This window comes from Tinamus guttatus, unplaced genomic scaffold, assembly GCF_059628265.1.
Source record: "Tinamus guttatus ecotype Peru unplaced genomic scaffold, ASM5962826v1 Tinamus_guttatus_pri_ptg000674l, whole genome shotgun sequence".
Classification (NCBI taxonomy): Eukaryota; Metazoa; Chordata; class Aves; order Tinamiformes; family Tinamidae; genus Tinamus; species Tinamus guttatus.
The window spans coordinates 2,615,194-2,687,282 of NW_028289208.1; the positions used below are offsets into that span (position 1 = coordinate 2,615,194).

The 72,089-nt window shown below is 40.3% G+C and overlaps 2 protein-coding genes and 1 long non-coding RNA gene across 3 annotated transcripts; 2 read left to right on the forward strand and 1 right to left on the reverse strand.

Moving 5' to 3' along the window:
• Positions 1-18,640: 18,640 nt before the first annotated feature.
• On the reverse strand, positions 18,641-29,868 carry CCNE1 (cyclin E1). Its single transcript, XM_088536443.1, has 11 exons — positions 29,840-29,868; positions 29,657-29,741; positions 29,437-29,505; positions 23,542-23,684; positions 23,329-23,464; positions 22,430-22,576; positions 21,153-21,248; positions 20,658-20,792; positions 20,456-20,567; positions 20,221-20,378; positions 18,641-19,390 (listed from the first exon to the last, which is right to left on the reverse strand). Exons 1-11 carry the CDS (start codon positions 29,851-29,853, stop codon positions 19,268-19,270), a joined length of 1,218 nt encoding a protein of 405 aa, XP_088392569.1. The 5' UTR covers positions 29,854-29,868; the 3' UTR covers positions 18,641-19,267.
• A 465-nt stretch (positions 29,869-30,333) lies between these two features.
• LOC104569872 (uncharacterized protein F13E9.13, mitochondrial-like) lies at positions 30,334-52,236 on the forward strand. The gene is made up of 6 exons (XM_088536518.1): positions 30,334-30,456; positions 31,125-31,207; positions 37,480-37,660; positions 44,411-44,561; positions 46,371-46,498; positions 51,912-52,236. The coding sequence occupies exons 1-6, from the start codon at positions 30,384-30,386 to the stop codon at positions 52,100-52,102; spliced, it is 807 nt and encodes a 268-aa protein (XP_088392644.1). The 5' UTR covers positions 30,334-30,383; the 3' UTR covers positions 52,103-52,236.
• Positions 52,237-60,135: 7,899 nt separating this feature from the next.
• Positions 60,136-62,358, forward strand: LOC148591906 (uncharacterized). The gene is made up of 2 exons (XR_015913988.1): positions 60,136-60,178; positions 61,839-62,358. It is a non-coding gene; the product is annotated as an uncharacterized LOC148591906 (long non-coding RNA).
• The last annotated feature ends 9,731 nt before the right edge of the window (positions 62,359-72,089 follow it).

The window sequence follows — 72,089 nt, forward strand, 5'->3', positions numbered from 1 at the left end:
CTTTTTTAAGGGGATTAATTAGCCTCGAGAGAGTGGAAAAGAAACACTGCACGTAGCTCTCTTGTGCTTTAAAACATCACTTCATCAGGATATTTTAAGCTCGCAGGCCAGAACATATGGTATTTCAGGAACAGAAGCTGAAAGTACAGCACATAGTACACACGTATTCCTTCACACACTCAGCATTAAAGGAGACTAAGTATTTTGTTAAGCCTCTCTGTGTATGCGTACGTAAGTATGCGTGGGAGAAATAAGCAGAAATAAACTTCACACACAGAAAAGCAACACGTCTATTTTCATCCATCCACCAACCTGCCCCACAGCAACAGTGAAAACCTGGGATATGTAAACTTGGGAGAACAAGAAAGATTTTATCATATCATCTGAAATCTGCAGCAAGCAGCACAGTTCACTTGTCTGTTTTAATCCAAAGAAGCTGCCTCAGAGACATCAGTTCTTATGCTAGGGAACAGCTTTGATGTTGCTTTGTGCTGGCTGAGTGCATCTTGCCGGGGAGCTCCCTCCTAGCCAGCCCGGAGAGGCGGCTGCAGGGACGGGCTCCTCCGCGGGAGGCAGTGGCAGCCGCTCCGTGTCTGAAGGCCGCGGGCTCCTCGCTGCTGCCGCCCGATGCCCACAGCACTTCTCCGGCCAACACAGAAAAAAGCGTGGATGATCCTGAGGAACAGCATTAGGTCCGGGACCTCTCTTTGGGGTCCTGCAAGGTATTGATCAAAAAATTGCTTGCAGCAACAAAGCCCAGTGATGGCCTGTTCACAGCCTCTGTTCAATATTACGAAACGAGAAGGCACAGTATGGCGCGAGCCAAAAACCTTTATGGTTTCTGCTCTACAAATCTGCTCCTGTTCAAACACTCACGTAAACAAGGACCCCAAGATGGTCAAGAGAAAACAGAAGGGGTCCTGGGGAACCCTCAGCATTCCCTTCCAGGTGCCCCACAACACAGAGGCAGTCTGATGACAGTAGTAGGTTGGACATACACAGCCCAGCACAGGCACTTATGGAAAAGAGCCAAGCAGCAAACTGGGGGGAAAACACTGCACTGGGTGATCTGCAAAAAGAAACCTTCTAGAGGAGAGGATGGGACCTTGCTTTGGCCAAGGAGCCACTGGTCTGTCCTGGACCAGGGCCAAGCACCAGGATCTCTGACCTCGCTACAATTCAGTGCCCACCTTCACACCCACACAACCCAAGGAACTGCCCATGATAAAGGAGACACAAGTGAAGATAAAACCCTTCAGAGTATGCTTATTTAAAATAACTGTCAGTAAAGACAACACTTAGGCAAAAAGACAGTGTACCATAACGCCTTACTGCCACAAAAACTGATCTGCCCCATCATTTCTGTCTGAAAGACAACAGCTTGCAACAGGCTCAAGCACACGATCACATTAGGGGGACCGCACTACCCTGCGTGCATGTGCAGAATTCTTAGTAACGTTTAATACCTTTTTATTTATCTCAGGTTGTGCATCTGAACAGGGAAGGACCGATTACAGCCTAATGTGACACACTTGAATCATCTGTGCAAAATTTGCAAGTTAATTAATTGGTTACAAACCTTCCTTTCTTCTTCTCCCCAAAACATTGATATCCTGCTGAATGGTACTTGTTGCTTGGGTGCTGCTCACGAGGCTGTTGGGGTGGCCCTGCCTCGCACCAGCTCTGTCCTGCAGACATTGCCTTCACCAAGTCCACTCATTCTGCAGGAAGCAGGGGACCATGTGGTAGCACCCACAGCAAGTCCCTGCAGTGCTGATCAAGAAGCACAAAGCCAAGGGAATAACATAGGCCAGAAGTCATCAGGGTGGGGTGGAGCGTTTTCAGCTTGAAATCTCTTCTGTAATACCATATGATGCTTCAGCTCCCGAAAGGAAAAAAAAAAAAAGCCACACCACTACCCACCTGATTTACACCCTGGTTGAGTCAGTGTGACAGCAGGACTACTTAATGTTACCCTCCACCCCCACTGTTACAGATCTATGACTTAGAAAGAAAATCCTTGATTCATATTCGATGTTTCATTTACATCCTCCTTCTGCCCTTCTTATCTGACTCACTTCTAAGTTGCCCACTGACCTTCATGCTAATTGATCACTACTAATAGATAAGGATAACACAGCTTTTGAACTGTACTTATTGGGTGCTCTGCAGTTCTTGACTGGCACATACTGCATGTTTTGTCATGAGTAAGACCAGCTGAAATTAAATCAGAAGCCAGTGGACACAGTGGCCTTTGAAAATGCCAGTGCGTGCTAGAGTAAACTGTGAGGTTGCAATATTACCAAAACACACCTGGAAAAGCCCATCCAGTCACAAGTGTGGATTTACAGGAGGGTGGGTGATGGGGATGGCCAGGGAACTCTTCTTTCCTCCTCCATCCTCTGCTATGCCACAATAAAGTGCTCGCTGTCACTGCGCCCTCCTATTACTCACACCACTGCTGGATCTACCTGGAAGGTGCCTGGCTTCACTGTTTTGGGTGAAATCACTTGTTGCCTTTGACAGCTGAATGTTGCAGTGCTTTGCAGGTGTTAGCTAGGGAAGCCAAACAATAACCAATGCATTCTGGCTAGCTGAGAATTGTAAAAAATTAAGTGACTTGTCAGGAGCTATTGGGAGAGCCTGAGGCATAGCTCAGAACACAGCTCAGCAGTCGCTATCCGTAGTCTCCTATTCTAACTATCAGATAGTGCCAACTCTGTGATGCAGTAATACTGGAGAGCACATTTCATACACAAATGGATTATTACTGGAATCTTGCAGATAAAGCTATTCATCTTCTGAGGCCCTTGGGAATCTCAGCAGTTAATACATACCAAGGCAGAAAGATATGCAAAGCATGCAATACAAAGACACAGTAAGAAGCACATATAGAAAATACTGAAAGGAAAGAAGGGAAAGAAACTAAACAAAAAAGCAAACCCGCACCAGATATACAATTTAGAAGATCTGCATGCCACATATATTTGACCAAATAAACCATATCTTTAAACATTTTAAGGTGAGATCTTCAAAAGCACCTACAGAAGTTAAAACTTCGAACTTCCATTGACTGCCAGCAGTTCTTAAAGTCCTGTCAGCAATATAGTAATGCTCAATCCTTATCAGATTTGCACATACAATAGTAGTAATCATACATGGAATTAGGTACCCAGGTAACATGGGTGCATAGATCATTTGCTTGGAAATCTAGCCCTTTCTCCTGCTGTGGTGCCTCAAATGAGGAGCAACAATCCATATGCCCTGTTTTCACCTACAATCCATATCCTGGTGTGAGTACAGTGTAAAGACCCATTTCAGGCAGAATAGAAAATTAATGAGAGAATAAAAGAGGTTGAGTCACACATCTTACATATCAAATATGCCTTGCACAAGTCGGCTGTGATGAATTGTTGTATGAAGTCTGTGTAGAGCTTGTAGCTGGTCTGAATACAGATAAAGCATGTGTAGGCTTTTCATGTGCTATACAGAATCCATTAAAAGAAAGGGGCGGTTTACTCCTCCTGCTCTGACCACATCATTCACTCATCATCTTATGCAGACCCTACTTTTCCCCAGACTAACAGACCATGTGATTGGCAGTGGCCTCAATGTGATCACCGCTCTCTTTGCTGGACAATCCTGCGGAAGTGACCACAGCCTCGGTGCTGCCGCCGCCGGCAGCGCTGGGCGCAGAGGTTCCTCCACAGCATAAACACCCAGCTGGCGTGGAAATATAACCAGGCAACTTTCAGACCACAAATATACATCTCTGTCAAAGCGAAAAAGGACAATCTCCAGCAGCAATGCCAAACATGCAGACTAATGACTATATTTTGCCTGTGAAAGTGGCCTTGATGAAGCCAAACACGTTCTTCCAAGATGCCAGATTTTCTAAATTAACAAAAAGTTGAGCTGTCCATTTTCTTTAAACAATTATGTCAGTCTGCAAGTCCATTGACTACCCCCTCCATTCTGATAGGTAGAACAGCAGTTAAATCTCTCTTGCTGTAGCACAGAGATCACAGGAAAGCTGGAGAGTTTTGTTTGAAAAGAAGGGCTCACCCAGCAAAGGGGAAGACGGAGGTACCAGAGGCTGATGGGCTCTGTGGACACAGGGCCATTCCCCACAGCTCTGCACCTATATAGCATCTTCCCCACATTTGAATCAGGTTTCTAGGAATGCTCAACTCTCAGCAGAAATGCCTCCCCTTCCTCTTCAAGAAAGCCTTGACAGAAGAAAGGACCAATTACTGTTTAATGTAAGTCTGCACTGTCAGAGCTCTTCAGAGCAGATGCCATGGAAGAAATCTCTCTAATGTAGTCTTAAGTGCCAAGTGAAAATTGACCTATTTTGAAAAGGCAGCCTTTTAAATAGATGTCATCTGGTGCCACACTTCTTATAAAAAAAAAAATACAGCCCTAAAATAGACAAGACGAAGGAGGCTATTATTACTCTTCCCTGCCTCTCCCCGAAAGGGGAGTTGCTGCAGAAAGGAATTAAATGATTTATCCAAGGTCAAACAAGAAGTTTGTGGCAGAACTGGGAATTGAAACAAGATCCCCTGGGTGTTAGCCCAGTACATTAAGCACAAACTCAACCTTCTTCTCCATAGGAGGAAGCTAAAGGCCAGGTCAAATAGCCTAGATACTAAAACAGGCTGTCAGCTTGTGTCACTGTGCTGCTGAGCAGAAAAACGTTTGCTGTCAATAGTAAGGGCAGAGCAGCATATTTATATCGGAGCTAATGGAGGCAAACACCAATCGCTTGCTTATGATTTACACTGAGCAGCCCATAACCAATCTCAGGAGGAGGCGGCGCTCCCCACGCCAGCCAGGGCAGTGCAGGCAGATCCATAGGCAGGGGGAGCTTCCCACAGCAACACGACTGCGCTCTGCTCTCAGGGAACTTTTCCCATGTGAGCAAGTGCTCACTTGAACATTTTTTCCACATGCAGTAGAATGAATCATACAAATATGGTTTTACCCTAGGGCTGGTGCTTAATACGAAACCACAGAAGGCTTTCAGCCTGGAAGACACCAGAGGACAAACCTGAACTAGATGGTAACAGCACTGCATGCGATGGCAATAGAAATAAAACTAGAGGGCTACCCAGTGTACTCGTGTGTGTGTGTGTAGAAATATAAATTTACATATAATAGATATAGATATATCCTAAATATTTCACTGTTATCTCCACAGCCCATCTAGGCAGTCTTCTGGCATGTGGAAGATCAGGTTTGTGAAAGCTAGATACATACCAGGGTGTTATACTGGAAGAGGTGATTACAGCACAAGAGGTTTTTGAACAAATGGAAGAAATGGTTCCTTCATTTTTGCCATGACATGGGAGGGCCTGTTGGACTGAAGACCTGGGAATCCTCAGGCCACATGTTTCTTGGACAGATGGATACTTCACATCCTGAGGGCTCTGCTGCTTTGCAAATCTGTGATATTCAAATACAGCTGTCTATCCCATGACAGGAACCTCACTACAGCTTTCAACTATTAAACTTTAATAAAAGTACGTTCATGTGACGTAACTGCATATAAAGCCAACAGCAATTTTGGCTCAAACACAGAAAAAAGTGGGCACACAAGAACACACAGTGGTTATGAAAGGTATTTCCCACACTATAATCATGTAAAGAAAGAACATCAACAGTATAAGAAAGAACTATGACAGTTTTCTACAATATGGCAACTTTCGAGCTATCAGCAGATGAGAGGGCAATATAGCTTGCTGCTTCTAACCTTCAGATACAGTTTGGCATCCAAGAAATCTTTCAGAATGATCATAGTCCAGGAAAATACATCTAATTTCCTTTAAAATAATTTGGAGCTTCACTGGGTAGAAAATTGCTATTTCTGCTCCAATGCCAGAGAATTTCATTTTTAATTATAGAAATTCCTGTTATGCACAATTATAGTATTCTTCATATTCTGTCTCACCATTAGTTCAAACATACCATTAGCTTTTTAAACTACTGTTATGCATTGAGTGGACACAGGTCACATCTGATGCACAGAAATTCAGACATTCATGCCTGTTGAATCAACTCAGACTGAGTAACAGAGGCTGGAGAGGCTTTTTTTTCCTGTACATTCTAGTACATATTATCCTAAAAATCAGTAACTTCTTGTAAAGACTTGTTTTAAGGCAACCTTTAGTCAGATTAAATGATGATATATAAAAAAGTTTAATACCTTTTCCATAGTTCAAATATATAGACTAACAAGGCACTACAAAGGTTTAGAGAAATAAGGATCAAAATTCTGCAAACAGGCTCTGAGACACCCACATGAAAATTCACAGAAGTCAGTGAAAAGTGCCCCAAACTTGCAGATATCTTCACTACTGTGTATGTTTCCAGAATCAGAAAATGAAGGAAGTTATCCTTACACACAAACTAATTATCCTGTAGGATTAATCAGCTAAAAATAAATAAATAAAAACCCCTTATTTCTGACAAGATAGTTATTCACAGGCAACACCTGGAGATCCTCAATTAAAATCTGCCCCACTGTCATTTCTGTCTGAAATGCAAGATTCCAAATACACAGAATTTGGTTAAAACTGCCATTCTGAGGATTAGTATTTGTAAAGATACTAAGACAATAAATTAGTTTCTTTAATCCGCTGCTGTGTTAAACAGCTTCTATCTAAGTTTAATACTTACTTTTTCAGTTCCTACTAGAATTTAGTACCTTTACTGAACTGAATCAATATCTTTAATTGGTAGTTTATAGTTATAGGCAAGGTACATTGACACTAATGAAAATTAGTTGCTTAATTCACCGGACATACCAAGGAGTCTGTCAAGGGGAGCCGCTGTGGAAATTATGGGAGAGCTGCAACCCCCCTCCTCCCAAACGTCACAAGCGGAGGAAGAGATGGGGTTTGGATGGATGCAAGCAGACAAGAGCAGGAGGATGTGCAGGTAGCCCACTGCATGCATCCAGAGTCAGAGCAGCATAAGCAGCAACCCAGCTGCAGCTCCAGGGGTTGAGAAGGCTTGTGCAGCTTCAACTGGGACATGGTAGCACCTCCACCCTGCTCAGCCCAGCTCTTTCCAGCCCTCTTGCCTTTCAGATCTTACAGTTTATTACCCTACTCTCTGCAAATCCATCTACTCTCTTACTGATCCCCTTTCTCACAAATATCCAGCCCTGCTCTCTGCAGGTGAGGTCCCTGTTGCAAGGACACCCACTTCATCATGCTAAAGACCAGCTCTGGCATCTGCTCCGGCAACAGCCTCTGCTCACTGAATTGAAGAGGATGTTTAAAAACGCGCGCATCTTCTGCTTAAGCTCTTTCTACAGGGACTAGAGCAGTCACTAATGTGGACATATTTGAAGCCCTCACTAGCCAGCAACTAAGGAGTCCAGGCTGTCCCTGCTTCCTTTGAAGCATGCCCGCTGGCTGTAGGTTAAAATAGTGCTCACTTGAAATTACATCTCTTTTCAATTTCTTTCTTTTTTGAATTTTAAGAAATGAGAGGAATTAAAAAAATAAACTCAATCAGATTTATCAAATTAAACTGTAGAGGTACAGCCAGCTGCAGCTACACATGTCTAATTCAGCTGCAGATCTGAAAGAGCAAGCTGTAATTCAGAGTATTCAGCTTTCTAAGGGTTTAACAGTGAAGTCAATATCATTGCTATATTTCTAAACTCAAAGACATCTCTAATTCTGTGCTCCGTGAAGCCACCAGTCTGAGCACATGGATCTTGACTCTGTACCTTGTGAAAGCAGGTGCCTGTGTCCTGGGCTTGCTGCCTGAGCATACGCATTGCTCGTACTTGCTTCTTGGCCCTGTTCTGGCAGGCTTGTTAAGGAATTGAGAATCCTTTGGGTTCCCTCCTTGTCCTTGTACACGACATGCAGCTGAGCAGCACCGATGCACCATTTGTCTAAGACAGTAAGCACAGGTTACTTCAGTCATAAGAGTTCAAATGAAAGCAGAGGCAGGGGGAAGTGGCAAAATTTCTCACTGATGTATGTGGGCAACTGATTTATTAGCTTTACCAAGTTTTGCCTCACCAAGATCTATTTTTGTTGAGTGACATTAGCTAAGTAACAACAAAACAAGCAACAATAACAAAACGAAACAAGTCAAACCATTTTCCCTGGATGCCTGCAGGGGGATCTTCATGCATGGATGAGAGCTGGCTTGAGGTAGCAGAGCACAAGAAAACAGAGAGAGGAGGAGATGATGCCAATTTGGAGTGTTATAGGGGAAAGCAGTAAAGATCATCCACCAGCTTCCCTCCCATGTGTGTACTACAACCCCTAGCTCTTCACTGTCTTAATGCTTGAGAGGTCTGAGCTTCCCTGTGCTAACAGCTTGTAAAATGAACAGGGAAGAATGAGCTGAAAATGATGATTTGAGATGATGAGAAATAAATGTCCTAGGAACTCTTAGTCAGAGATGTAGCAGCTTTCTCTCATATGCTTAGAATTACTACTACTACCACATAATCCATCCCCCCCGCCCCCAAAACTGTCCTGGTTCTGGGTCACGGTGCTTACCTTTTTCTTGCAGGTCCTGCTGACAAGTGCATTTTTACAAAGCCTGTTCTTGATTTCATTCTGCTATGGTAAAATGTCGAGGAAGCACTTGGAAACCACATATATCCTCTCCCTCTGCTTTGCCACGGTGCTGCTTGAGCAGCTGAACATCTCAGTGGCTGCTAACACTTACTTCCTGTTAAAAAAAATAAAAGGAAATTAATGACAAGAATGAGTGTTTTTACATAATAAGTTACACACAGAGCTGGTCTAGGGCAGAGGTACTTTATGATTTTCTTCATACCTATTTTGGCAAAAAAGTTGCAAATATCAAGAGATGAAAGGACAGAAAACATACCCATGCCACCTGACCTGACTGAAGCAGTCTTACAGACCCTGCCCTGAGCTCCCCAGTTCCCACACTCAGACGTACACCATCTCAGACTGTATTTTATGGCACTCCTAGCTTCCTGCACAGGGTGCTGTTCAGCACTGTACTCATTTCCTCTTCAGGTCCTCCTAGCAGCAAAGCTGAGGCAATGCAACACGGCCCCAAGGCAGAGCCTCTCTCAGCAGTTTTTGCATCTCAAACACAGGCACTGAAGGTGGGCAGGCAGAGGGGTTTGTTCCCACCACAGGACCTGGTCCTCTGATCCTCACACCCACTCACAGCCCTCTTGTATTTAATCAGCTACCTCTGTAATTCAATACCCTAACGCTCTAAGCAGTTCACGCTGCTAGAAAAAGTGGAGGTTATTCCCAGCCTCTGTGGCAGGGAGGAGTCAGCTTGGTTACGTGGGTGTCATACACTTTATTTCCTGAGTTTCATAAGCCTGAGGCCTTAAATGTTGCAGAGGAATCTAAATTACTACCAGAAAACAAACTCCATAGTATCAAAAGTTTGTCAAGTTTGTTCACACACACACAGTCATCTCTTCTTTTGCAATTACTGGCATGTTCCTAGCTTAGTTTGGCCATTGGTTCCAAAGGGCTGAAAATACTGTGAAACTGGCACTTGGGTCTGCTCTTCCCATGGAATCACATAAGTTAGAGTGCCAGGCTTGAAGAGCTGTGTGCTTTCCCCAGTCTGTAAGAGGAGCAGTTAAAAAACATCATGCACAGATTTGCACAGCAAGGCTATTGCTTCTGTAAAGGCTAAGAAACCTGCTGCAAGTCCGGAGCACATCTGCTTGCACACAACATACAGATGCTGCACTCAGAGTGTAGCTCTTGCATCTCTGTTCAGCTTAATGCAAATCCACTAAAACTGAGAAATATTGCTTGCCTCTCCTGAAAGCAGAGTCCTTTGGTTTTCTCCAGAAGCCAGGAGAATACGGGCAGCAATACGACAAGTTTTCTCACACTGCCCCTGCCAAATCACTCCTATCGGGGGCACTATTCCCCAGAGTTTCCAGCGAAGGTGCCACCTGCACACGTGGACACTCTAGCTTAAACCAGCTTCTGCTGCAGAGGCTACCAAACAGCGACACGGATGCTAAAGGCTTTCTGTCATTCCTCAGTCACAAAATAGAGATCGCTTCTTACACTACTGCCAGACCTTCCTGTCCCCCAACAGACTCCATCTGCTGTTTCCTTATTGAAACTACTGTTAAGGACAAAATATACTGAGTTAAATAGATACTTCATCCTTTGCTTCCCTCAGCATATCTGTGCAACTTTGAAGATATTTGTAAATTTGGATTTCTTTCTATTTTTCAAACTATGGCTACCACAACATCTGTAAAGAATTTATTGAAATAATAATGTATTTAAATAGACAATTTTCAAAAAAAAAAAGGCAATAGATCAACATTTAAATCATTAACATTCTAACATATCGAGTCACTAAATCTGTGCCTGTGTGTCTGCATATGTTTGGACATACACATTTTGGGGTATATTGTTTTCATAATACATGAGGAGAAGATATGCTTTACTGTTGACATTTAGCACATTTTCTTTATTGTTTTTCATTTCATTACAAGTAAAAATGTTATTTGTCCACCCAGTCTTTCCCAAGACAAATGCCATCATTTCTGTGTACAGAGGCAACCAAAAATTAAAGGAAATATTTTAGATGCCAACATTAAATGTCAAAAAAATGATTTTAAGTAATTACTAATACGCTGGCATGTATGCGTTTTATTCAGAAAATCCCCGTTAAAAATATTCTTCTGAGGATATTCAAATTTATTATGTAGAACAACACAGCGTTAACGTGCTAGCTTCTATTTAATGCTTTGGTTCATAGCAACAAAGATACCAATGGGAAATCATTAAACAAATATGCGATTTTTGCAGCATAATAGGTCTATGTTTGGTATCATTTGAAAAAACTCACTGAGCTCAAACTGACAGAAAAAAATGCAATGATCAGGCGAAGTACAGAAACATTATAAATGTTAACAGATTTCAGAAAGTGATTTTATGTTAATTCAAATGTTAATGTCGTCCAAGGCTGTTGAAAGGAATGCAAGTCTGTGAGATGAGATAGACACTGCAGTCAATACGAGAGCAAAGGAAACACAAAAGGATAGCTTTTGGTGTGGGTGGGCTGAGTTTTATTAATTATATTTCCTTTAGAACCATAACAATAATGTGTCAGTAATGTATACACTCTGCACTTAATTGATGTTAATAATTTTACTGTTTTCTTATTTTTGCTGGTAGAGTTTCCTTCATATCTGCTCTGGCCAAAGCTCAGCTAGGCAGGGTCATAAGAATCCCTGCCATTTTACACTTCTCTTGGTGCTACATCATATTCCCAGTTAAGCCAGTGCCATTGTGCACCTACTGTTATTTCCATGCTCCCTTCTCCAAGCCAGGTCTCACTTGCACATCTTCCAACCTATTTTTTTAAATCTTTTAGAAAGCAGAATGTCTTACAGTCTTACTTCTTCCAGCCTGTCCTCAAATGTAAGAAACACAAGCACCCAACACGCAAAGTTCCTTTTAGTTTTGGTAGCAGAAATGAAGACTAACCAGGTCTGTTCAGTTTTCTGCCAACACTAAGAATGCAGGGAGAGTCTGGAATCTTTCATACACATGAGAAACACATAGCAAAATACACCTAGCCATCCCAAATCCAAGGCATCTAAGATGCCTACCTACAGTTATCCTCAGAATGACTTTGGTATCTTTGAACCCTCAGTAAAATCAAAGATGTAGTTATGAAAAGTTATCCTCAGGTGAGGCCAGCAGTATCTCTAACAGTGCCTCTCAGTGCCCGTCACTGCTGCTAGTCAGCAGTATGTCCCATACTGTTCAGTATTTACCTTCTCCAGAGTTGAAGATTTTCCATTACAGCAGTCTCAAGAAACACAACTTTGACAGGTAAACTGGCAGGGAGCAAAGTCCACTTTGCAGCAGGAGGATCCACGTAGCCCTCAAACAGGTCCTTGGAAACATGAACAGAAAACCTACAGGCTTAGCACAGTTGAGCACACACAGGTTTATAGCAACAACAATCTATTTTAGACAAACATGATGGCTTCTCAGCACAAATCATCAATATATTTCTCATATCTTTTTAGCATGTTGGTGTGAATTCGATTCACATCTAGAAGTGAATCAAATTAACTCCAAGAGCAGAACTACCAGGCCTGCTTTCTGTCAGCGTGGGGCATTCTCTCCACCCCTTGAGCTACTTGCAGTCTCTACTCATGTCTAGCACCATGACCCCCCGCCTCCATTTCATACTTTAGATGCATAAAGTACCTCTCAGCTGCTGGTGCAGCAGCCCTGATTCACTCCCACAGTCCCTCATTCCTTCTTTCCATCTTCCTAACGCTTCCTACCTCTTGGGCTACCAGCTGGCAAGATTGAGTATCTGCCATGACCAGTCCGGAGGATCAGGTGCTGTCCGGCCAGCAGCAGCCAAAGCGAAAACACAATAGCTGAGTTTTTTGCCTTTTCTTCTCAGGGAGGGGCAGTAGGCATCAACAGAAGTCAGGTCTTAGCTTCCTTCACTGGACAGCTTGAGAAATGAAAAATAGAAAAAAAAATAATAAAAAATACATAAACCCAGTTCAGTAGGAAGGCAGGCTAATTAAAAAGAGTCAGCATATTCTCTCTACTAATAAACATTCTAAGAACTTGTGAATAATAATCCTATAATCCTGCAGGACCCTACTGAAATGCCCAAAATATCTGCAGAATGGCAGCGGCCATGGTCGTGAAACATGTGACAAATTGTTCTCTTGCCACTTCTTGGGGAAAACACTTGTTTAAAAATAGTCAGATGAATTTGAAGTGATCTATAGGGCACTGTTATGTTAATGACTCTTACCAACTGTCTCTTCTTTAGGTTAGAGTGTTGACTCATTGTCAGTTAGGGTGAGACAAGACAGCTTGCTTGTGCCTTGCAGTTCTTTTTCACTCACCCAAACTACTCATGTGAAGACACTTTAATATGAAGAGACACTGTGACCATTATTAATCTCCAGACAGATGCCCAGAATACTAATAGAACCATTTAGGATAAGCAAACCTCTTCTCAGTGCAGACTTCATTCTGCAAGATTGTGGCCAAAATTAAGACATTTTTCTTCGGTTACACCAGCCTGCAGCTGACAGCCAGACTTCCCAAAACACACTTTAAAAAAAGATCTGGGCTTGTCCTTTACTGTGTTAGAACAGCAACAACACTCAGGCAGGTGTAACTGGGGATGCCTCCTGCAAGCTTCCTTCTGAAACATAAGCTCTGCAAACACCAGAAGGCAACAATTTGCAGGTCTAGCTGAAGTGAGATTTGTTTATTCTTGGACCAATCTTAAAATAAAGCATAACAACCAAACCTTACTGGTGCTAAGCAGTCCACATATTACTTTAACAGCTGGTCAGTACTTGGAAAATGAAAGTTAGGGTGAAAAGCAACAGTTGCCTATTGAACTTTTGCCAAGGTCAGTAATTCTTAACATACAGAAAAAGCTAGGTTGAGGCACTTTGCTGCAGAGGCTGACGTCTTATACCCCATTCAAGAAGAATGGAATACATCATAGCCAAATACTATATTGCTCTTTCCTGGCTGTTGCTGTTACTTTGGGATTCAATCCAAAAATGTTCATACCATTTATTTGAGCTACACACTGGGCACACAACAGATAGGTTCATGTAAATGCAATTCACACATGATAATCAGTCGCCACAGTTGCTATTTTTTGTTTCCACTCAGGTTAATAAGTAAATGAATAAAAGGACTATATTAGAACCACAATATAGCTGTTTCTGCTATTTATACAAAGTAACAAGTGGTAGTTTCAACTTTTCCGCTTTAATGTACTTTGCATCCTTATGTCATCGACATGACAATTAGTCTTTCTGAAGGGTTGTACTGTGCAAAATACTTGACAAGAAGTTACTTAGGAAAATTTTGTTACTAGAGATAGGGCATTCCCCTATCTCTAATAAAGGAATAGGCTTCCAAAGGAGAAAAATGACCTACCTAGATAGGCAGGCTAACTCCCTTCTAGCATTAGAAAATTATGTCTGATTTTCTAGGAAATATTTAGGCTTGCCGCTTAAGTTTTTAATCTCTGTGTTGGGAAAAATTCTAAATGCATGGCTAAGAACAGTGTAATTTCATTTTCAAGATATTGTTACATACAGCTTGTTAAAGAATATTTGATTTTGCCTTCTTCTGCAAGAGTTAATTCAAGAATTTCTCTGCTAAGAAATTGGCTCAAGAGATTTCATTGACATATGAGGCAGAAAGTTTTGGGAGAAAAGATTTTTTTGTTTTTTTTAAACAAAGCAAAGGCCAACTGAAATAGTGCCAAGGATTTATTATTATTATTAAAGAACCATTTTCTCACCATAGTTATGAACATTACCAATAAATCCACTAGCTCCTCCTTTTTCCAAAGCCTGCAGGTCTGTTATATCTTGTTCCTGCTGCACATGCAGTGCTTTGTCTGTGGCCTGTTGTGCCCTGCACAGAACATTTCAGGGACTATTTCAGGTTGCTTTAAGAACCTACCAATAAAGGGTAACTGGTCATTTCCAAATTGGATGTCACAGTATAGCAATAGTCCTTAAAGGCCAACATAAGGACATTTGTTTTTTTGGTTGGGCTGCTTAATGATGAACCACTGAATTTCCTCTTTGAATATTACAATAGCCCTGTTGAAACTTCAAGGATCAACACTTTACTAAATCCTTTTGCTTTCTTACCATACTTGTGTAACAAGAACATGGTCGGCCTGGTAAACCAAAATAGATTGCAAGCTATTCCAGCAGACCATCTACATCTCCAAACTGCCAACAAGATTTGGACCAAAGCACCATGAATCAGAATGACTTTTTCTTCCCTGATAATGATATGATCAAATTTGTCCTCAAGCACACAAGTTTGCAGATTTTTGAAAGCACTCATTTTATTAATGGTCTACAACAATACTTCATTTCTTTTTATAATCTCAAATTTACCATAAATAAAAATGCTTACTCTTTAGAACTTTACTTGAAGTGATCAGGAGACTGAAAGGAGAAAGATGATACAGGATTGTATTCTGTACATTTTTTTTTTCTTTCTTTTTTCTTTTTCTTTTTTTTTTTTTTTTTTGAAAAAATACCAACAATGCCAGTAGCAGACAATTCAAGACTTGAGAGAAAGTTTGTGTATTTTGAAGGTAAATTCAATTTGAATTGTTTGCAGGTGGCATGGTTGAAGGACTCAATCACCAGAATATTTATTGTTCAAAACAATGTGACAAATGACTACTTGGCTGCAGTCTTGTTACTTCATAACACAGAATTTCATGAATTTTCCAAAAGCCAAATTTTATGAAGGCAAAACATGGACATTAAAATCACCTCCCCATCACTACTTATCCACCACTTCCTACTGTCTTTCAGTTACTCCACCTTGACTTTGACTAAACCACCCTTGCGGATCTGCCCACTGTAGCACAGTCTAAAGCTGACAGTGCAAGGGGAAAAAGGTGAGTAAAACAGGAAGCAAAACCAGTGCTACTTCCTGTTACATTAAGGCACACAGTAGATCTCTATGCAGCATTTCTTTACTATATGACAAGTCTGAAGAGGAGAGCTCCTCACACAGATTACAAAACCTCAGGTCAAGCTGGGTGTTACTTTCTATTAAAGTGCAGAGGAAAACCTGTGGCAGTCTTTGGCAGTTCTCAAGCCCAGGTACCCTGATGCCATCCTCTTGAGATGTTACTGCAGGGAAGCCTTGTACATGAGTACAGACTTGCACTGAGGGCGAGGACTTCACAGCCTAGGAGAAGGCAGAGCCCGTGGGTGGCAGGCAAGCCAGCTGCTCCATACACAAAAAAGACATCTCTAGCATCCAGGAATAGAGAGAAGCTTCAACTAGGCTGTAAGACCTCATAGCACCTACAGTTCCCATGGCCTGCTTGGCTTAATACCCATGCAAGCACCCCATTGTACTTGTTTAAGACCACTTTACTTCCCTGTTTGCATGAGGCAAAGTTATAAACCCCCCTCATGTTGCAAAACTCCCCAAACCCAAGACGAGGTGCTTATCTGAGACCTAGACACTGATAAACCTGCACAGATCCTCATAGCTTGTCTCTTGTAAAGCAGTAGGATGAAGAATTTCTATGAACTATCATTAGATAATAAAAGCATTTTCAACATTTTAGTATCTGACAGAATCACAGTACAGACCTAAGCATTTCCATCCTTTGTCTGCCAGCACATCTCTTCTTACCCATACTCACTATTTAAGCTTTGACTCACTAATGTAGTGCTGTATGCATTCATTCAATACAATCACAGCTAACTAGCAAGGATAGTTTTACAGCAGCAGTGACAAACACCGAACAAAAGTGACTGCGGTGCTAATCCTAAGTTTCACTGATGTTCCCTGCTTTCTAACCAAAGTGAGTTTTTCTTATGTAATTATGACAAACTCTTCAGAAGGAGGAAGATAACCCTAAGCCATCTGCCTACTGGAGAATTCAATTATTTTGCAACACACTATACTGGTCTGTAGTTATTAAAAGGAGAGAGAGTTTCAACTGAAAGCATGAACAGCAATGCACAACTAAATTGTTTTCTCTGCATCTCCAGAGAGCTTGTAAACCCACCTGATCCTGCAGCAGAAAGTGTGTATCATCTTCAATAACAATAGTAGTCTAGCACATTTTCCCTTCTGCTCAGGATACCTCCCTGCCCTTTGGGATAACATCTTCTAGATTAGAGACAACTTGGAAAGACATATTTGATATTAGTTCATCCCTGCTGCACAACTTCAGCCCACTCAAACAGGCTAAGCCTTTTGCTGCAACTGCTCGGGCCAAAACACCCTCTTCCTCCTCCCTCAGAGGATAAGGAGGGCACTGAAATGTCTTTGTGCCTTCAACTGACTTGGAAGAATTTAGGAAAATAGGATTCTCAGGCAGAGAAATAGGAAAGGAACGCCCTCCCCTTTTTGTTTTGGGTCTTGGAATGGGGACAACTATTTTCCTTATAATTAGTTGCACTGTTCTCCCACCAAATGGTTACCACTCTGCAAAAATCAGTGCTAAGTTCTTCAAGCTATGCTAGAAAGAGAAGGCACTTCAAAGACAGACTTAAGTATCATTATGTATTACAAGCCAACATTATTCTTGAAGTATGATAGAAAAGAAAAAAAGAAACATTCTAAAGCAAGTCAGTCTCTTGGAAAGTACAGTATCTTTGCATTCATACCTCAGAAGCTGCAAAGCATGCAGAGATCTCCTCATTCTGAACAGTTTGCTCTCCATAGAAGTAAAGCAAGGAGACCTCTGAGAAAGGGAAAAAAGTTATCATTCAGCAAATAACCAGATTGCCACCTGAAGCAGAGAACCAATTTAGGAAAAAGTCTGTTATACAAACTTTTATACATGGAAGCTTTTATGTATATAATTTAGTAGAGTTTACCCAGGAAGTCCAGAGAACATATAGAATACCTGAAATTAGTCTTGAATAGATATTAAGCAGAAGCTTATTTTTAGCTTAAACTGAAAGTTATGTTCATGGTACCTGTATTGTTATTAGAGAGCATTTTATTTAACAGTTAAAAGTCTTAAATAAAATGCAATACCCATAAGGGACACACTTAAGTGTGATGTGCCTTTTACAAATGAATCTTAGCACTCAAAAGCAACTACAGAAATACTAGCACTGAAATTTGGCCAGTGATTTAGTAATGTGTCTTGACCATTCCTCCCATGTTACAAGTATTTTCATTAACAGGCAAACATAATATTCTTTTGTCTAAAGCCTGTAGTGAAAACCTCTCTGAACTCACACTGTGAACTTGTTCAGCTAACATTGACACTTGTGGTATTACTAGAGGACTTGAAATAATTCACTGCAAGCAAATAAGAGTGCTTACCATTACTTACATTAGGCATCGTAACACGTCAGAGCTTTTTTCAGAGCACTGGTTCAAGGAGAAGGGAAAAGGATTAACCTAATAAAACTAAATAAACTTCTAAAATTGTGTCTTGCTGGAAACTAATGCTTACAGATATTAGTCAACAGAGCAGAAGTTTCCAGAAATAGTTTAGCATCTAGCAGAAATTGTTTAGCATCTAAATACAGAAGCACAAGAAAAGATCCTTGAAGTCTCACAAGCGTTTTCAGTGTTGTTCATAGCCCTTTAAAGCGAATATCATGACAAAAACAATTAACTGTTTCTATATCTACTTCTCTGTTTCCATTTTCTTCAGATTCAAGATTTTTCAGTCTTACTGCATGTCCTCAAGTGTTACAGAGGTTAATAAAGACCTTGTTTCCTAACAGACAACAAATTAAAAGGCACATGCTGTTCCAGGTATCACTTTTGCACAGGATAAGACCAGTTGTCAAAGATTAATCCAAAATCCAAAAATTTAAATGAGTTTTTTAAAAAAAAAAAAAAAAAAAAAAAAAAAAAGGTTTTTTCCTTCCTAACCGCTTCTGGCCATCAGGCATGACCACCCAGACAATCTGATTCAAGAAATTCCCAATATGCCAATTACTAGAAACTATGCTGTGGAAAGACACCTCTGTACCTGCCCCCCTTGTCGGTCATCTGCAGCTGGAACAAACAGGAAGACCAGTTAGCACAATATCATAATTTTATTTTAGTACCCAGAAAGGAAGCTTTCATTCGTAAGCCAGTTATGGTAAATAAATAAAAAATGATAGCTATTGTATCCTCTGACCCAGTTCCAACGCTACTAGCGATCACAACTTAAGAAAGCTTAGCTGACCACAATTAAATGAAAAATATGAATATATATAAACCAGCTGTCTTAGACAGCATTTTTATTAAAAATGGATACACAGAGACATAGCAGCATTTACAATAAAGAATTTTAAAAGGCATCAAGTTGTAAGCCAACCATTTGAAAAAGAGGCTTTGAAATACAGTCTTCCACAGCATTTATGCCCATTTGTCAGTAGGGAACAGAATGACTCCAGATTTCCAATGGACAGACAGGCACAGTAACTAATCTAAACTTCAAGCCCTTTTTCTGAACAGTTGGTCACATCAAGCATCACCCTCCTTAGCAGCATTTGGAGCACTCTTCGGTGTTCTTCTAAGTGGCTGGTGTACTTGATCCATTTATTTAAAATATTTTAATGTTCAATAAAAATATTTCATATAGAAAAAATCTTCTGTCACAAAAAGGCAAGGTTTCCTTTTCATATTCTATAAAAGCTTATGAACTTCACCGGCAGCATTTCCATATAGGAGCAGGAGTTAGAACCAGCAGAACAGGCACTTCAGCAAAATTGTCTGTCAATATTTTCCAGTCATATGGGTTGTAGTCCAGCAGACTGTTTCTTACTACTTTGTGGTGGTGTAAGGACACCGCTAGGAAAAGGTGAAGTCCTATTTTGCTCAGCCAATATGGCTTGTTTTGCTTGAGCTTTGTCCTGAAAACACAGGAAACAGGAGAAAAAAAAATCCTTATTTTGGTATACCACTGCAACAGTGCATTATAATAAAGTGTTTCATAACCCAGTAGGCTGCTGATATGAATATGCATACCTATATCCAACCTCTTTCATGGTAACTAACAAATATCAAACCTACAGTACAAACAGTTAGTGAATATAAGCCCTAGGAGATAAATACTAATTTTTGGATTCTCTAAATCCACATTATGTTACTTGAGCCTTCAAGACAGCAAATTTCAATAGTTACAAATTGCAAAAGGCTTAACTCTTACTATACTTAAGTAAATTGAAAAGAAATGCTTGGTAATCTTTTAACCATAATCTTTTGAACAAGACTTTGGTCCTCTGCAAGCTTCTCATGCTAAAAACCACTGTTGGTCACTTATTGTGAACCACTGTTCCACAGCAGTCCCTCATGATCAGTCTCAAATGATTAGTCTCTTTCTCCCTCTTGATCAGGTAAGAGCTTATATTACCTGTATTTCCTGTAGAGACAGTTCTAACATCTGCAATATTGCAAAAGGCAAAAATACATTTCCCATTTCTGGAGTAATTATTTGTCCTTTGAAATCAGAGCCTTAAACCATAATCACCTTTTTATATACCAAATAATGCCTAAGTCAGAAAATCCTTGGAATCAAGATCCATCTGGAGTACAACCTTATGCTTTTTATTGTTTGAATACACTCACTCTCAGTATCAATTTGATACTGTTTTCACTTGAATTTACTATTTGGTGTAACCAAAGAATAAACAAGAGTTAGAAGTTTACAGACAACTTCTGTCTTAGTTTCCCAAACACATACCAGCAAATCCAAGCTGTTTATGTGTGTCTGTATATTGTGCAAGTCTTCAGGAGCTATGCCTCTAAAGTGTTTCAGTTTGGAGCTTCCTACTTCCCTTATAGCCATTGCAAATGGAACCATCCACTTTACACATTCCTCTATCTCACACCATTCATAACCTGGAAGACAAGATGTACCGTTAAGCTCCCACATTAAAGCAGCTTTAGACTTGTGTATAAATGCCAGTGATACTTACCTGAAACTTTCTGCATCAACTCAGATGAGGAGAAGTGGTACAAAGCAGAAGCTGCAAGTATTCCATATGTGTACTCCAAGCAGCCGATATCCAGCACACAGAGATCCAAGAGCTACAAGGCAACACATGCTTTGTAAGTCTACTACGAAATGGAATTTTTTCAGATGATATATAGAAATTTTAAGGATGAAATCAGTCCTACCTCTGCTATTTGTACAAATATTTGCTGTGGATATTGTGGCAGCAGCACCTCATAAAGCTCATTTAAATAGGCAACTTGCATGTAAATGTTTAGCCATGATACAACTGTCAATGGATTTAAGTTCCAATTAAGAGCCTGAAAGAAGATATGCACAAGACTTAGTTAAAGTTGCATGGTCTAAGAACTGTTATTTACTCTTGATGGGAAACTGTATTTCCAATTGCTCAAGGCACCTTCAGAACACACAAATTCAATCCTCCCCTGTGCTCTCTCCCACTGATAGGGTGGTGGAATCAATTCATTTTGTCAATATGCACATATTAATGGATGCTTTAAATCATTTGTTACCTAGAGAAAACTGGTTTCTAATTAAAAAAGAGAAATGTGTGTCTTACTGTGTCTTACTAGCATACAAGATTAACTGAGGTTTTCTGCTTTTAGACTGTTTATGCTTTGTTTTAAATAGGTGCAGCTACGTCCACTTCAAAATATTACCTTCATAATGATTAACTCCATACTGAGGATTTCATCTTCTGTGCAAGCTCCATCTGTAACATAGGCAAACTGGTGCAACTTCGGTGGATAAATTTCCTGAAAGACAGGAATAAGTTAATGAATAAGTTGCAACTAGTTCCATGTGTCAAAACAAGAACACCTCACACCTTCAACATCTCAAGATTTAAACTAAACCAAAACAACCCTGGTGCCCTCCCCTGCCTCCAATGAACAACTTTTTGGATGACAACTTTACTGTCCATACTCTTTACCTTTCACTTCCAATGGATCAGTACAGCATGCATTACATTTGAATACAGGACTACTGCAGTGATATTACAAGTAATTTTTTTTTTTTTTAAATACATACTAAGGAAAAGGCCTCTTATCTCTTGTAATCAAGTGTGGATCTAATGATCACATATACTTGTATTGTTTAATAATTTTACAAAGCTGTAACCTTGCAGATAATGACCTGCAGTCCTGTGAGAAGCAGACCAAAGCTAATTAACTACAAATGCTCCAATAGGTAGTTAAAAGACAGTAGCATCAACAGAGCCAATATCTGTACTAGATTCCTCACATTAAAGGTTACAACTCACACAGGGTTGAGAAATATTGTTGGCCCAAGGTTAGCCTTGAGGGATACTGCAGGGAAAGGAGACAAAGCAGACAGGGCTCCTCTAACTCCATCCTTAGAATTTAATTGCTTTTCAATAGTGAGGAGACTGTTTGGCCTCAACTACTCAATAAGTAAGTTTTGCCTTAGACACACAGAGTTCACTAAGTCTTGTGGATTTAGGAACCAAAGAATTTATGTTAGAGAAGAACAGGTTGAAGATTTGTTTTCCTTGAGATATGCAGCAAGAACTAAAATAGCATTATGTATTTTAAGTTTCATTTTTCAAGTAAATAAAGAATAGCTCTTAGACTGTATTATCCAGTAGATAATCCACTAACAGTGTTATTTCAACAAGCAGTCCCTGCATAGAGCACCCAGCCACAAACTCATTTAAAAAGAGCAATTAGAAACCTTATTTTTTTTCAATGTTAGAATAATTCCTTTAATCTTAAGGGAGATATACTGTGGTGTCAGGTAGTCTTAATTTTAGCTACTTCTAGAACTCCTAAAGGCAAGAAATATTTTTGGGGTCATCTCTCAGCTCAAAAGCCATATTAACAAGCTTCATAAAGCCTGCCTACATGGATCTAGTGTACAGTACACATGCTGTCTGTTCTTTCACATTTTTGTTTAGGTAAAAGCCAGAAATACTTACCTCAAGCTTTGCTGCTATGAATAAAGAAGAGATTCCAATAAGCTGCAATAGTGTTTTTACAACATTTTGTTGTGTTGCCATAAACCGATCAAAGAAATCTTGTGCTAAATAAAAAGTTTCTCTGTGAAGCTTATAAACCTCACAAACCTGCAAAGAAACGATAATTTACAATGGACAAGAACAGTTTGAGAGTCAAAAAAGATGCTATAGATTGATTCAAAAAATGCAAGAGCTAGAGATATAATTCATGCTGGCTTTGATTCATTGATATTAACACGCTAAGAGCAGGAATTTAAATGTTTCTTTTGACTCACAAGATTGCCACTACAGCAACTCTCCATGAAAAGCACATGTTTTAATAACATGAGAACACGAGTTCCTTGTTTTTTGCAAGCATGCATCACTCCAACAACTCAAAAGAGCAAATTCTCACAACTTTATCATTAAGAACAGTGACTACGCTAGCATGTCATCCGAACAGCAAGAAATACTCACATAACAACAAGAGCTGAAATATATTCTACACATCAGTATCAGTGCTAAAGATGTTGTGAGATGCATCTGGTCTCTAAGCCACCATGTCTTTTTACAGTGAGTGTCACATTCTTATAGCTTTTATCTGCAACATGACCTTAGAATGCTAAAACTGTGCTACCTGTGCTATTAATCGATAATTATACATTGTCAAGCTAAATGAATACCAGAATATGCTGTCAGTTTGTACACCAGCAAATCAAAACATATTTTTAAATTCTGTGCTATTCCCTAAATTAAGACAAAGATGAGTATTTAGTGCTAAACCAATGACACAAAGATTGTGAAAAGTATCAATAGCATCTAGTTATTAGAACACTTCAACAAAAGACCACTGAAACACTCACAAGCAGAAAAAAGCTTACCTCCATTAGCCAGTCAAGAAGGATTGTTCTCATTTTAGGTTGTAGAAGAGGGTGCCTTTGCATATAAAGCTTATCTCTCACATACATCTCCTCTTTGTTTATCATATTTTTCCATACATCATCTCTGTTCGCCCAGCTAAAATAGATATAGGTGTTTAATCTCAAAAGAACACATAAAAAGAAGGTAGGCAAGCAGTAAAGAGACACACTTACCCCAGAATTGGTAGTGGTGAAGCTCTACTTGGATTAGCGCTTAGATGAATAAACTGAGAGTAATCAACACCAACCGGATCATCATCCTTATCCGGAGTAGGAATCAGGGTATGAGGATTTTTGTGAGCGTTATTCCAAGACGGCTATGAAATGAAAGACAAGATTGAACATTGTGCTTTAAAATACTCATTTTAGCTTTAAATAGAATACAGAAGTTGGAAAGGAACTGTGATTCTCTTTAAACTGTTCAAATTGCTTATTTTCACCTTTGGCAGATTTTATTACTAAATGAAAATAATTTTTACCCTATTTTGCTTTTCAAGAACCTCATGCCTTACATAAAAAGCATCCAAGTCAGTGTCTTTTGTCACACTGCACTTTGCTTCATCAGAAATATTTTCCAGGAAAGCAAGTTTTTAGCCTTCAGGTAAGGAATAAACAGATGGAACTTTAAATCCTAATCCATATCACTATACACATAGGAGATCAGAAATTATGGCAAGGAACATGCAGATGAAATACCTAGAATTTCATGCAAAATGTCCTGGGAAATGAATACCAGCAAAAGAATAATTTACAAAGTTTTCTCTTAAGTCTCAATTCATCTTATAATGCTTAAGTGGGAGGAAAAAAACAGGCATTTCAGATTATCTGATTATTTTTGGAACAAGGACATGTAATCATGTCAATGATTTTGTATACAGAAATTTACCAAGGTCTGCAAACATCAGACATCCAACACTTCATTTACCATGTCTTTTTACTTGTACCCAGACTATAACACAAGTTCAGCTTTCCTTTTCTTTAAAGGTTGCTCATCCTGGCTGACTTGGCTAAAAATGATCTTGCTGTACACTTCCTACTATTTTACACAAAAATATTCCTTCAAGTTTTGCTGTAACATAATAGACTGATGCCTATCACCCTGACTTTGCAAATTAATTAAAATTTGGCATCTCCATTTAACACTCAAGTCAGCCATCTTGTTGCAAACTGACCTACCCTGCAGCCCTGGCCAGAGAGAAGTCCTCAAAGATTCCTAACGTGCTTTGAGGGTAAAGCAAACAAACAAATGAAGTCAGAAGAATCATTATATGTCTGCAAGTAACATTTCTCTACATGAAATACCACCTCTGGTGAAGACGCTTCCAAGCCTTTTTGCACACTGCTCCTGTTACAAGTGACACCACTTTCCAGCAAGATGGCTCCCCTTTAGCACTAGCTTCGGAAACAAAAACCACTAACTTCAGAAACAAAAACCACACTGCACAGTTTACTCGTACTAAAGACAGATTTGTACCTTGAGTTACTGAGACAGATAGGTAGTTTTTCCTCTTGGAGTTCTGCATGCAAATCTACTACAGCTACTTATTTGCTCTATGATACCACCATACCACAACTTAATTTGGGTGGTGGAGGGGAAAAAAGAAGGATCTCTAGCTGTAAAAGTGACAGATTCCTTATGAACTGAAAGTTTGAATAGAAGTGTCACATCAGCATTGCTGTAGGTTAATTTTTGTCCTCCCCCCAAGCCAGACTTTAGTCACACTTTGTCCTCCAAACTGCATGGCAGGCCCAGCTGCCAACAGCCTTCTGAGAAGCCCCGGCTTATCAGTTAATCAGCAAACCAATAGAAAAGCACAAGATTATAGAGGATTGATTTAAAGGCGCCTACTATATGGGGAACTTCTAAAAGCAAATTTGAAGTTCTCAGTATCACAGGGAAGCAACAATGACAATCTGATTTAAGAAAGATCCTACAACCCCACATATTTTACAAGGAAATACATGTAAAGACTCAGAAGCCTCGTAAGTGCTTTGAAAAGAAGCGAGAACAAAGTCTTGGCCTAGATAATGCACCTCACCACGGAGAGCAGGGAACGGATACAAGCAACAACATTTAAGTACATGTAGTAGCTAGAAAAATAATTGCAACAAATGCATAGGGACTTCAAAGACAAGAAACTATCAAGAAAGTAGAGAGAAGCCTTAACTAGCTTGAGAGGGGTCACCATAGCTTTGGCACGTACTGTGATTGAGAGAGTGGGAATTCCTGATTTTTTAAAGCATATTTAGCAAAAAATTCAGCTGAGACTACCAAAAGATACCAAGAAGCTGCATGACCCTGCTTTGTAACTGTATGGAAATAAGACTGCTAAAGTGTTTCTTTTTTTCAATGGTAGTTTAATGCAAGGGGGGAGGGGAAAAATATCAGGAAGAACTTCCTTTGGGCTTGCACAAGAGCCAGCCCTGAAGCCGAGAGCTGCAGTCTCTTCGGCAGACGAAAGATGACAAATTCAGCAGCAAATCTGTGCAGCCTGCTGGAGGAAATTCTATGGCCCTAAGCCTACTGCAGAGGTGAAAAGGATCCCAGCTAGAAAACCTGGCGACACCCACAGTCTTATTCCAAAAAGGAAAAAAAAAGCAAAATGATGACATGCATAAGCTCACATGGAGGGAAAACACCAGGAAGGGCAGAAAGTAGGTGACAGAACAAGTCCATGGGAACAATCAAGCACATTAGCTCCAAACAAAGAAAAATGTCCAGGAGTTCAGAGGCTTTTTGCTCCTATGTGGCACCAGTTCTTCTACAGCATGCCCTCATTTACAAATGTATCAAGCATTCACTTAAATGAATCTTTTAGACACCCTTCAAGCATATACTCGGATATAAAACCAAGCGGTTTGGGCCATTCAGGCTATTTTCATGCAATTAGAACCTTCAACAAAGCAGCTAAAACCAAGAACACAAGGTACTGAGACACCAGGGCATCATAGCACCAGTCAGGAGCACCAGAAGAAGCTTCCAGGGGCTTGAGGAAGCAAGGGGAAGGAGGCTTTTCAGCATGGAAATGGAGAAGAGCAGGAGCTGAAAAGAGAAAGAGAGCAGGAGAGAGAAAAAGTCTCTCCGTCTTGCCCTAAAAAGCAGCATCTCCGAAGAGACATCACTGTCAAGCACTATACCACAGCGTTCTTATTTTACCCATCCAAAGCAGCAATTCTGGCCACTTCTCACAGGAGTATTTCTTCACCCATCAGAAAGGGGTTCTAGAATTACCAAATAGGAGATATAGGAACACACATAATCAAGCTATTCCAATTCATTTTAAGCAGTATAGAAGTTTGTGGTGTTTTTAAATCTCTAAAATAATTTTAACGTTGTCCTTCCTCACATTAGTGCAAAGTCAAATTCTCAGCTTTTATATAGCTCACATCATCCACTTGTTTGAATACTTTCCTTTTTTGATTAGATCTTTCAAACATAACCTAGACTAGTAAAACAATCTTGTCAGATGATATCTTTAAAAATGGCAAGGTGGCACATTTTGACAACTGTTAAGACTGTTCTGGAGAAGCAATTAGTGAAAAATTAGCAAAAATTATTTCCTGGAAGTTCATTTCCCCTCCCCACCTCTTCAATCTGAAGATGCAGATTAGTTTCATCTTAAAATTTCTTATAATTTTAAGTTTCAATATCCCCACTCTAGACTTGGCGACCATGAATGCTGTATCAAGATTATGTGGGTTACAACAATCTACTTAGATGAATTTTGTTCTACATAGGGTGTTTTTCCAAGGGTACACTTTACTCTTGGAAGTGTATCAGTCCACAGAACGTAGCCAGAATTAATATGAGAATTACTAGCAGAACTACAGCAGTGCCAGTTCTCCAAAATCAAACACAGAATTTAAGCAATATTCTGCTGTCACAAACCTGATGATATAGCCACACTTTCATCACATAAAGGGTAACGGCATCCTAATTAAGAACTCATGCCTTATGTTCAGCAGAAGCAAACTAATGAATTGAGCATGAAGACGCTATAAAGTGGGATGTGACTATGGTATTTTGCCTCATATATACACTAGCATCAGTAAACAATTTATTTAATGTAGACGTCACGTGGTATAGGCTGCACTGGATTTATAGTACTTGCATTTTAGAATCAGTGTGCCACAACAGCATAACTATCTCACTGGCTATCATACAAGCTTGCTATACTGCTGCTGGAACCATAAACATATTCTCATTAGTGGCCCATGGCAATTTATATCAGAGAATAGCTTGTGTCATGCCATAGACTGAAGAGCTGCTGCTGTGCAGCCAAATGTTAGCTTTTTTTAAACAGATCTGTAACAATCTGGCTATTTTGTTACGACAGAAAATCTTCTCCATGTATGGACTGATAAAGGTACTCCTTTATTTATTTTACGATTTACAGAACCCAAGGGCCTAATTCCCACCAGTATCCTAAGCTTAACTTGAAAAAATCCTGAATCTATTTTGAAATGCCTACTGCCTAGATCATCTAAATTTTTCTATGTCCATCCTTCATGAAATAACATTTAATGGCTGCTAAGGCAGTAACACAAAACACTCAGAACTGGAAGCCTTTACTACTGTCAGTGCTGAAGGTCACTATACATAAAATATATTTCAGGTTTCTTTCCACTGTCTTGCTGAAGGAGGGTAAAACTGGTCCCATATTTGGATTTAACAGTATTTATTATGCAGTAACTGCATGCAAAAAGCCATTACTTAGCTCAAGCAGAATGAACCCTTTGGTGAAGGTAGAAAACTGTGGTGAAGGACAAGCAGCTCTTCCTTGTCAGAAGTGAGAAATTAGTTTAATATACTGCACAAAAGAAAGACAGAAGGGAAGGAGAGATACCCTCATTAAATGCTCACCATTTGAGCCCTGCTTAATATGTTGACTGATAACTAGTATATGCAGTTGCAACAAGCAGAGGCCATTCCACACAATGATGCCCATCTGTTATGGTAGCACTTTAGTCTTAGAACTTCCAGCTGCCACTTCTGGTTAGACGTACCACATTATGCATAGCCTTGCACACCAAATGAGTCCTGCCTGTATTCCCCAATCATGACTTCTGCTGTTTAAGTACCACTCCGCATGTACGTTAACTGGCTGAAGTCCTAGAGGCCAAGCATGCATGTGTGTACACAAGTACAGACTTTCTTCACATCCTGAGAAAGGGAACAAACCTATTTTGGGAATTAGGCTAATCTTGTTGCTTTATTTAGATTAGGCACCTCAATGTCCAAAAGCATCATTCAATAACCAATGGCAGGTCATGTCTGAAGACTATGAAGATGACACTAAAATAGAAGTTAGTTCAGACTTCATAACACAGGCCATTCTAAGTATCTCACTTAGGAAATTGCTGAAGGCTGATACTAGCCTCCACTGACTGGCCCAATTTCCACAGCCTAAGTAGAAGTTATCCCTCTGTTCTCTACGGGAACTACGTCTAACAGTTCACCACAGCACTAGAATCTAGTGCTGTAAACTGGTAACGTCTAATCTGTAACCGCTTGTTTTCTGACAGTTCAATAGTAATCATAGGGAGTGGGAAGGGCCTGACAGTGAATGATCCATCCTTCCCTTGTCCCAACTTATGTATAGATATGGATGCAAAAAGGTCGATCTCAAGAGGCAATTCTGGTCACATGCCTAAGTGTCTCATGCTATGGCCTGCAAGATACAGCAAGATGTAAGCAAATTGCTGTACTTTTCCAGTCTCTAGAGAGATCAATATAGGGCCTCCCAACACTGAGCTACATGCATATTAAGGCCTTTGCAAGTAGAACCTTTGCAATCCAAGGATAGCTTGATATGCTGAAATACTAATAGGATGTTTTAGACCAATACAGGCCTTGTCTGTTGCAAGGACTTCCAAGCAAGTTGTAGCAACTGGGGAGCTTTGTGCTTTCCATCATTGGTGCTTGACAGTGCCCTCAACCATTGCTACACAGCACATGGTAGCTGCACATGAGCCTGACTGTGCTCAGAGTGGTAACAAAGTACTGGAAAACAATAACAACATTGCATTAGGCTATGTATTGCAGTGACCTAGAGGCAAAGCAGTTACCTGGCTTTCATACTGCTTTTTCCTGTTCATTTCTATTTTGGCGACTTCTTCATCCGGATCCTGCAAGAACTGCGGAAAGGCAGAGATAACTTGGGGTCACAGTTACGGATGAGGGACACACACACTGCCCGTGACAGACCCACGCTGGCCACCCGGGCAGCCACATGGCCCCGGGCGCCCCACAAAGGCGGCGAGGCCGGGCCTGGCCGGCCGCACTCACCGTGGCCACATCGGCTTTCCTCTTGCGGGTGCGCATGGCTCCGCCGCCCTCGGCGCGGGCGGGCGCCGGCTCCTCGGGCTGGTCGCTGTCGAGAGAGAAGAGATGGAGGCGGCGGTCGGGCGCGGTGCCCGAAGGTGCCCGGCCGGGCCTAGACGGCGGCAGCGCTCCCGCCGCGGCACTCACCTCTCGCGGCGCATGGTGCCGCCGGGCCGGGCCGGGCCGAGCCGGGCGGGAGCAGCAAGGCCGCCGCCACAAAGGGCCGCTGCCAGGGCCGGGCGCCGCCGCCCCGCTCACTTACCGCCCGCCGCTTGCAGAGCCCGGCGCCTTCGCGTGGAGCGGAGGCGGCGAGCGCTGCTGCTGCTGCCCGCGGCGGCGCGGGTGCGGGGCAGGGCGGGCTCCACTGGGCGCCTCCTGCCTCACGGCGCGGCCGCTCCCGTGGCTGCGCACAGCGCAGCCCGCGCCGAGCGGGACATTTAAACGCGCGGCGCGGGGCCGCCTTCCCGCGCGCCGCACACGTGGCCCCGCGCCGCGGCCGGGGCGGGGTCTGCGGGGGGCGCGGCGGGGCCGCCGGCCGGGCGGGCCGGGCCGGGCCGGGCGGGCCGCGGCGGGGCCGGGCGGCGCGGGGCGCCGCGGGGCGCGGGCGGGCGGCGGGGGCGGAGCCGGCGGCCCCGCGCGGAAGCGGCGCGGGGCGGAGCCGCCGCCATGACACCGCCCGGCCCCGCCCGCCATGGCGCCGCTGCGGCTCGCGGCGCGGGCGCGCAGCGCGGTGCTGGGCGTGCTGCACGCGGCCGCGCTGCCAGGTAAGCGCGGCGCCCGGCACGGCACGGCACGGCCCGGCCCGGCCCGGCACGGCACGGCACGAGCCCCGCATGGGGCGGCGCGGCTGGAGGCGCCGCTGGGCCGCGGGCCGGGCCTGGCCTGCGGAGGCGGCGGGCGGGACGCCGAGCGGGGCGGCGGCGTGAGGCGCGCGTGTCACAGGGACGTCCGAGCTGGTCTTAAGGAGAAGGCAGTGAATGGAGGCGGGTTCCCCGCGGAGTGCGCGTTCCTGTCGGGGAGCCCCGAAGAGCGGCCGTTGACGCTGCGGGTTAGGCTTGAAGATGGTTGAACTAACTTCGGGTTAGGCAGTGTGGAGCCCAGGCACCGTGCAGGCCCGCGGTGCGGGGCTCAGTGTCACTATAGAAGGATTAGCAGCACTGCCGGGGGCAACGATGGGCTAAAGGCAGACCCGTGTGATGGATGCTCCTTACCTCGGAGAGTTTCATTTTAAGAGCTGAGTGATGAGCCAATATGTCACTGAAGGGGAGGGAGGCCATGGAGCTGGGTCATGTGGAGGCACAGCAGCCTCTTGGCCACTTTACCCGTTCCTGTCTGTTTCACCAGGCCAGCCCTTGTAGTCACCTTACCCCAAAGCCTACTCCGTGCTGCTCCAATTTCTCATGCGCCAGGGTAAGCAGTGTTGTTTTTGCAGGGACACCAAGAAGTTTTCTTCCCTTGGCCCAGATCATTGACCAAACTTGTCAAGAGGCAGAAACGTACAGGGATGCTGGACTTGTAAGTATTGGCCTTCGTGTTTCCTGTGGCAGGGTTTATCTAAAGCTCCCTTTGCCTAGCTACTGACTTTTGAATCCAAGCATGCCTAGGATTTATTGAAAGCATCTTAAATGCTGAGTTTAAGAAGAAGTTGAAATCAAAGATGTAGCTTCAATATTGTGAGTGAGCTGCCTAGGTTTTGAAGGCAAAGCTGTTTGTGCCTGCAGGAGAGTTGAAAAAGCCACACACTTCAAGTTGCTGAAGTAGCCGAGCACACAGTTCAGTCACATGTAGTCTATAGGTTTCTCACACAGTTGTATTTGTGCTGCTTAGGATCTTTCCTGCCCATTTTAATCTTTTTGTCAGTAGTCCCCTATCAGAGAGCTTGCTTACTTGGCATATCTAGAGAAGACCCAAAAGGCCACTCTCAACCAGAGGCAAGAAAGACAGGTCCTATAGATGGAATTGCCATTGGACCCAAAATGGTGCAGTGATCCTAATAGGTCAGCAATTTTTAGGCAGAGTGCATGTCCTTTTGAAAAGTCAAGTTTGTTTTGAACATTTCATTGCACCTTGTCTCCATGCATTGGCGTGCTTTTTATTTGACTTACCTGCAGTATTAGACAAGTTTGCTGGTTTGGTAATGTGGTGTCCTAATATCCAAGATTTAAAGATGGCTTAAATGGGTAAGCAGTCAGTGCTCTGAGCTACTGTTTTCTGCAAAACTTCAAAAAGAAACACTCATCTGAAATATTTTTTAAGGCATAAATTTACAGGTAGAACAAGATTGATTCTAAACTTAACCTAAATTACAGATGGCCAAAGCCAAAAGTTTTGACTGCACTCAAAGTAGGTTATGAACAGAGCAAGGCTTAATTAGGAAAGACTCATGAGAAGTGAATTGTTGAAAGGATAAAGAGTTTGGGAGATTGATATTTACGTAGACAGGTTGAAGTGTCCAGTGGCCATGTGGAAGATGTCTACCTAGTGAAAATAGTCTTTAACTGCAAGATGCTGTGCAATAAGTCAGTATTCTTCCTTTTCATACTTTCTGAAAGAAAATTATGCAGAGTTGCTCTGCATTCTGTACTGTGACTTTGTCCTTTCTGTACAGTTATAGAAAAAATATGAGGTACAGTGTGATTTGATCTACATCAGAAGAGTGGCAAGTACTAGTTAGTCTGTCTTCCAATGGAGTTGTTACACGAATAATCTATAATTCTCTTAAAGCCATTGTCACACATTCCACACTTACCTATTTCCTTATATATTTGCTATACATTGAAACCTTTAACAGCAGCAAGAATGCACTAAATATTTGTAAAGTTGAGGGAGCCTAGAGATGAAGTTACTTTCATTGCCAAATTGTAAAAAGCCAAAACAAGTTTAAGAGAAAATTTAAAATCACTATTGCCACCGATGTTTTGTTTCTATTTTATACCTCATTGTCTTTTCAATAGTTGTAATGAAGCTTGCTGCTCTTCAAGGCTTCTCCTACTGTATTGCAATGACTGAATAGATCTTAAAACTGGCTCCTACTACACAGGTGCATGACAAAAACAATAATTTCTCTACAGATTTGGAGAAATTCCAGACTTAGTACATTTCCTTTAGGATTCTTAAGAACGTCAGTGTGTACTCCACAGGGGTCATGCTGAAGTTAGGTGTCTGAAATCATAGGTCCTGTACACAAACATCCCCACTATGGATGTATTCACTGATAGTAGTTCCAAATGCTGTTTACATTGTCTTTGAGACTTGTAACCATCTTCTTAACACTAGGAGATGTTAATATATTGTCTCAAGTTGTTTGAATTGGTGTAAATATTCAAAAATTTAGTATGTGGTCTCACTTGCAATTTATTGCACTTGGCAATACATTTTTGTGCAGAAAAGGTGACTTGTCCAGCACATTAGCAGCTCAACATAATAAATATGAGAGAGCTGTGATACTGAAACACAATAATGAAAACAAGTGAGTGTTCAGATAGCAAGCCATCTGTGCTCAAGACATTATCAGCTTTGTACTTGTATGCTGAAGAATGAAATTCCCTAGACAAGATTTTATAATCAGCAAATCATGAAACGTTATGATCCTTCCCATTTGTATCTGCTTTTGTTTAAAAAGAGTGATGCAAAAATATAGTGCAAGTTACCTAACTTTTATTCACTCAGTGCAGCCCGGGGGTTCATTCAATGAAGTTTGTTTTGTAGCCAGAAAAAAACAAAGTAAGCGTTCCCCTTAATTTCATTGACATAACTTGACAACTTCACCAGTTGCCATTATTACCTGGTTGCAGCTACTTGAATAGCTAACTGTTAAAGATACTCCTTTTCCAAATTTTTTGGATTTTTTGTTTGTGCTTTTAAAATGCAGTATTGAGTTTCAAGTATTATTATGCTTTGCACCAAGCAAGATTTTTCAGTTTGTTTCTTTTGCCAATACAGTCTCTGGAGATACCTCTGTTTCTCTTCCAATCAGCTTGATCCTTGTTTTATCTCTGTACTTGAAAAGATGGTTGCCAGGGTCTGTTCTACAATAGGGTTTTCAAAATAAATATTGTAAGCCTATGATTTTCTTAACTTCCATGGTAATTAGTGTTAAGGTAGTTCAGATTTAGTTTGAGACAGAGTAAGTATTATTTCTGTTGTAGAAACAAGTAGAAAAGTATCATCTGAGTTAATAGTAGTTAACTTTTCAAGACTTAGCTATTAGCAGATTTAAAATAATAACAGAAAAAAAGATATTCTTGTGTCTGCTTACCTAAGTTGAGATAGAGACTTTTGCTTAGGTAGAGTTTTTAAAAGAATTAATAGACTTTGGAAGCTATGCCTGGGCACAGGAGAATGCAAATGTGTCTGATTTTTATAGAGGCATATACCTGTGGTGGTGAAGGGGCGTTGTAACCATCTGAGCATTCACCTGCACTTGTTTAATGACTGGTATGAAATAAACAAAACCCCCTCTTCCTGTAGGAAACAGCAGCTGCTTTAAGCTGACATAGGTTTTTTATCAGTATGTGTATACTTGGAGATGGGATCTTCCTGTTAGGGGAAACATTGAGGTTAAAGTTACCAAAGGAAGTTATGTTAGATAAGGAGCTGACACTTATGCATGTTGCACTTTATATGGTTATAACCGTATATTTTTCTAGAGGCTTTTCTGAGGAGATATATGTGCATAGCTGAAGTGTTTTAAGAGGTTATTTCTGTAAGCAAAATAAAGCTAAGGAAATTGTTCTTTTATATAATGAGAGCTATTCAAATGACCTACTATCCACTAGCAAACTGTGATACAAGAGGCACTTTGTACATATATAATTCTTTAAATGTCATTCAAAGTATAAAGGAAGTATGTTGTTTGAGAATTATTGAAAATAAGGCTGTTCTACTTATAAAGCCGTGCAGAAATCATCTTAATATTCAATGGAAAAGAAACGCGGGAGGTATTTACTAGAATTTTATCTCTTACTATCCAAATAAATTCTGTTCTGGAGTGTCATAGAGTGACTGTTCCCATAGACTTCAGCAGTATAAGCTCAAGATCCAAGAACTTTAATTCAGCATAACTGTTTTCTTTCCACCATTTTAATTAGCTGTCTGATAGTATTGAAATCTGTTTTATATACATATAAATTCAATAAAAACAGAAATCTGTGGTGTTACATTTTTATACAAAAATATGAAAGAAAGCTTTGAGTTAATGCATCTGTAATTCAGCTCTCTGTATTGCAGAACATATGTTGTTCTTTTTTAATTAAACAAAACATAATCTGCAAAAGAACATAGTCTATCCAATGGTACCAGAAGAGTAACACATCATTGAAGTAAGACCAAGATTATTCACAGTAATCCTGGACTTTGGGGGCATAGAAACGGACGAAGTTGAAAAGTTTAAAGGAAGCATACAAAATCCCAGAATCTCCCCAGCTGTCTGACTTAGCCATTCATTTTGGACTAGTGTTCAGCAGGGTGTTTGTTTTACGCACAATAAAATGTACTAAGATATCTAATGGAATAATTTGCTTTGTGCAAACCTGACCTGTCAAAATAGAAACATTTCATGGAAAACTCAATTTTGCTGTAGTGCGCCAGTGAAATTTTGCCAGTTGGTTCTCCTGTTTCTTTGGCCCCTCATCTGGTTCTCTGGAAGCCTGGAGCCCGGTTCCCAGGTGCCTTGCATCCTGCTGAGGATGACTCTCAGCTACCTTGGGAGTCTGGGACACCTGGTTTGTAGGTCCTAACTCTTTGCCCACACAGTCCTTCGGGTGTACAGGTTTTGGTGAAGTCTGCCAAGCTGAGCATTCTTGAGCCCAGGACTGAAGGTTCCCAGGGTTTGTGGGCCGAAGGAGTCCCCTGAGTTTAAGGGCTTGCTGCTTTCTTTTTATTCTGTTCAGTTTCAAATCAGAATAAAACCAGATGTCAAACACTCAGGTCCTACCTTAATACTTTTCGCATGTATCTCTACTGACCAATGTCACTGTGTTACAGAAACTGACCTTATCTGGGTGTGCATGCAGACAGCGGGCAGTGCAGGGATCTCTCTGTTGTAACATTGAAGAATTCACTGGTTGGCAAGAGGACCCTTTGGTCAGTTCAGGTTTGCTGGACCACTGTGAACTGCATTCCAGTCTACTGAAAGTTAGTTACTTAATTCTGGAAGGCCTGTGGTTTTGCTGAGAGCAGACTTGAATTGTACAGTTGAATGTGAAAATACAAAACAAAGCGTGGATGCTTTGGCCAGTTGTCATACCTGGTTTTCCTTTGATTGATTGAGGTTTCTTGAGAGGCAACAAGTGGTACTTAGGCCGGATGCTGGGTGCTTGTAGAATTCGAGTGCTTGCTCCGTTATTAACAGGTGTCAACTTTATTTCAGGAGCATGTATTTTGTGTATATATATACATTTAGTTGCTTGGTAAAAGCAGCTGTGCTCTGGTGTCTTATCTTTGACTGTTTGTGGGTCTTGGACTTGGTCTTAATGTATTGCTTCAAGCGATATTAACGTTCTCAGTTTTCTTTTCCTGTTGTCCATGGTAGGTGTTCATTTAGGATGTCTGGTTTAGCCTATGATTCAGCCATTAAATGCTGACTGCATTTTATATACTGACTTGTCTTACTGTCAAAGAACTTCTAGAGCACCAGATAGATTAAAGAAGCATTATTTATGTAAATTTTAAGTATAAAAATAAGTATTTTTTCTTTCATTCTCTCTGTTAGTATTTATTTTATCTCTGGTGGTATTTTATAAATATATATGTATATGTTTCATTATATTTTTTTCTATTCTGATTCAGTTAGAATATCTTAGATATATAAACTCCTAAATTATAAGCATAACATTCCAGAGAAAATAGGATTTATTTTCTATATATACAGTGAATTTGTTTACTAAACTCTTTGTATTTTTTGACTGAAGCAGGTGAGAAATTTCTCGCTTAACATTCTAATTTGAAATGCAAAACATCAAACCTGAAATATGTTCCAAGACTCTGTTTTCACTCATATTTTTAGTTCTTGACATAATTATATATGAATTGTAGCTGTTGAGCATTTTCTACTGCATACTGTACAAATGATTAAAAAATACAAGGTACCAGATAATGTGCAAAGATTTTCAATAAGTCACATAAATTATATTGGCAGAGTATTTTATAGTCAGTTCACTGTTTGCTAAGTATATGCCCAGGTGGAATAAGAGGTACAGTAGATTATAAATGGCAATATCTTCCTTTAAGTAATTTTGAATCCAGAGTGGGAGAAATACAATTGTTAATGCAATGGTAATACATACTTTGGATATAATAGTCAAACAAGAAAATCCTTTATTTACCCAAAATAACATTTATCTTCTGTCATTAATTGAATTGAAAATTGCTTTGATTATCTAAAACCTCTGTTGTCCAAATATAATCAATACTCTGTATTCCACTTGGATAATTGAAGTTTGACTCTACACTATTTTTAATGAGGTATATGATTTTACTCTTTCGTCTATAGTTCACATTTTAGGACAGAGATCAAAGGAAACCTAATTGATAAATGTATAATTGAAATCACATTTATTTCTCTTCACGATTTCTTTCCAAATACCGTGCTGCTGATGAAAGCACCTTTACAAGTGGTTGTGTGCATCAACACAATTTAGTGTAGATAATTCTTCCTTTGAAGGAAAATCTTTAAACTTAGTGTGCCTTTTAATACAAATATCAGCATACTAGTAAACTAGCTCTGTTTTTTAAGTTCATTTTTTTCCCCGCAGTGTGACCATGTTTCTTTATAATAATCTCCACAGGATGGCTTGATAATAGAGAACATGCATGATCTTCCTTACACAGTTTGTCCCGGGCCTGAAATAACGGCAGCGATGACAGCGGTTAGCGCGGCGGTGAGACGAACCTGCCCGCGTCTCCCGCTGGGTGTCCAGGTTCTGTGCGCTGCCAACCAACAGGCCACAGCAGTGGCTCTCGCCGCAGGTACTGGAAATGACTCATCGCTTACTGCTGGGGTTTGCTGTGGCATTTACTCTCTGCAAATCGTGCACTGTACTAACAGAGAAGCCATGAGAAATGGGACATGAAAAGCTCACTGTACCCTGAAAAGGCAGAAATTAGATTTTGAGAAAGATGCCTCCTTGATTATAATAGATGATACTTGTGCACTGCTTCAGTAGCAGGCAGCTAAAAATCCCAAGGCCGCTGCTTTCTAGGTGAAACCTGTCTAAATGTAATGATTAGTTTAAACCTACTCATGTTTAAAAGCCATCTTTGGTGTAACTCTATTTACTTCAGTTAAATTATATTTGGGGATTAGTTTAACCCACTGTGATGAAGCATCCTCTTTCAGTATCTAACTATACATTGTTGCTACTACTGTTATCTATTAAAACTTTTTGTTTGTTTGTTTTTTTATGGATAAGTGGAAAAAAGCCTGCTGGTATGATGACTAAAAAATGAGTCTACTGTTAGTCAAATGACTTAAAATCAAAATGCATTTAGGGAAATTAAGTATTGATTGATCTGTCTGTGTTGCTTGAATCCTAGACTTGATAACCTTTGTTCTTCTACTCCTTTTGAAGCAGTTTTATTTTTTCATCTGTAACATTTCCTGTTTACAGATGGAGGTTGGTGTAATGTGGAAGGCTAGAACTGCTTATACACCTCACAAATTGAGGAGGAGCATACAGGGTATCTAGTGAAAGTGAAGTTGCACGTTTTTCTTGAATGTACAAATTTTTTAAACCGCAGAATCCTATATGAAAGGATATTGAAGGATATTTGTGTTAACTTAGAAGCTTATTTTGACTAAAACAATATGGACAAACTTATCTGCAGTGGCAGTTTTAATCAGGTTGAATATGTTCTAAAAATATTGAATTCCTTTTTGGTGTGTATTCTTGATAGTAGATGTGTAATCTGTTTTGAGTGTTTTTAGAATGTGAAGTTGACATGCTAAGGTATCAAGCTACTTGAAAAACATTCAGAAACAATTTTATTTTTGCAGCAAAACCTTTATGAAAAGTAAACTAGAAAAGATAGCAAAATCCTCTGTATTCTGTGTTGTAAGGATTGTATGCATGTTAGGATACTCAGGATGCTCATGCATTTGCAAGTGTATTTACACAGCTTATTTTATTAAAACAAAAATGGTCAGATTTCTATTGAGTTGTGCATCCCTTTTGGAAAAGAAGTAGATCACTAAATGGGAGTGTAACATGGGGATTATGTATTTCTCTTACTTCCCAGCAATTATTGGTGCAGGAGAGAATTCCTGGAGGGCTTAAGTTTTGCTCAGCTCTATTACTGTTCTAGACTGCTTGCTCTGTAACTGGAGAACAGCAGCTAGGAAAGACCAGGGTTTAATGCATTTCATTGCACTTCTCTAAGGATTATCATCTCAAGTTCAGTGAACAAGCAAAAAAATATATATATAATTTTAAGCAAAGACATTCTAAAGTGGAAGCTGTTTTGGAGGAAAACTTGGGAAGTTTTCCTGTATGACTTAGTAGCATCAGTACAATTTTAATGGTCTTTAGAGGCCACAATTAATAAAGCAGCCCCTGTAGGTTTTCACTGCAAAAATACTGGCCGAAGGTGTTCTACCTAATTATTTAAAACAAACAAAATAACAGACATGGCATCTCCTGCTACTACACAGTCATTTCTCTTCCTCATGAAACTCTTTCGTTTTTAGAAATAACACTTCCAAAGGAAGCTGAACAGGGAAACAGTAAGTGGTGTTTAGGTGTAGTTAACAATTTTCTTCTGTAAGAGGGGGAAAAAAACAGCACATTTCCAGTGTAAGTAGAAGGAACTCATCATCAGCGACATACGGTTATGCTAATAAAAATACTGCAGGTAATCAAATAGTAACAAATTAAATTCTTGAATATTACTAGCATATTAACAAATTATTGGATAATTGTGAAAATTACAACTACCAAACTGAAGGATGAGGAGCTAAGAGACTTTAGAAGTTTTTTTAAAATATCCATCTTGTTTCTTCACATTTGGGTGTTTGAAAATTGGGCACCTAAAGGAAAGAATACCACCAACAAATGTGTTCTTGTGGGATGCTTCAGCAAAATTGTGAGACTGGCTGGAAAGTAGTGGGGATCTTGGAAGAAAAGAGTCTGTGTTTCCTACTGTGTCTCCTACAACAACAAAAAAAACCCTGTCAACATGAGCAGTTTTTCAGGTCATCAAAAAACAGCCATTGAGCCAGAACAGTTGTTGTCAGTCTCGTTCCTGCCAGCTGTTGCCAGCTGTTATTTCAGTGCTAAATGCTCTTAGACTCAGAATCATCAGAGACCAGGCTTCAGTGAGATGTTTGCCCCAAAGGTATCAAACAGGCCTGACACCGGCTCCGTGTTTTCCCGTCATGGATCACACAGAGGAATGTTACTGTGATGGATTAAATATGGGCAGTCTTTCCCTTTCAGTTTTGTTTTCAGGAAGCTCTGTTAAAAGCTAGAGAATTTTCTTTGGTCTTAAAGGCTAATACAATAATACTAGCCCATATAAAAATTATTATCATTATATACACAAATAGTGGAGCAGATTCATGTCACACTTTCCCACTTAATTTTTATATTCTTTTAATGTAGACTTTTCAATTAAAAATATAGTGATATCTATAGACCTCAAAACGTGGACATAATACAGAAAAGTACAGTTTTATGTTTATATTTCTACTGGAAACCACCTTCATATTATCTTTATCGTATTATCTTCATTCTTTCCTGTTTTATGAAACTAAAATGCCTTTTGTGGAGAGGCAGATGATGACTGTGTCAGAATTTGTTTGCTAGGGTTACCATTCAATTGGTTCATTATTAACAGGTGGACCATGTGTTTTAAAGGTGTATAATTTCCTGTTTGTATATTCTGATTTAACTAACTACATCTGCTTGAGGTTGAAACTGAATGGTGCATATAAGTAGGGGCTTAGGAGCATTTGTAGAAGAGATAAAAATATAATTTTTGCCTTATTTATTTTTGCTTAGCAAACATTACTGGTTATCATTTTTCAATGCTCAGGATTGTCCAGTAAGTCTGGGTCAGGTTTTCTGCTTAGTGTTAGCTTTAACTTACTTATTTGTCAGTGTGTCTTGTTAGTTAACAAGAAGTTAACTATTTTGTATGCTTGAACTGATTGCTATGTACTAAGGCTGTTTGTTGTTGACCTAGTTCTAGATTACATGGCTTTGTTTTACTGAAAGTTTGCTAATTATGAAACACTTCATGCTAAAGAGGAAGACCTGTTTCTAAAGGAATCATCCAACAGCTTTCAGCTGCTATATATGTTTTTCCTTGCACTAATGAGATGTTCAGCTTGGCTCTAATCTAGCAGGGTAGGTCTTTGCAGAGCAGGTGCAGAGCCTTTATAGTACAGGAAAAATATGCTGATGAAATACCCTGCATCCTTTTGCACATATTCTGTGTTCCCTGTTACCAAAAGGTGGCAGTGATTGGAAGAGCTAAACAACTGACCCATCATTAATCTGAGGGGGACAAAGCTAATGATGAAAAGAACTTCCGAAAACATTGATGTTGTTGGTACCTTAGCCTAATCCTCTGCTGATCTTTGGGGCATAAAATGGTCCCTACAGCTGTATGTGAAGATACAGGGTGACACTTCCCATATTCCAGGTGCACCTCCTCATTGTATTTTGAGTCTGTGGGGTGGAAAACCCAAGCACAGGGGCCAGGGATGAGTTAGCATCTCCTGTTCTGATCACTTCTTCAGTCTGGGTGGTCGGGAGTGAGGACAGTAGTGCCCAGAACAAAATGAAATTTCTCTGCTCCTGGATGGGCCTGCGTTACATTCTCCATGAATCAGGACTCAGTCTCTAGAAGTTCAGCTTCTGCCGCCTCCAGCTGACCGTGCGAGTTCCCTGTGTTCTTTGGGGAGCAGGTTGATGAAATCCCGTGTGGAGGACTCAGCTGGGGATGCTGCCGCTCCCTGGCCTGGAGTTCTTACGGAGTGGGGAAGGAGCTGTTACAAATTGTCGTCCTGCTGTAGCAAGTCCAGCATCAGCAGGCAAAGTCAGTATTCCTCAAAGTTTTTTTTTTGACACAAAATTAGTGTTTTTCACATTGTTTTTGAATTAGGAAGTCAAAGAGAGCTGTGAGCCTGGAAATGCTCATAGGAAATAAGATGCCACCAGTAAATTTACCCTACAACATCTTGCCTTTGCGTAAAGCAGTTCAAGATTCAGCAGCAACCAGGAGTTGCTACCTTGTAGAGGCCAGATCCTATTTCCATGAGGCAGTAAATTCTGGCTTCCGTCTCCTTTGACACTGAAGGAAGGAACCTGCTGTAGAAAGGACTCTATAATGATCATATCTAGTTCACAATTTTATGTTGTTAAAATGCAGTGATTTGCACATTTGGAATATCTTAACATTTAAAGTAAAAGTAATATTTCCTACATTAAATCAGTCTTGCATTATTTTCTGACAGAGCAAAAGAAGTGTTTCAAACTCTGACATTTCTTTCTCTTAATTGTCAACTGTCATGGCAAGAAGAAAAAAAAATCTGTTTCATACAGCTGATAGATCTTCACAGCTGCTTAGGCAAAGCTGTGTAACTTTGGTTAAAGTGAGTGTGAAAACAATTACTAGGTTTTGAAAAAGAGACAAACTCTGTTTCCTTAAACAAGCCCTGCAACTGCTAGATACTCGATTCCATGTTCCTAATAAAGTCTTCAAGTTTTGTTTACTGTAGTTCATTGGAGGCTTCCTGTTCTTGTTTTCCAGTGAGATTACAAGGCGTTTTTTTGCTCCCATATAAGTCAGAAATGGAACTGCCTATTAACTATTTAACAGCTATTACTTTTCAACTTGCCAAATGTGAAAATAAGCAATAGTATCATTCTCACAATTTTATGAGCCTAAAAATGAATTCATTAGTGGAATCCGATTATGGCTTCATAAAACAGAAGGGTAATGATTTGGTGCCTGCACCATATTACTGGTGGTTAAAATATGTGTCTCAGTAGTGCCCAAAGATCCAGATAGAGCGTGCAGCTCTGTTGAACTAAGTATATTCTAGTGTTTAGGAAGAAGTCCTGAATTCCTTAAGCTAAGGAAACACGTACCACGTATCCTGAAACAACATGCAAAGAGTGATATCAGTAAGTAGTCTTACCGAATGGATAGTCCTTGCCCTCAAGTGGAGGTTATGATTGCTGAGAATTGAACAGATTTCTAGACTTTGTGGTGGTCTTATAATGGCAGGAGAACTGATTTATCTTATTTAACTCTGAAACACACTGTAAACTTGAGTCTATTTAAATAGAACTTAGAGCTTTTGTTCCTAGGTACAGAAATCTCAGTCTAGTTATGTGCACTGCATTTCTTGCCAAGTACCTACTCGTACCTTTATACCTGTGATGCATTCATGTCTTTGGACCCTGAGAACTCTCTGTGTCTTTAGCTGCTGCTCTGAAGAAGCAGGACAATTCGCATTTGGTTGCTAAGCAATACAGACTCTCTTGTGCATAAGCGTCTGTCTCTGCAACTTCAGGGTTTTTGGAAGGAAATTGAAATTTAGCTTTTAAAATAAACAGATACCTTGTCATTTGATAAATATATTGTAAAGATCCGATTTATGTTTATGTTGGAAATATGTTAAGATGAGGCCTCTGTTGCCTAAGCAGTTGCCTGGGAGGTAGAATTGCAGGCCCGATGGCTGCCTTTCCCTGAGGCCGTTTCCTTGGTACGATGTCAGCTCCAATTAATTGTGCTGCTCGCTCCAAAACTGGAGAAGCAGCAGAACTTCAGAAGAGCCTGGGAAAAAGCTCTAAAGCTGGGAGAGCAGCACAATCTGCAGAAGAGTAGTGCAGTCTTTACACACGTGTTAAGTGACAGGTGGAACAAACTTCAGGGCTATGGAAAAATTAGAGGGGAGTGAGGTATTCTATAAAAGAGTGAAAATTCTGTTTTCTTATGCCTAACCACTGTTCATTACACCATAGCCCAAGGCATTGGTATTTTCAACACAAAAATATTTCAAGGGTGTGTAGCACTACCTGATAGTAGGTGAATTACCTCTGCAAGGTCATTTTCTGTTCTCAGCCTTCCTCTAAAGCATTCCTCTCACAAAAGCTTCCTGACTGAAAAAACAGGAAGCTAAGTCGTCGTGCTGCTAAGTTGTGGTAGAGTTGATGCTGACAGTAAGTTTGGAGAAGAGTGGAAAATCTTCCTTTCTTCCTTGTGTGGTCTTCCTGTACCTTTGTCACAACTCAAGAGGTAATTTGTTAATGCAGTGCTGCATGGAGAACCCAAGCTGCATTCAGACAGAGAGTCAAATAAGTTATATATAATGCACCACAGGTCTCATTTTCTCACCTAACTTCCTAAAGAAAGAACATCTATGCTCTTCTTCTCTCTGCCTCGATGTCTCTGATATTTTATAACCTGTTGGCCAATTTTAGTCAAATTTAACAAAGGAGAACAACTTGGGAAGGAGGAGGTCATATAATGAAAGTGAGTGTCTGGCAAAACGAGAGACCCAAGTTAATGCCCCTTTTTGCCTACAAGCCACATCGTTAGGGCAAAGGATTATTCTTTTTGATGTGTCTCGCACAGCAAGGGGCAGGGCTCGCAGTTGTGTTGAAACTAAATAGTAGGCTGTTGAGGTGTTTTGTTTGCTTGGTTTTAGTTTTTCTGTTTTTCAATCTTCAGTTTTGGCTAAAATATTCTGATTTTTTTTTTTTTCAGGTCTTGATTTCATCCGAGCTGAAGGGTTTGTGTTTTCACATGTTGCTGATGAAGGGATTATAAATGCCTGTGCAGGCGACCTGCTACGGTACAGAAAACAAATTGGAGCAGAAAACATTCAGGTTTTTGCAGATATTAAAAAGAAACATAGGTAAATAGAGCAATATTTTGTATAAATGTTAATGTAAGAGTGATCAGATGTTTTTCTCCATTTTCTGTTTTTTACTTCTATTTAGTGTCAGAAGAGTTAATAATATAGGGAGAACTTCATTATTCAAACAGGGTCTTGTAGTGCTATTAGGGGAAGTGTTTACAGATAAATTTGTACCTATAAGCCACAGGTTGCTGCAGCTATGAGATTTACAGTTGTTTAACCTCTAGGATTTGTAATGGCAGGCTGTAAATATCTTGCAGTTGGTATCAGGTGAGATGTTGTATCATCAAATACATGTCTGTTATGTTTAAATAAATTTTCTTTCAGGAGGCTAAGCATCCAAGGTAATTATTAGTTATGCAAGCAACTTGCCACATACAAAACATCTAAATCATAAGATTTTGGCACTTAAGAAAGCTTTTCTTTTTTTTTTTTCTTTTTTTTTTTTTTTGTCATACTAACAATGCTGGTTCCTTCTACTTAAATCAGTGCTGTCTGTGTACAGATCATGTTCCATGATTATCAAACAGAAGGAACTTATGACAGATAAATCCAGCTTCTCCTCTACTCATATTTTATCATAGTAGTCACATGGTACTTTTAGCTATTTATATGTCACTCTTTATTTTTTTTCCAGAAGCACTGTTCAAATGTTATGTATTATACATGCTAAATAACCTAATTAAAATGTTTGTGTGTAGTATATGGGTAATCGTGGGAATAACCTGAAGTTCTTAAACTTAAAGATTTTCTTCTATAAGCTAATTATTTCAAAATATAAAGGACACATGCAACATAGTCAAATTAAGCTTTAAGGTTCTTCAAAGTGGTTTCTTTCTAATCTTTTCTTTATAGTCTAACTATTTGATAATTCATTCACTCCTTTACGGCTACCCTCCATATGCTAGTCTCCTGTACACCTTATTATATGTATTATATAGTTATCTTAGGCCTCCTTTATGCAACTGCAAAAGAGGAATTAGTATCCTTACTTTTGCGCCCGCACCAGGAGTGCAAACCCTGCAGAACGAACATGTGCTTCTTTACAGGGCAAAGCACAGGCTGCCCCAGGGCTGGCTCCATCCTCTGTCATCACGTATCGTTGTGACAGACTGGCCTTAGTCATTGGTGTTTCTGTATTTCTGTTCTAAGTAGAAAAGAGAAGATGAGTTGTTTAACCTTCAATGGCTAGAATTCTTTCAAAGTTTAGAACTGTTTAAGTCAACATTTGTTATTGCTATAGATTTTAGGTAAAGTGTTTTCCCTGTGGACCAAGGACTGCTCTTTCACAGATAAGAGGCAAGTAATTGGAACTGCTACAGGAAGATGGTTCCTGTGACCATTACAGGTAGTGAGTTTACTTCATGTTAGTTGAACTTCATGAGATGAGGTGCAGGGTATTAATTCAGCTCCACATAACGGATTCTGATTCATGAATGGCCGAACATCCCTGATTCCCTCCTGGAGTTGGGGAAGCCGTGTGCAGCCAACCCTTCTGAAATGCAGGTGTGCTTGATAGATCGCTCTTAGCAATTGCTGTTTAGAGACAGAGAGACAGAGCAAAGACCCAGAGCAGTAGGTCCATCCGTTATGATACTGAGGGAAATGCTTTTCTTTCCCTTCTCTCTTGTTCATATTGCAGTCTCACTTCCTATTTTAAAACAGAGCGCTTACCCTCTCTTAAAGCCTCGCTTGAGTTGTTCTGACAGCAGGGAAGAGAAAGAAAAGCAGTCTAAACATTCAACAAGATGGATAACAAATGTGTGCACCGCGAGTAACCAGAGGGTCCATTCCCGCTGTTTCCAGTGCTCACGCTCTGACGGCAGATGTCAGTGTCGCCGAGACCGCGAGGGCGGCCGAGCTCTTCCTGGCTGATGGGGTCGTGTTGACGGGAACGGCGACTGCAGCGCCCGCCGATCCGCAGGAGCTGAGAGGTGAGAGCTGGCGTGCCAAGGCCGGGCGACAGGCATCTGGAAGCTGATCTGAATCAGCTTCTGGATTAATGTAGTGGGAAATCTATATATCTGCTTTTCCTGAGAAAAGGAGGGGAAGAAAAGAAACTCGCTTTTGATTTTGGTTTGATTTGATACAGCAAAGCTATTGTAACTGAGGTTCTATTTAGTTTGTCAGTGGTATGTATCTAAACAACGATTTGGTATGATAAAAATGAAAATTATGTCAAGATTTTATAAAATGGAATGATACTGAGATTGACATTATTATACAAAAAGGTTCAATTTCTGAAAAGATTTAGTATAATAAAATTATGTCATCCTTATAAAAAGTTAATTTAAAGTGAGAAAGAATCTTCTCAGTGGAAAGATTGAGATCTTCTGAAATGGAGGCACATGTATGGAGGAAGGGAACATTTGAATTTGGTAACATTCTCAACTACTTAGAATATTTTCAGAAAGTGTACTACTTCACTGCTAAAGGATTATATGATATTTACATTATTTTGTATGCTGTGAACTTCTTATGAAGGGAGGCTTGTGAATTCTGACCTTTGCAGAAGTGCTTGCATGATTCTTCATGTCTTTCTATTGGCATAGATTTGGACTATCTTCATGAAACTAATTGCTCCCATCTGGAATTTTCATTCTGCATTAATGGCTTATTTTAAATTAGACTAATGGGTTGATTTTGAGAGTTTGTCTATATAAAGAAGTACATTAAGTACATACCATGTATATTAAAGTATATTCACCTGTCTAATTTGGAGTTTGAAAACATGCTAGCTATAGCATTAGCTAAAACAAGTTCAAAAAATACCACTTTTATTCAAGTGTGGCCAAGTTACAAGAAATATTGGACATCCACAGCTGCCTTTGAAGCGATTTCTGTTCCAAGTTCAGTGATGACTAGTGAGGATCAATCAGCAGAATTAATTAGTGCATGCTTGATCAAACTTAAAACAGTAGTACCTTTGGCAAAAAAAAAATTTGAAGGAGGAAAGATATTAATATGGGCTCTCTTTCTTTAACATATTCTGGTCTAAACCACCCAGTTGCTATTCTTTCTTTATTATTATTTAAGAGAAGAAAAAGCAGATGAGAAGCATACTTTACTTTCTTGCTGTGGAGACCTGGGGCCTCATACACTTGGAATAATTTGAAATCATTCGACTTTTTTGGTATTTACCCATATCATACATGTTTATCAGCATCTAAAAGACATGTTGAACTTGTTAATATTGATTTTCATTTTATATACATTAAACAAACTGTTGGCCAAAGAAAAGATGATAAGAGAATATACTTCAGTTCAGCAGTGTTAAAAATAAAATGATAGTTTGGGGTGGATACTGAGCTCATGAACTAGTTGGGATTTTTTCATACCATAAACTAGAAATGATACATAGAACAAATCATGCTGAAAGCTAGGTATATTTTAGAGGCTGCAAAATTTCATTGATCTAGTGTTTTCTCACTGCCTTCAATTAATGTCACATCACTTTTAATGCAGATTACATTTAAAAAAATGAGTATAATAAGTCTTATGGCAGTTCTAGGGTAAATTCTGTTTTCCAGTACATGCATGCAAGTTCCATTGATTTCATGCATCGGAGAGCAGAACGTGTCCTGTAGGCCCATAGGTTTTTTTCTATGACATGACCCCAACGAGACAACAGTATGAATTATTATTTTCTTTCCTGTTGAAAAAATGTCATTCTCAGTCTTGTTGTCTTTTGGGGTGCAAAGAACAAAATGAATCAGAGTTGGCAGCTGTAATGAAGTACACACATAAATTTTATATTTGGATTTGTTCTACGAAGCAAGAATCTGAGGCTCATGGATTTACGTTACTCAGGTCACAGGATTTTGAGACATTAACAGGCCATCTCATGAGAAGGCTGTTGGCTTAACACAGTTAAGAAAAGAATTGAAAATCAATATTCCAGGGTATAAGGAAATGACAAATCAGGCACATTTGTGTCTCCAGATTCTTAAAAGGAATCTGATCTGCAGTACACAAAAGTTGGTGTTGTCATGGGTGAAATTTTGCATTTCACGTATTTATGCAGTACTGGAAGTTCTGCATTACGATGCTACACACAATTGGGCACCTTTCATCACACTGCAAAGCATCTCTTGAAAGCAGAACCAGAAAGACAGATGAGATTTTGTCATGTCTCTCTTCCAGCTTTGTTGTGCAGTAATGCAGAAGTCTCTTTGCTGTTGTGTCAGTGTGTTAAATTGACTGATTTGCGATGGGCTATGGGAAATGAGTGTTTCCCTGTCAAGCCAGAGAACGGTATTCAGTATGGTTTTGTTTGTAGTTGTTTTGCTACCTTCTCGTAGGCAACTATCAATGTTACTCTTTATGGCAACCGGCAGGCTTTGCTGCTGCAGTGAGCACCGACCTTCCTATAGAAAAACTTTGGTTTCGGCACGTGTGCCAAGGCATCGTGGTTGCTCACAGGAGCAGGAGATCTAAAAACTTAATGTTGCCTTCAGGTCATTAAGGAGCAGGAATTATAGCTGAGCTTTTTGAATTACAATTAATTTATTTAACAGACCATATTTCCATTTAAGAGGTTATATGACTTTGTTCCAGTTTGTTACGCTGTAAAAAGGTTCTTTGATTGGGGAGAGTGAATATATCAGGTTTGCTGTTTGAGTATATATGCTTTCAGCTTAAATTCCTGATTCAAATCCAGTCCATATTTAAGTGATCAAAGCCTTTGTATAATGATGCCCATTTACTGTTTTCTGTGAACAAAGTGGATGGTCTTGGCTGAGTAACCAGGGGACATTACAAAAACCAACAGCTGGCTCTGGCTGTCGCCTCATTTGTAATCATTCATATAGGGCATCAAGGCTGATTCGCCCTCCCACATTTTGATGGTCTGTTTAAGTCAAAATAGAGGCTGCTGCCTTTGCAGTTCCCTCCTGTAGATAAACAGGAGTTGTAAGTCTCTGATCTGTACTTTTTGTAAGCCCGAGATTTAATGACAGGAAGAAAGTCCTTTGAATATAAAAGCTAAAATGTGTTACAGTGGAGCATTACCATAAACAGTGCTGTGTACGGTACAGTGATTACTGCATATGAAAAAGCTGTTAAAGAAGAGTAGTCGAGCAAGTTATTGGCCCAGTGGTGCTTATTTTTACACTGCTCTTTGCCATTGTTTTCAAGCTAGGAGCATTTGGCCTTTATTTCATGTAACTTGTGCATACCATAGTTCAAATGCTTTCATTGTGCTTTGCAACCAAGCACTATTTCATATGATTTTATTAAAGACATGTCTGCAGATGTGCTGCCACAAGAAAGAGCACAGTGCCCTCTAGTTACAGTTTATTGAAGTAGAGAAATATGCAAGTTCTGTAAATGCTGGGATCTGGTTGTTTTAACATCACAAAATTGTCTCCTTTTCTCTCTGTGTCAGAAAATATTATCAGAGGAAGAAAGCTGAAAAACATTTTAAACAAGGCTGTATGTTTGGAGACATCTAGCAGTGACTGAACGTCACTGTGCAGAAGCGTATCTCACTGCTGTTGCTTTATTTTCTTTTACAAGTTAGAATTTGCATTAACAAAGCCAATAGACAAGTCATTTTACACTAATCAACTTTAGGCCTTGATGTGTTTGGAAATGACTTAAAAGTAATGTCTGCAGCATACTTAATAAGGTAACCGAGGCTTATTAGAGACGGGGCACTCCCGTTGCCTGTCTGAGGAGAGGAAGAGCTGCGTGTGGACAGCACGTGTCACCTATGGAGCACAGCAGGCGCTGGATTTCTTGCTCTATGGAGAAGCTTGGGGGTTTGGGGTAGTTTCATCAGTCTCAGGTTTTGTTGTTGCATCTTTGCCCTATAGGGCTATCCTTTTGTCTCTCACCCTTGTGATCACGCCCTGTTTAATCTTTTGGTTCTCTGTTTTTCCTGCTGATGGGTAATAAATATATGCACAAATATGTGGTCAGTTGTAGCACCTTTGTGAATCTGTGTAAAGCAGATTTGATGTTCCTAAAAGTACGTAAATGCTATATATATTTTTTCTAGAAGGGAAGTTCATTAACAATACTATAAATAATTAAAATAGGAATTTTTTTGTTGTTGTAAAAAAGGCTTCCATTACTTTTATTCTTTTGTCTTCAGATGGTTGCAGCAACTGGTTGTCGGTCTTAGATGAAGAAACAGTAGGATGTGTGACCTAAAAAGAATTGTGGTTTAAATGATCCCCTTTCTTTAGTGAAGTAGTCTTCCCTGAAGCACTGTATTCTTGCTTTCTGGTAAACCAACTGGAGTCCGTATGACCACTGCTTGCTTTCCTACTTCCATGTTCCCTGGAATTTATTGTGAAGTCGAGAGCCATGTTACTTTTCCTTTTCATGTAAATAAGGCCCCCCTTTTTTTTTTTTTTTGTTTTTGCTTCTTCACTGAAGATGTTCTGCAAGATAACCACATAGCATAAATTCAGCAAAGAAACCTGGCAGGAATATATACCAGACCAACTACCATTATTATGCTTTGACATGCTGATGACTGAAGAACTGTAATGAGCATAGTCCTACTGGGTAGTTCTGTCATTCTAATAATCCTCCCACATGTTTGCAAAAAAGAATATGAGCTAATACAATAAATGCAGAGAAAGAACAGCATCTTGCTCTTATTTCTGTGTTTTCTTTCTTCATAGGAAGATCTTTCAGGGGTCCAGGTTTTAGTTGTTTTAAGGTGAAAGGAAAACAAGAAGCAGTTAAGAGTCTGCAAGAGGCAGGGTGGCTCCAGCAGGAGGAAATCCTCTGTTAAGGCAACGGACCTCATTTGTCTGGAAGCTGTATCGAGTGCTGCAGCAATGCGATCAGTGAACTGTAGCTCTTTCCCATGTATGTGTAGTGCAGTGGAGCCTCTGAGTGTGATGGTAGCAGTTGCTTAAGTGAGGGTCCAGGGTGCAGCAAAAGCCATGCTGGTCCTGCTGTGCAAAGGCCTCCCGGATCCAGTGTCCCTTCTCACCAGGGGCATGGGATACGGATGAATTTATGCAGGAATGCAGTTGAAGGCAGTGTATTCTGTGCCAAGCAATTTTGCTGGATGTTGATCCCCTGAGAAGGAAGGGGGATATGGGAGTTTTAAACCCATCTTCCCATAGCACTGAAGCTCTGCTCTGAAATGTCCCCAGGAATGCTGTTTTGCAGGATTTCACATAACGACAGAATGCAAAGCAAAATGATATTTTGTTAACAGTTGCTCAAAGCTGAAGGTGGTTTCCCTAAAGAAGCTGTTTTCTCCTCTAGTAAGAGTAATTAAACCATGATCTGAGTTTCTTGACACTTACCTTGGTGGAATTTTAAAGATTGGACAGAGGAGGTCAGAGGACATAACTCTGATACTGGTTTTCTTCATTTCAGAGGTTAAACATGCCGTGAAGATTCCTGTGCTGATTGGGTCTGGGGTGACTCTGCAAAATGTGAAGAATTACTTGGATGCAAATGCCTTAATAATTGGTTCGTATTTCAAGAAAGAAGGTTACTGGGCAAATGGTGTTGATCCTGACCGAGTAAATAGATTTATGGATCACATAAGAAAACTGAGAGAATGAGTTTGTTAGCAAACAATGTCTCTTGTTTGTATGTATGAAAAATGAAGTTTGATACATTATACAGAATTAAAACACGAATGTGTACTTGAAGGGCTAGTAACATTAAATGAAAATGCCTATCATCTCCATACATAGTTGGGAACCAAATGACGCTATAAAATATGTGGGTGTTTGTTTCTAGGCATCGTATTTCTGAGGTATTCAAATCCACAAATTCAAACTTTGTTGGCTTGTGTAATATACCCTAAATATAAGTAAAATGCTTATGGAGTTTAAGCATTTTTAGTAAATATTCATCAGAAGATGAGCTGAGCTTTCCTTCACTTGTGAGTGCAGTAGGACACCCTAAATTTACAGCTAACAGTATTGTAAATCGGACAAGTTAATTAGCCTTTCAGTTTCCCTATCTGTAAAATGATGATAATAGTACCTACATCACAGGGGGGTTGTAAGACATAATAAATGAATGAATGTATGCACTTTCATCTCCTCAAATGAAGGGCTCTATTAAAGTTCAAGATCATTATTTTTTCATTAGAATTATGCATTTGTTAGAAAAAAAATGTAATAATTGTATACCATACAAAAATTTAAAATAATTGGGAAATTGATTTACTTATAATACTTATTAGAGAATAAATGCAAATATATAATTACACTTTAAGTAGAGTTGGAATTTATTCAAAATGTTTTCACAATTTTTTTAATAAAGGTTCATTGCTATTTTTCAGCAAGTTCCTACAGCTTTGTACCTCTTCAGACTAGTAGGAATGTTAACAACTGCCAGGTTCCTTCCTATACACACAGGTGTAATTATGATTGAAGCCTTTCTACGAAAACTGAAAGGTAAATACAGATTTTCATTTTTCCTGTAAAATGTGGGGGAAAATATGATGGTCTCAGTGTGTATATTATAAGAGATTGCACTTCAGTTTGATCTTTAAGCTCTAAGGAAGTTTAAAAAAATAACAAAGAGGATCTGTTGTGTTGTGGATGTATAAAATGTGGGCATATGTTTCCATTCCTTGGGACTGTGAGCTAAGTTTGTCCTCTGGGACCTCTTTCTCCTTCCTTGACAGCTCTACATCAGACTTCTGCTAATCCTAGTGCAAGTGACATTGTATATACCAAAGCAAGTATAAAAACTTTTTGTGTGTGTGTCAGCTAGCAATTCTTCCCTGAACAAAAGATGCATCCTCCTTACAAAGGCAGAATTAGATTTTTTAGGAAATTTAGTTTTGTTAATGTAACAATGATTCCAAAACATTGTAGCCTGAGACAAAGTCTTCTCTTCAGGTGCTGTTTCTCTGGAACAGTTTGTCTCCCACCTTGCTCCCCTCAGGAGTAGACAAATGTCTTTGGTATGCTGGCTTCCTACAAAACACATTCTTTAAGACCCCAGGACAGCCTTAATGTTCTGTTTACCTCCCTTTTCTTCCCAAGCAGACTGACAAAATTTCAGTGCACAGAAATCTTTCAGGTGCCTGTTTGTTGTGTCTGGCGCTACTTTTTCTAAGACCATATTTACACAAGCATTTTAATTTGCTCTATGTTTGCATTTCCATCCAAAGACGTTGTTCCATCCCAGCCACTTGTCCCCATCATTTCTCTTCTGACTGCGCTAGTATTTGTTTCCTCAGGAAACAGATTGTAGCTGAAAGTTAACCTGGCTTTGTACCAGCGACATGCATAAAGGTAGTTAGATCATCTCGTTTTTCATTCCATTTCCAGCTATAAGTCCAAGCTGTAGGTATAGGCAGTGCGCAAGTATTTGAGGATCTTAAAGATACTTTCTAAATCTTTTTTCTTTGCATCCATTCAGTCTCTGCATATTTTGTATATAACTGTGCTCACCAGGTAAAGTGTTGATCTGATTTCTTATCTAGGTTAACGTAAATTATGAATTTCTTGTTACATCTTCCTTACTGTGGGAAAAAATACCCTATGAAATAAAGAATGAGTTCAGTCATTAGTAATATCTGTGTGCTTAAATCATACATATTTTTCACCTTTGTGTATTCAGGACTATTTCAAGGCATTTCACAAGTGGCATATATTTCTGTAGCTGATTGCGCAGAAGATTTAATGATGATTGTGCCACCACATATTATCTAAGAGAACTGTCATGACGTTTGGAGTTATTTTCAGTAAACATATAAGGTAAAAGGCTGCCATGTAAGCAGTGAGCCCTAGTCAACACTAGTGCTGTAAGCAGAGTAAACATTTTAGAGTAGTCAGTTGAAAACTATAACCAATTCACTGATAAAGATCATTCAACAATGATAATTATTTTTAAAGAAACTGAATACAGTTGTCAGAAGTTGCATTCATTGCTACAAATGTGCAAATGTAGAGTATTATTAGCATGTTTCTTGTGTTGCTTTATTTTCATACTCATCCTAAAATCACACAAGTAACTACGACTCCACTGGATTTACACCTGAATGAAAGGGTTGCTAAGTGAAAATTACATCAGTACCATATATAAGGTGCAACTGAAATAATGTCATATACAGTAGTTGTAAGACAAAACCCCAATGAGTTGTTGTTGTGCTCAGAACATGTGTCGAATACTTGCAGTCTCTCAGTGCTTTGTTTTAGCACTCCATTGTGTAGCACTTGCAGGAGAAACAGGTCATAATTTAGAACTACATTATTACATATAAAGTGTAACTGCAGAATTTAGGGACCAGAAGTGAAGCAAAGCTGATTTTAAAGCCTGGGAAGGTGATTGATCGCCAACTCTTTATCATTCTTTGTGCAGAAAGTATTTGTCTAGCAGTGTTAAGCATCTGCTTGCTTGTTTCACACAGATGCTTTAAATAGAATTTGACCTTTTGTTCAGAAAGTGCTTGAATATTTAATGTAAAAATATTAAGTTATCAGAAAGGCTGTCTCTTTTGGGAAAAGTGTTCAATTTTTATACAGCCCGAGTTCTTAAAGTACTTTGGAGCATGAATAACTTCAGAGCAGAACAAAGCAGGCAGTGCTAATGTGTAGAAACTCCAGAAGTAAATAACAGCTGTTCAAGAAGACTTCTATTAAATATGTATTAATTAAGTTGAAGTGCATCACTTAAATATGTGAAGAGATTATCTTGTGTTAATTTACATTAAAACACACAGCACTTGTTAGCCTCATTACAGCATCCTGAGTGTATCTGAAGCTATCACCTCATCCTACACTGAGCATTTTGTTGGGTGTTGATTGCTTTCGATTTGCCCTTTGAAAATGTCAGATAGTGGCCTCCCTTTCTTGTTGGATCTCTTCTTTATCTCATGTTTTGCTCTTGCATAGTTACTCTTACTATTTTTGTCCATTTTGTACGTAAGAGAAGAATAGATTGTGAAAGTCAAACATCCATTGTTCACAGCACAGTTCCCTAATGTGCCCACCTGTACTACATGTGTAGTTCTCTCTGTTAACTTCCAAACAGGCTGCAAGAACTTTAATATCTATTTGTGTAGCAAAATGAGTTCGTACAAAGATTCAGTACCATCTTTAGTATGGAAAAGATACCTGGAAAAATGATGTCTGTTTAGTGAAATTACGAGTAAGTAGTCATAAAACTTCTATCATAAAAATGATAGTACTTTGTGGTTTAAGTTAATATGTAAATCTAAATAAACCCTCACTGCATTCTTGAATACTATTATTGTGCGCTGAAAGCAGCTAACTTGAAGAGATGCAGTCCTAAAAAGTCCTGTTAGCCTTGGCTCCCAGGTTTGGGCCTATATACTAACAAGGGCCTTTGCCATCCTACACCTGACCTCCATGAAAGAGTGCTGGTTAGCCCCCAGCTCTTTAGATTCATCTAACAGCAATCCACTCTGGGCTCCCTGCTGCAGAAATAACGTGAGGAGCTAAAGTCATTTAGAGGTTTATTGAGCTGAGTTTTCTCCATAGAGTCATCAAGGAAATGCAACTAGTTCCATGCTTCTCTGTGCTTTTAGTGGGACTTGCAATAAATTGTTCATATTGAAGGGTATGGAGCTTTTCTCCATCTTTTTTTTTCTACTTCTAGACATTGTTTGATGACACTCAATGGTAAGGATTATTTGAGCCTTTGAACTCTTGTTTTAGGGATAGGAAGCCTGTTTCCCAAATACTGGCTGTTAAAGACCTACATTAATAACTACTAATAACCTCAGTCACTGTGTTCTCATATGGTGGATGGCTAGAAATCTTCTATGGGTACATCCATACTTACTCAATATTAACTGGAAGACGTTATGTCGCTTCATCCATTCATACTCCTGACTTCATCTGTCACCAAGAAACTTTCAGACACTCACTTGTTCAAGTCCAGACAGGCCTAATAAAAACTTACCTTGGATTATTCTTCAGTTGGCAACGTTACTACTTCTCTATCTCAGAGTGTTGCCTTTGGGGCACTGACATATTCCAGCCTTCATAGATTACTCCCTTTCTCCCTTACGCTTTGTTCACAGCCGGAGAACAGTTGTTTCTTCCAGTCAGACTGTGTAGAATTTGCAGCAAATACAGAAAACGAAGGCAGCAGCTGAAGCAAAAGTGAGGGTAGATGGTCTCCAGTGAAATGTTGAGAGTAATGGATGATTTTTTCCTCCAGTCTTTCAGTGCACAGAGAATCTTAAGGGAAAAATAAGAACTCTTTCTGCAATGCAAATATGAAAGCCTTTCACCTGAGGCAAAAAGGCTGCAATTCACAACCTACTTTCAGTTTCTTTGCTTACAGTCTGAAATTCTGGAAGTAGGAAGGATAGGGGAGCCTAGTATGTTGCTTGTGAAATACTTCAGGCAGGGTGGGAAAAGATGTGTGAGGAGAATTCCCTTGATTAAAAATTACTGATTTTATTATCAGGTAGCGTTATTTTTAGATATCAAAAAGTGATCCTTGTCCATCTTTGATTTACACAACATATTTTAAAATGCACAGGTAGCTTCTGCTTCTGTCCTACTACCTATGCAAAAGGGACTGTCCTACTACCTATGCAAGAGCGATAGGATTTCTAGTTTAGGTGTAGGAGCTAATGATTATACTGACATTAGCACTCTTTAGTGCTTTGCAAACAACATTAAGTGCAAAAATGTTTGTTAAGTTTAAGAGTAACTTTAAAGATCCAAGTTTGCGAAATTTTATATGAGATTAAGTGTTCAAGATAGTAATTGAATTCAGAATTTTGTGACTTCATGTTGTAGTTGCTGTGTTAGCCTCAGCTTCATTTTGTGACTGAGGTCACAAAACAGAGGAGATGGCAATTATGTTTCATGCAAATGTAGGAGGGATTCCAGATACAACAGGAAAGAAAGATGAAAGCGATAAATACAACAGTAAAGAAGGCAGCACAGCAGGGAAAAGAAAAGATGCTTAAGTTGCCCAGAATTCCTGCCTCATTGTCTATTCCAGCTTCCTGCTTTTTCATTTTGCCTCTCGATCCTTTCTTGTGCATACGCGTAGATTATAGTATATGCAGAAGACTAAGAATAAGCTGAAGATAGAAACTGACTTAATGAAGACATTCTTGTGACAGAGAAAAGATTCTGTTGTCCACAGATGCGCAAAGAAAAATAGAGAAGCAGCTGCCCTTAGAAAAGGAGTAAAAGTAGGGATGAGCTCCACGTCATGATGCTTTAGTCAAGATCTGAACTGCTGCAAGTCTCTGCATGGGAGGATCTGTTCTTTTTACAGACATATAGCCAAAAGAAAAAAAAAAAGAGTTTTGGGGATACAGTGCAGAAATGATAAAAGGAACAAATGCAGCGAGCGGGTAGGAGGGTGAGGTGATGTGGAGTTAAGATACAGCAATTAAGCGGAAGCTTCTCGGGCCACCTTGGCTGTGGAGTTAAGAAACTGGGCATGTTGTTGGTCAGTAACATGGTTATCAAATGCACCGAGTACATGTTACACACCCACGAAGCGGGGAGCAGTGGCATTCGGGTGAACCAGAGCGGTCTGTTCTCCTCCTTGCACTAGGCCTCATGCAAACTGCTGCAATTTTGCTGAAGTATTCGTGGGAGCTGATGAACCCACAGGTGTTCAGGCTGAGGAATTATAGTTTGCTAACAGTAAATTTGAGAACTTAATTCATTATATGTTTAACATTCCATTTGCATACTGAAAACCTGAAAATTTCAGGAAAGCTTTTCTTTTACAAAAATAGCCAAAAATACTGTAGGATTCTTCTGAAGCTCTAGCCATGGCTACAGCATAATCCTGTGAAATAGATCAGTGGCCCAATCTGCTTTGACAACTCCCATGTAACTAAAAATAGGAAAAATAGAAGAGAAAATTTGTAGGACTGGTAGTGGCTTGTATTTTTCAATAATTTATCAACATTCGAGAGCACAGATTTCCTTTGGGAAATATTAGTTCTTAGGTTTACAAAGTGCCTCAGTTGTAAATACCCATAAAAATGACAATTTGGTAGGTTGTATTTATTCTTAAGCGGGTCAAAGGACATTAGCGTATTCTTACTGCGTAAATCTGCCAAATACAGAATTTCTTTATGCTCCCAAATCACAAAAGCACCTCTTACAGTCAAGGAGAAAATGTTGCATTATTGCCAATCAAGGACAACAGGCAAGCATATCGATCTCTACCCAGTAACTTTTGCCCTGCTCGTCAAGTTTTTATCACTGAAACTGGACACATCGAGGGATTGGATTTAATACATTCATACGCTGCTGATTTATTACAAGAGGAGAAATACAATCTGTCCTTACTCCTAGCTCAATATTTTAACACTTATTTTATACCTTGCGTGGAACTTGCTATGATTTTTCCTACAGACAAGGTGTACAACTTTCAGATATCCCTGGATATGCACAAATTTTCAGCTTGCAAAGGTACCTCAGGTGTTATACGTATGCCCACATTTGTCTTTTGTGGTCTTTTAGTCTTGTGTCTAGATTTTGAGAGTTTAATTTATGCACATGGAAGTCTGTAGGCAAATTGCTGTTAGCTTCAGATCAGCGTGACAAAGGATGTGCACGAGGTAGAGGAGGGGCAAGACTACAAGACTGAATTTCATTTGAATTGAATGAAATAAAGGAAAGGCAATATCCTAGAGAGCAGTCATTTCTCTCTTGATAGTGTATGTTTTTAAGTCTTGCTGGCTTTTTGACATATCTGAGCAAAAGACATCAGAGCTTCCTAAGAGCTGGGCAAGCCTTCAGTGGAGTAAGTGGATGTGGAAGTAGCCCATGGAATTACTTCTTATGCTCATGATATTGTTGAGCACTGCAGAGTGCTCTGGGAAGGCCCTAGGCCCCTCTGTACTTTTTCTTGATAGAGTAGGCAGAAGTTTTGTCCAGAGGTAATGTTCAAGGATTCTGTACATTAGTCAAGATCTCCAGATGTCCCAGCCTTTTCTCTGCACGTGAGCAGATCCTTTCTAGAGTGTGCGTATAGCAAAGCTGGCGCTTACTGAAAATGCCTTCTGCGGTGAATAAGGGCTGCACACTCACAGTAAGTCCTCTGAGGCCAGGCCTCTTGTTCGTGTGCTATCCAGTTGGTGTCTACGAGCATTGGATGTGTCCCAAACATTTTTGTTTACTGTGCATGTTCTGACCATCTGTGCAGCACATGCACCACAGGTCTGATAATGCTTTAAGAGGCTGGACACACTGCACCGCTCATGGGATAAATTTCAGTCTGTAAAATGCACAACAGGAATATGGCACACCTAGAAATATACTTTTCACTGGGAAGTTCAAGGGAAAAATCTGCCATGGAAAGAAAGTGGGTTTTGGTTCTTTCATCTCCTGACTTGATCTCCTGTCACGGAGACTTGTCCAGAAAACCTTATCCTGCCTCCAGTGAGATTTCCTATTGCATAGGTTTTGAAAGGATCTGAGAAGGCAGCAAAGTTTTCAATTTTGGGAAAAGAGAAGGTCTCGACTGGACTATATTTCCTCACTAGTGTGAATTCAAGCCAGGAGAGAAAAGGAGAGTAAGCAAGGTTGGAGTAGAGACAGGAGAATACAATCTGGAATGCCTACTATCTGATGTCCAGCGTCAGCTGGAAGTGCTGAGCAGGATCAGACCCAAATGAAACTGATTCAGTCACTTCCATGAATTTCTCACCTTTCCAGGTAAATGGTGGTTGCGAGATCAGTGATGAATCACGACATCCTTCCATCCAAAGTGCCTGGGGCTTTTCCCTTCCTCCAAACATTTAACTTACTTGCAGAGTTGACAGAAATGCTGTATATTTTTTTTCCAAATATCCATTTGCCTTTTCATTTATCTGCTTTGATCTAAAGTATAGAACCTGATGGATGCCCTAGGTAAATCAAACATTTTCTGTCTGCCAAAATGGTTTTGCAGATGCTTATTTCATGCCATTACCATTTTTCTGTTTCTAGCAGTAAATCAGAAAGTATCACCCATTCATCCACTTTAAAAGTAATGCCTTTCCTTTGCATAATTACACATACCCAGTGGAGATCCGTATGCACAGTAAATCTATTCCTTTAAAAGGTTTCGCCTTAAGTACCACAGTGACATAAATTGGTGTAGAGCAAATTTATTTATTTAATAGGTTTATTCTTTTAAGTGATCTGATAACTGTTACACTTCCCTTGTTTGATTTGGGTGGGGAGAGCTTTTATTAATGTATCAGAGTTATTTCTGCAGCAGATGTTTATGTAAAAAGATCTCATTCCATACAGGACTTGTAGCAATTGATATGTGTGTGTAATTTATTCTCATTACAGATTTATTCGTAACTGGTGTTCGGGGGGTCCTCACTGTACCTCCAGTAGATCCTTGAGAATTAAATAGCTTAACAAATGTAATGAGCAATCCTGAAAGAATTACAAAGGGGAGAAGGGTATTTGGACATTATCTTTCCGAAAGTGTGAATAACATAAGTCAACCACACTATTAGAAATGGGTGATAAAAAAAAAATCCAAAAGTAAATGTCTTCCAGTTACAAATATCCTGGACAGTATTTTGGCAAAGTTAAAATTAAAAAAAAAAAAATCTCATCACTCTCAGTGAACACTTGTTCATTTTTGTAAGTCATGCTTGAGCTCTCGAGGGTGTCAAACCTAAAGCAGACAAGACCAACTGGTGGAAGTCTGAGAGTAAAATGATGAATTTTTTTAGCAGATCCAGACTTATTTTTAGGTTTTACAGAATTATCTTTCATTTCCCTGTGAATGAAATTGCAGGAAGTACCTTTAAAAAAACAAGATTAAAAAAAAAAGTACAAGAAAGGCAAAAAGTAGCAAAACACCAGAATGTAACCAAAGTTGTGCTCACAGACATATCCTCTGTGTGTTTGAAATTATGGCTACAGTGTACAGTGTAATCCTGTAAACATTTACATGAATGTTTAATTTAATGCAAGTGACAATATTCCAGACAGATACATAGTCTGAGGATATTCAAGACTGTAGGTAGGGGTGGGACAAGAGTGATGTCATGTGGAGCTGAACAAAATTTCTAGTGTTAATATATTTTCTGTGGATATATTTTGCATGGCACTGGGTAGGAAGGTGAAATTCAAGGTGGCTATATTTCTTTAGGTTACACAATGAAAATGTGCAGAAAAATTTGAGGGAGAATATAGTTCATAGGAAAGTTTCAGGACTTGAATCTCATTTAGTTAATGAAGGTATTTAGTGAACATGATCAAACTATTAAACCCTATAATTTCACATTACCCATTTCAAAATGTTACCTTTTCCTGATGGCATTACAGAGCTGTTGACACTGGTTGTTGTTGTTGTTGTTTTTCCGTATAGTTGGAAGGGAAATTATCTAAAGCAAATCTGAGAAAATATCATGGGCCTAGGGTGGGAAGGTATGTGTGATAGTTACAGATCCAGCAAGGGTGGTACATTAGAGGGAGGAAAGTTATTACATGCAGCTCCACATCTCATGTCCATTAAGGTTACTCTTCTGAGATTTCAGTTAGAGTGAATCTGTTTTTTCTTGTTGTTTTTTTTTTTTTTTTGGGGGGGGGGTCTTTTTCTAAAAGATTAACTAGATAGGGATTGCCAACTGTCCCTTTTGATCAGAACTGATTGTGGTGGCTGTAACCAGATGGTTTCGCAACAGGATTGGGGAGGTTTAATAAAAGCAGGGAAGAGGATCTGGGAGAGCAGGGGAGAATATCCAGCTCAAAAATTAGCAACAGATTCAGTACTGGTGTTTTGATTTCAGTTGATTTACATGCTCTGAAGCTTGACTCTAGGTCATTTCTAGACATTGCATTTCACACTGATATTGATCTGCTACAGTAAATAGCAGATTTTTGTTCTGTATTTAAGTGTATTTCAGTCAAGCTATTTCTGTATAGCCTGAGCTGGAAGAACAAGCACTCGTTACTGGTTTAAAATGGTTTGAGGTTTAAGGGCAGGATTATGTGATGTGGTTGCCTGCAATAGCAGAGACTGGATTTGTCAGTGGCAAAGACACCTCCTTGAATCCCGGGTCCCCAGAATGAGCTCATGGGAGCTGCTGAGGGGAGCTCTAGGCACTGGAGCTTCCCACTGGAAACCAGAGGAGCTGCCCAAAGTGGGGCAGCAACCTCAGTCCCTACATTGGCTCAATCTTTGTCTTCCCCTGCTGTTTGCATCGATGCTGATCAATGTTAATTATGGCAGTGGGCCTTGTGATGCACTCATTATAGAAGCCATCCCATTTTTCTATGCTGGTACATTCTCTAATACAATAGGGCCCTCACTGGGGTTCCCTAGTAAACAAATAGTAATGCAAATGGTTATAATAAGGAATACGTGGTTAATGGTATAAGATACCAAACCCAGCTCATACAGTCTGCTGAAGCATCATATGGTAATTCTGTTTGCTGTTACCACTAACTGTGACACACTGGGTACTTCTTGGCGGTTTTGGCCACACGGCAGTAAGCCACTTAACCTTGAGCTTGTACTGAAATAGGTGCTTAATTTGAAAATTATGCTTAGGTCTATGCTCGTTTCTGAATGTAATGTATGCTTAATAACTTTAAGCTTTTAAGCATGTGCTTAAAAGCACTTGTGATTCAGGGTTCTTATCCTGCGGGGTTTTTTATCTCACTACTGATCACTGCGCCAAGGGCTGGCAGTCACTAAGGTTACCTGCCAGGTTTAGGTTTCTTCCCTAAACTTGAAGTTACATGTGCAAGAGCTGGAAGCTGCTGCACATGTTCCGGAGTTGAGCAGCTGGCTGTGCGTGTGTTGTAGCAAGGCTTCCCAGCTCCTTAGGAAGGGGACTGGGACTGAGTGGAAGCCACGAGCTAGGAGCCTCTTCAAGAGGCTGCAGGTCCCAGTCCTGGCTGGTATCTTTCTGTGCAGGGCGCCCTGTTGATAAAATGTCTGATATTGGACAGGTGCAGCCTCCTGTGAGGGATTTGGTTCCGTTCTGCTGTTATCTCACTGGGAATTGCAGCTCTATTGTTCATATACTTTAACTGATATAAATAATTACTATTCAGCCTGTGACTATGCACCCCAGGCCTTACCCTCATGAGCTCCAGTGACTTCAATAATATCATAAATTTGTATCAAATGAAGTTTGCACAATGAGTCTCTTACTACTTGTGACTTGGCTTGTTACATACTTTGGTTCTAGTCCCACTTTCAGTTCCCATTGGACTGCATTCCTGGATTTGACTTATCCACGTGCAATTTAGGCTTATGATTGTCTGCGTAACTCTAGTGAGTTCTTCTATTTTGTACCATTTGTGCACAATGTTTGCCAAGCCTGTGTAACAAAACTGTTTAAAATTGTTATATCACCTCTCTTGAGTGTGCACGTTGTTTTAAAATGAATTTGGGTTAGTGTAGTCTGTGTTTGCAACTAATTTAAAATATTTAGTATAGTCTCTATTAACAACTGTGCTTTACTGAAATTCCATGATCTACAGCACACTCTAGTGATATCTGGAAATCATGAGTTAGACCCAGTCACTTTTACTTGCTTTGTGGTAAAACCAATCTTAGGACCCCACTAAATGGATCAGCTCATGAAAAGAAATACCTTCATATCTAAAATAGGAAGGGTGTTGAGTTTCTTGATTTGTAAGATAAAAATAGACATAGAAGTTAGAACTACAGTATTCTTCTGTGAAGAGAGCATTTATTTCATCGTGAGTTCAGCTGGTTTACAATTTGAAGTGTTGGACATGTTTTACTAATAGAACATGGGGCAAAGCAGCTGGAGTTGTGTCAGAAAACAGGAAAAAATCCATAGGGATTTTTTTAGACTGGAAAGAGTATGGGAAGGGCAAAGAAATAAAAGTACTGTGGAAGAAACCGATGCAGACAATCTTTATACGTTAGGAACTAGAATGATCCTTTAGTGTCTTACCACCAAGATAGTAAAAGTCATGCTAGATGTGCAATTCCTCCTTTTGCAGGTAGTTAGGCTATTTGTTTATTCAGATGATGGTACTTGTACCTATTTTTTCATTGACTAATTTGCTCCTGCAAAGGGATGTGCATCTTTTTAGGCTATATTCTGATCCTCTTTTAGTGGATTAGGACTTGCATTTCAATAATTTGATTTCTTTTTAATTGTCTAAATGTATGCTGGTGAAGGGCTCTGAATTGGCCGCTGTTGACCCCTCTGGTGCGGTGAAAGGAGAAAGTGTGTTTGAGAAGGACTCTGAGACAGAAGTAGAAATAAATAGTCAAGCACGAATGCAAGTACTTCAGCAGAGGTGAAATCAAATCGGTGAAACAGAGAATAGTGAATTGAAAGAGAAAACAATAGGAAAATGTAAATTATGGTAAATTGAAGTTAAACCTCATATGAATTCTCGAAGAGAGACAGAGAAGGCATCAGAGAAACACAAGCAAGCAGCATTGCCGCCTCCCCGTGTGCGAAGGCTGCAGAGCGGCCCCATTGCAGGTGCTGCCCGGGCTCCGACGCGGCCCGCGCGAGTGCCCACATGCCAGTAGAGCCGCTGCTGTCCCTGTGCACTTAACTCCCCAGTGACTAAGCGGTCCCAGAAGGAGCTGGCTTGGCCGATGAACATCCCAGCAATCAAGGAGCCCTGAGGCTGCGCTCATTTTCATGAAGCTCTGGCTATGCAAGGTAACACGGAGCGGTAGTTTTGACCAATCCTCAGCTTGGCTCAGCTCAAAAGTCTGATCTCGTGTGTCCATTTAGCCTGCGTAAGGCAAAGCTAAAGCTGGGGTCGCTTCGTTCTGGCTCACCCATGCACAACAAAGCTAACATTTTGGGTAGAGACAAGTTTCCTCTCAAGGACCTCAGAGTTTTCACTCCCATCAGGTAATCCAACAATGGAAATGAGTATTTTGTTTTATGTAAATAAAAACAAAAAGTTTGCAATAATTTGTGGTGTTTATTTAAATGACATGCAAATTACTTTGTGAAACTTAGGGGAGAAAGCAGCACAACTGAAACAGCACAATTGTTTCCAAGAATGCCTCACATTCATTTCAAATCCACATACAATATTTCATTCATGCTTAATTATTTCCCCAATGCTAGTCTAAGCATTACTAGTTCCCTTTGTCTTTCTGCTTTTGCATGCAGTGTGATTAGCAAAACTGCTTGTGCTCCACCAACTCCTGCACATATGGGGTTTAGCCTCTTTGTTCAAGGGGTGGAGCAACAAGCAAGATGAACACTCGTGCTGCCAAATTTGGCACACGTGAGCCCTCCAAAGTATACAGATATCACTCGTTTCATTTAAATCCCTGTCCATATTTTGCATTGCTACCATAACGGCAACGCCATTGTCTGGGTGTATTATTTGAAGCCGCTTTTCTCCCATTGTTTGTGTACTGTAATCCTCGAGGTTTCTGTACTCGTCGTGAGCAGCTTACTTGAAAGAAATCACTTAGCTCCTACAGATCACTCTGAACCTGCTGGCAAACGAACAGGCCATGACTAAAGCATGAGACCTGTGATCCTTCTGAAGAAAATCTCTTCAGTAGAGTTTATAATTTGTTGCTTTCATGGGGCTCTGTTCTCAGGGTTTGGATGCAGTGTTATCTTTCCTCCCCCTGTGGATTTTTCTACAAGGCATGATGGGAGTGGGAGCTGAAAAAAGAGAAATAATGCGAGCTGAGGATGTGCACCCAGCAACATCCAGGCGTTTCAAATCCTGGCGAAGGGAGACATCTACTGTTTGACAGAAATTGAGGACAGTTGCTCATTTTGATTGCAGCAAAGTCTTAGCCTTTTATTCTTTGTGGTTTAGAGACTGGCACATCCTGCTGTGGGGCTTTGAGCAGATTTTGCAGAACTTAATGCCTGTCTACTTAGGGCAGAATAAAAGGTGTCCTGGAATTTGTCATAGAAAAGGGGCTTGCCAGTACTTTCCTTTCTAGTTTAGATCATGTGCTTGGTCAATACCTCCGCTCCAAAGGTATCCAACACCCACGAAGGCAGTGTGAAGTTCAAAGTAAAGTCAGCCCAGGTCTCTTGGCTTTGATGGGATTTCAGGCACCTCAATCTCCCTGATAAATTATATACTTACAGTATATAGTACTAATAATAAATTATGTACTTACAGTATATTTAGTACATTAGTTTGTACTAAAAAGTTTTCACACCACAGAATAGTACGTAGCATGGACATGTATCACTGAAGTTATTGCAGATACCTTCAAATGTCCCTTCCTCTGTCCACTATAATATCTATTCTTGATATTAGAATACTTTGTTTCTTAACTGAATTTGCAATACAAATTTTAGATAGGATTTTGAACTTTACCTACTTTATGTTTACTCTTCAATTAGAGGTTTGAGGAAACCTTAGATAGATATCCTACAAAAGAGTGATCACTGGGAGACAGTCTTTGTAGGAGACTCTTTTTCTCTCCTCTCTGGAATATCTCTCTGGATATTTTATATGTGTGGCTACTTTTTACCAGGATTTTATCTCCACTTCAGTTGTCGGGCATGTAGTAATTTATAAAGTCATTTCCAGACACTGAATGTTATATTCAGATTTGCTCTATCTCTTTCTGAAAAGGTTACAGCATGGCTGCTCCGAACCCGCAAACACCATTTGTGAAGTAGGGTGCTGAGGAAGTAAAGAACAGCATAAATGACTATTACAGTTAGAGTCTGTAAGAGCATAAGGTAGGCAGACAGTGCAGTTAAGGATATGCCTTAAATACCTTTAATAGCTTTCTTGGGTAATGCTAGCTAGCACTGTATGCTTTATTCCAAAGCTCTAGCCCGTATTTTTGGATCATCTTTCATTGCTGAGATGATATAAGGCAATTAATAGTGTTTTGTGACCTTCTGCACCAGTACTCCGTCTTTTTGGCATTGAAACTGATTTTGCCCAACTTGGCATTTCATCACCTGAGAGTGCACAGGAGATCAGAGCAGCACTTTTTACAGCAGTAGTGGAGTGATTTAGTTCTGTTGCGCTCTTCAAATTCACCCACTTTCCTACAAGCTGCTGAGGCAAACCTCTTCCTTGCTTAATGTCACATAAGGTACATAGAAGAGACAGATGTTCTATAACTTCCCTTCTTATGCAAAAACCTGTTATATCGTTTATTTGCATTCGATTAGAAGTCAGACCCTGATGCAGCAAATGAGGAAAAGATTTGCCATAAAGCATATGCTTTCTTTGTAGTGAATCTCCGTAACTTGCCGTTGTCTTCCTGTAGTGATTGGGTTGTTTTTACTGTATTATTTACACTTCCATGCACTGAGATGAAAAAGTATTAATGGGAGAAAATTGGAATTAGATTTCTAGTTTTAGAAATTTGGTCGTTTTTCACTGCAGAGTTCTGGAGAGAGCACAGTTCCTTTCAGAGTCATTCTGTACTTGCATAATTTCCCATACTAAATGTTTTTATTTTAAGAACTTAAATGTTGTATCATTACTCTTATCTTACACTCATTGTTGGTTTAGGTTTTGCCTTTTTTGATCTTTCAAGTGCACCAGTTTCTTGATAATCCAGAGTATAATATAGCTCAGAAGTTATAAAACTGTATTGTTTTTCAAGAAAGAAATGTTCGATGGTAAGTATAATATGAAGCGGAAGTGGCAGATTCTTTCCAAACAGATGCTGCTATTCCTGTGAGCCTTTAAAAGCATGTTTGCAAGGGTTTTATCCAGTGAGAGGGTTTGTCTGAAATCCTAGGCATTATAGCATAGTGTTTCCCCAGCTTTCGCAGGAAAAGATGCAAATGCCTTCCTCTCCTAAACGTCGATATCCGTTCTTAGAAATCTGTGTTTCATAACTATTACATGTGTCCCTTTTCTTCGCTGTGGACCACTCCATCACACATTGGGGAGAACACATGACATTTCCTATGTGCTTTGATGAATAATATTGTAATTAAGCCATCTTCATGAGTATCCAAGTTAACGTGGACAAAATAGAAAAATCTCAGAGTATTTTAGGTGCTTTGCAAACTTAGGCATGTGGATCTATATTACTTATGCATGCTTCAAGCTTTGAAGTTTTTTTTTTCTGCCATTATAATACTGAGAAATGTACATATGTTAAGAAAGTGCAGCTGGACAAAACTGAAAGTCTGTTACATGCTTGCATAACCCTTATGTTTTCTCAGCGAATCTTAGGGGTAGAGGAAGATATAGGTGAGCAATGTCTTCAAGTTTTTCTGTCCATCAGGATCAAGGTCACGGTTTCTGTGGAGGTAGCAGATATGTCACGTAATTGCAGAAGGTATTTCAGGGCAGTTCCTCCAGCCTTTAGCCTGCTCGCAGACCCCGTAAGGAGCAGGCTGCAAGCCAGGATGAATCATTCAGTTGGTAGCAACAGCCAATCTCCAGCTGAAATCTTTCCTGCCGCCCTTTGGCCTGTCTCCTAGTATGTCAGAAGCTGTGAAAACATGCACAGTGAACCCAGCACTTTTAGGACATGCTGGACTTACTGCATACTTATTTTGGGTTCCGACATATGCTAGGAAAGGATGTAGAAAGCTGTAAGGTGGCTAATCAGAATGGAAAGCCTAGGTACCATTGCTGCAGCTGATTTCTGACGCATGCCCTGTGGCCATCTGCTTGGGTTATGTGTTTAAAGTTGTGGGGGAAGTACTGGAGAGTGTATTTTTCAGTTTGCTTTTAAAGGTAGAGTTTCTAGTAATCTGAATGGGGGGGGGGGAATAATGAGCTAGTAAACATCCTGATAAAAGTATATTCACTGTATATGAATAGCAATGACATCTACTATTTATAAGAGCCTAGCATGCTACAGTGAATATGGTGAGATGATCAGCAGGATCTGATTTGCAGCTGGGTCACCATGACCTTCCCTCAGTCTAACAGGATTACTAGAATTTTAGAAATATGCATTAACATTTCTCTCAGGTACAGCACTAATTGTTTGTTAATACTGGATCCGAAATGTGGATAAATACATGTCAGAATTACAATGACAGATCCACCCAGAATGCATAATCCTGTAAACGATAACACAGCTGGCAGAGATTTGTCTGTTCATTTATTTTGAGGTTGTTCTTTCCCAAATGGCAAGCGTGGTCCTAGACCTTGCTACATCTAGGTGCCCGGAGAGCCACGAGATGGAGCTCTCTGAGCAACAAAAGCTCTTTGGAAGATGCCTTCTGCAAGAAACGTGTCTTGCTCTTTCCATAAGACGGAGAATAGGCCCTTTGCATGCATTTTTACCCATCCTTGTGGGATTTGTGATGTGCAGCAGTAGTGTGAATAAATCAGAGCTCACCCAGGAAAAATAGATGTGCCATCAGGTGCTGCCTGATAACAAGTCTTAGTCCCGCTGACTAAAGTGACCAGGTTGGCTCATGGCTATCAACCTCAGCAACATCCAAGTTTCACTGAGGGCAGTATCATTTACAGTAGTACTTGTAACCACAAAGAATACAGTCCACATCATTTTTGTTTTAGTAATTTAATAATAGAAATTTAATAGTAATTAGAATTGAAATTTAGAAACTTAATGATAGTAACTTGATAATAGGGGGGGAGGAAAAAAAAATCTAATAAGTATCTGCTGATGTGGCCCAAATGTGCTATACCAGGTTTTTTTGGGCTGAAGGACTTGGGGAGGCTGGTAAAACTGTCCTGCTCCGGCTGGCAGAGGCTTTGCAGGGAAGTGGTCTCCTTGGAAGCCACCTGCAGCTGGGATCGTGGCGTGACACTTTTCAAAACACCTGGCATTTTGGTTCTTTGTTCATTTTGCACATTACATTTGCTTTTTATATCCAAGCTATAAAAAGGAAGAGCACCGGCACACCTTACGACATTGAGTGGTTACACAGAGAGTTATTTTACATCACCATAAAGTACGGAGAGGTCAAAAAGCCCCTAGTGTCGCCACAGGAAAGAGACTAAAATTGCGGGTTATTTTCCTTCCTTTCCTCCTCATCCCACTTTCTCATTCCCTCAGCGCGGGGCCGGCGGGAGATGGTTTGTTTGAAGCAGAGATGAGGGCTTGGCCGGCCAGGAAGCCAAACCCGCCTCTCTCTGGGCGGCATCAGCTTCTCCGGGCGCCGGCGGCCGCTTTCGGAGGGCGGCGGCGGGAGCCGCGGTGCGGGCACGCGGAGAGCGGTGACTGAAGGGCACAAAGAGCCCAACGGGCCCCGCAGGCCGCGCCGCCCACGCCGGGGCGCCTCGGGACTGGGTTCGTGTCAGCGGCCCGCGGCGGGGCCGCCCCGGGGCGGGGAGCTGGGCCGGGCCGGGCCGGCGGGAGGGTGCTCGGGCCGGGCCGGAGGTGCCGGGCCCTCCCCTGCGGGCCGCGGCGGGCGCCCCGCGCTCCTCCCCCGCCGCCGCCGAGGGCTGGGACAGGCGGGCCCGGCTCGTGCCGCGCGCTGAGGCAGGGCCTGCGCGGAGGAGGGAGGCTGGGAGCGGAGACGGCGGGCGCACGGTACACACATACCGCATTGCGCCGCGTCCCCCTCCCTCGGCAGCCGAGACTTGGGCTGTGGCGGCTGCAGGCGAAGAAAATTCCAGAAAATTCCCATTGCGGCGGCGGCGCGTGAGTAGCGGGGCCGGGGGAGGCCGCCCCGCGCCGGGCGGGGGGAGCCGGGGCCGCGGGGCCCTGCGGGCGGGCGGGCTGCGGCCTGGGAGACCCCCTCCCCTCCCGTAAACAAATGACCTGCGTAAATAAATGGAGACTTTTAAAATCTGGGTGCTTTGCCCGGTTACAAGGCCGCTGTCTAATCATTTAAGCAGTAGCAAACCCACAATAGATGTAGTAGGCAAATGTAAAGAATCAAAAGCATGATTAGATTATTGTGTCCTTGAAAGTCATAAAGGTTTAAATAACCCGCAGATCCTTAGTGTTGTCTAAGTTAATTCTAATGAGTTCATGCTTATGACTTTGCAGCTGCATCGGGGAGAGCACCTTTAGTCGTCAGGGCCAGTTCAGACCTTAGTCTTGGCACTGCTATGTGCCAGGTTGCTTTAGAGCTTTGCTGTTGCCAACTTCGCTTTCCATTTCATTTTCCTTGCTGACGTTTTTGCTTCAGTCCCCACTAGCAGATGCAAAAATACTTTCTCTTTCAGTTCTTATTCTGAATAAGTTCAGTTCTTATTCAGAATAAGAACTGAAAGAAAAAGTATTTTTGCATCTGCTGTCTGTCTTCAAAATGGACAAGCTGGCTAAGAAATAAAAGCTTTCTATTCCTGCTCTATCAATTGAAAAAGAAGTTGAGTGTGTCTGGTGATTTCTTTGTGCTTTGAGGGACTCGTGGCTAATCACCTACTGATATTTAGTGACTTAGAAGTCCAGGTAAATGGGACATTCAAGAGTGTCTAAACAGGGTGGGTACCAGTTTTCCTTTAGCCTTAGTGGAAGGCAGACATTTTCATTAGTTACAATGAATATTTACCTGTATTCGTAGGTAGCAAAGAGTCTTGTAAAATCAGCTCCTACGTAAGAGGAGGATGTAGGTTGTTTGCATAATGAGTAAATGAGTTGCTTCTTTAGTTAAATAAACTAGTTAAGTGCTTTGGTAAACATATATGGTTTGATAAATGAGAAAGAAGAGACTAAGCAACACCTCTAAGATCACAGTTTTTACAAAATCTTAATAATGCTTTGTGC

What these genes read in the sequence shown, in the direction of transcription:
- LOC104569872 (XM_088536518.1), top strand. Translation starts at nt 30,384, where the DNA reads ATGGCGCCGCTGCGGCTCGCGGCGCGGGCGCGCAGCGCGGTGCTGGGC. An exon ending in GCACGCGGCCGCGCTGCCAG is followed by an intron (nt 30,457 to 31,124) that starts GTAAGCGCGGCG and finishes TTGTTTTTGCAG; the next exon opens with GGACACCAAGAAGTTTTCTT. An exon ending in CGTACAGGGATGCTGGACTT is followed by an intron (nt 31,208 to 37,479) that starts GTAAGTATTGGC and finishes TAATCTCCACAG; the next exon opens with GATGGCTTGATAATAGAGAA.
- CCNE1 (XM_088536443.1), bottom strand. An exon ending in GGAAAGCCGATGTGGCCACG is followed by an intron (nt 29,506 to 29,656) that starts GTGAGTGCGGCC and finishes GCCTTTCCGCAG; the next exon opens with TTCTTGCAGGATCCGGATGA. An exon ending in TAAACAGCTTGGATTTGCTG is followed by an intron (nt 19,391 to 20,220) that starts GTATGTGTTTGG and finishes CTGTGTTTTCAG; the next exon opens with GACAAAGCTCAAGCAAAACA.